We start from the raw sequence: 72,089 nt of genomic DNA, 5'->3' as shown, positions 1-72,089 counted from the left end.
GAACCTGAGAACTGCGATTGTAATTGGTTATTTTGGTTTGGAATGCTTCAGAATTGGTTGTTTGGGTCTTCTGATGAAATGTATCTCTGTATCTTAGCTTTCGGATGGCTTTGGAATTACTTGGTTTGGACTTAGATAGCCTGATTTATGATGTTTGACCCAGAACACGGTTTGTGAACCTGTTTTTGCGATTCTGGTATAGTATATTGCATTTTTGACCTAGTTACACTCGAAACTAGACCGAGTGGCCTTCTTCAACATTGTAGACCCTTAAGTTCTGAATATTCCTATAAAAGTTTAGGTCAAACGGATTAGTGTATCCTGAGTTATAGACAAAACACTCCGGCCTATTTTAGACATTAGTTTGTGCTGCGTTTTGAAATCAGCCTCTGACCGTGCATTTTTCCGTTTTGATCTCGTACGATCTGGGTTTTGACTCCTTCATAAGAAGTGTATATCTTTGTTTTAGCTTCGAAACGGTATAAAGTGTGTCAAAATCCGAGTTCCGTAGCTCCTGTTATGACCATAAAAAGATCGATCGTCAGAACTGCCTTGAGGCTGAACAGTTCTGACGAGTGCTTTGACATTCAACTTTTGTTCTGTTCTGACTGGATTCAGGTCTTGGCCAAAACATCAAAATTTTAGCCTTATGTCTCAGCTTTCTAATACCTTTGGAATTTCCTGATTTGGATTTGTGAGCTGGGAGTTACGGTCCAGCAAACATACCCTGTCCGTTACTCTAGAGTGCGATTTCCTGGAACGGTTTTCTGCACTTTTGACCCATCTCTGTTCAGATCTGGAGTTAGGTGTCTTCATGAAAGTTATAGACTTTTCTCTTAGCTTCGCAACAGTACCACATGTACCTTGATCTGACACTCGTAGCCTTGATTGTGCTCAAAATAGTTTTGACGGCAAAGCGATTAGGTTATCATTTCCGATTTCCGTATGCCGTTTCCGCACTCGTATGTGCCGATTTTGCCATTTTGCTTGTTTTAAATATGTTAGTAGCCGTTTGTGATATTATGTGACGTAATCTTCTATTTCAGACGGTGGTGAGCTAGGTGGAGCCGGTGGGGCCTACTAGCTACTCTTCGCGATGCGAATTTCGTCCTTTTGTTATCCTTGTTCGTTGTGTAAGTATTCAGGCCGCTCTTACGTGTTAGTTGCTTATGTGTTTCGATATGTATGAAAAGGGTATCTAGGTGAGGGTGTACTTTATCGCACTCGACCTAAACTGTGACGGCCCCACCTCCCCCTAAGGCGTACCAAAGGGTTCGGCGGGTCGCCTGCCCAACTCTCGCCGGGACTCACTCACTCACTACAGTCCTCCAATGAAGTATAAGATAAATCTCAAATATTACATTCAATTCTCCAAGAATTACATATCACAAGTACCAGAAAGTAAAACCTAGAAAAACTGATAACTACAACCACCACGCCAACTATATACATCTTACTCGTCAACTTTTATCAAATACAAATTCAAGTATTCTATAGCTCAAAATCTAACCACCTTCCCGAGCGATCCCCGCGTCGGCCCCCTGCTAAGGAAAACAAATGGAACGGGGTAAGCTATATGCTTAGTAAGTAAACAGGGCAAAAGTGTAAATTTCAAGTAACAATAGTTACACAGTAAGAGTAAAGCAAAAGCAGAAAAGTAACATCACATGATAAGGATACAGGTGGCTCCAAAGCCAAATCGTTTGCCATGCGTGACCTCCTGCCGACACTCCGTCGACCACAACTAATGGTCCGTAGAACTCCACTTGTACTCCCACCGTACACCTTATCACCCTCTCTGGCCAGACACCTCACAAACTTGCTCGAGCGAACGAAATTGAGCTTGGTTCACAAGCTCGGGTCACAAACTTGGTCCACATAATCGGTGAACCGGATTCACAAACTTGGTGACCTCAAACCAGATTGGACTAACTTCGACCAAACCCTAACCGGCTCGAATAGTCCATCTAGGTCATGAGATCGGGCCCCAAACTCACAAACTTCACAAAATTTACTCAAAAGTCACCCCGAGCCACAAGCTCAAGGGGTTTAGTTTCAAAATGATTCATATACATATACCATGTACAAATAGGTGCGCAAATTAGGGTTTAGGTCGAGTGCGATAAAATACACCCTCGCCTAAGTACCCTTTTCATACATATCGAAACACATAAGCAACTAACACACAAGAGCGGCCCGAATACTTACACAACGAACAAAGATAACAAAAGGACGAAATTTGCGTCGCGAAGAGTAGCTTGTAGGCCCTACCGGCTCCACCTAACTCACCACCGTCTGAAATAGAAGATTACGTCACATAGTATCACAAACGGCTACTAATATGCCTAAACAAGAAAAATGACAAAATTGGCACATGCAAGTGCGGAAACGGCATACGGAAACGGGAATGGCGGCCTAGCCGTTTTACTATCAAAACTGTTTTGAACACAATCGAGGCTACGAGTGTCGGATCAAGGTACATGAGGTACTGTTACGAAACTAAGAGAAAAGTCTATAACTTTTATGAAGACACCTAAATCCGGATCTGAATAAAGATGGGTCGAAAGTGCAGAAAACCGTTCCAGGAATTCGCACTCCAAAGTAACGGACAGGGTATATTTGCTGGACTATAACTCCCAGCTCACAAATCCAAATCAGGAAATTCCAAATGCATTAGAAAGCTGAGACATAAGGTTAAAACTTTGATGTTTTGGCCAAGACCTGAATCCACTCAGAACAGAACGAAATTGGAGTGTCAAAGTACCCGTCAGAACTGTCCAGAGTCAAAGGCAGTTCTGACGATTGATCTTGTTTGGGTCATAACGGAAGCTACGGAACTCGGATTTCGACGTACTTTATACTGTTTCGAAGCCAAAACTAAGATATACATTTCTTATGAAGGAGTCACCACCCAGATCGTACGGTATCAAAACCGAAAAAGTCACGGGCAGAAGCTAAACTAAAAACGCACAGAACCTGATGTTCAAAACAGGCTTGAGTATTTCATCTATAACGCATGATACACTAATCCGTTTGACCTGAAATTTTACAGGCATATTCAGGACTTAAGAGGCTACAATGTTGAAGAAGGCCACTCAGTCCAATTTCAAGTGTAACTAGGTCAAAATGCAATATACTACACCAGAATCGCAAAAACAGGTTCACAAACCACATTCTGGGTCAAACATCATAAGTCAGGCTACAAAAATCCAATTTAGGTGATTCCAAAACCATCCAAAAGCTAAGATACATGGATACAATTCATCAGAAGACCTCAACAATCAAATCCAAAGTATTCCCAACTGAATTAGCCAATTACCAAAGCTGATTACCAAGTTCGGACAAAAACAGGGCAGCAAGGGTATTTCCATCTTTTCTCAAGCTACGTTGTTCCGATTGAGGTGAAATTTTGTAGGCAACTATAAAATGTTATTCTATACAACTTTCATGTTTTGTGCTAAGGCCAATTCGGCCTCTAGAATTGTCAAACAGAAACTTGCAGAACTGGATCCTAGAATTTCAGAAATCTGGATTCCAAGCATATAAGTGCTAATCCTCACAAATTGAACTTGAAACACCCCTACTACATCCTATACATGCTTATATACATCATATACCATCCATACAACAAATATGAGAAAGAAATTATTCAAACCCTGACTTAAATACATCAACCCCAATCATCCAAATCCACTTGATATAAGCATAACAAGCAAAATTACATGCTACTACACAACTCAAACATGGTTAAGGGAAAAGAAAAGTTAGTCAGCCATTATACCTCAAGACAAGAGCTTTCAAGAGTTATCCTTCACTTCCCTTGGCAAAATTTAGCACCTTAAGCTTCCCAAGCTTCCAAACTAATGATTAATCGGTTTAGTTTTTCTTGTTTTCACTCATTCAAGCTCAAACCAAGATTGATTGAAGTTTCCTCTTTTGTTTTTCCTCCCTCAACTCACGGCTGATATGCAGAAATAATGGAGGAAATAGGTTGGTTTTTGGTGATAAATATGGTGTAAATTAGTTAGTCAACCATCCAATGAAATACCGCCACTTGTCGCCACCAATTCCATTCATTTTTTTCCCTTCTCTCTCTTGGTATTTAAAGTCAAAAATTGTGGCTGATGTATGAGATATTTTGAGGGTTAATTAGCTGTAATAAAATAAGAAGATTAAGGTAATAAAGTATGGGTCAAATGGTGTGTTTACCCGGTAACAAACGGTACCCGTCGGTTCGAGCCGATTTTCCTTAAATCACCCGTACTAGGGTTTTTTCTTCCTATTCACTAACTTTTTATTATTGAATCTAATCACATATTATTTCTCACCCAAAAATCACTCTTAAACACCAAATTTGATCCTTGCTCCGTACCGAAAAATCATCCGGTGAAAAATCTCGAAAACCCTAATTTGCTCCAATCTTGAAAACGAAGAGTGAAACCCTACTTTCTAGGTTCATTTGCACTTATTGTGGAGTACTTGAGTAGGAGGATCATATTAAATGAATAATTTCCAAATAAAAGGAATTTTAAGAAAAGTGTGATGAATTTTACAATTCCATAGAATAAAATTAGGGTTTTGAGTCAAATATGAGGGATTTAAACATAGTCACAAGTAAACTAGGGTTTTTGATTAAAATTTTAGGGTTTCTAGTCTTTTAAAACAAAATAAGGTTTTAATTCAAACCCAAGGAAATAACTTTAGTATCTTCCCTGAAACAAAACAATGTTTTAAAATAAAATGAACTAAAGAAACCGTAAAACAATAGCATCTTAAAAGTTGGGGTGTCACATAAACCCTAATTTGCGCACATATTTGTACATGACATATGTATACGAATCATTTTGGAACTAAACCCCTTGAGCTTGTGGCTCGGGGTGACTTTTGAGTAAAGTTTGTGAAGTTTGTGAGTTTGGGGCCCGATCTCATGACCTAGATGGACTATTTGAGCCGGTTAGGGCTTGGTCGAAGTCAGTCCAACCTGGTTTGAGGTCACCAAGTTTGTGAATCCGGTTCACCGATTATGTGGACCAACTTTGTGACCCGAGCTTGTGAACCAAGCTCAATTTCGTTCGCTCGAGCAAGTTTGTGAGGTGTCTGGCCAGAGAGGGTGATAAGGTGTACGGTGGGAGTACAAGTGAAGTTCTACGGACCATTATTTGTGGTCGACGGAGTGTCGGCAGGAGGTCACGCATGTCAAACGATCTGGCTTTGGAGCCACCAGTATCCTTATTATGTGATGTTACTTTTCTGCTTTTGCTTTACTCTTACTGTGTAACTGTTGTTACGTGAAATTTACGCTTTCGCCCCTGTTTACTTACTAAGCATATAGCTTATCCCTTTCCTTTTGTTTTCCTTAGCAGGGGCCGACGCTGGGACTTTTGGCACATACACTAGTATAGTTAGGTTTGATTGTAGTAGTCGAACAGTTAGTATGTTTGTTTTTGTTTTGGTGGTTTGTATAAGGACCCTCCTTAGGGTCTATCTTCTGCTGGTTGTAGTTATAGTGTATTAGAGTGGTTTGACTCGATACTTTTGAAGATGTAAATAGAACTTTTGGCAGTTGTATATATTATGAATAGTTCTCTTGTGGTTTAATATAGTTTTATTAGCTTTGTGTTTCGAGCCCTGGCGCGAGCTAGGCAGGCGTCCCGCCGATACCCTAGGGTTCGCCCTTGGGAGAAGTGGGGTCGTCACAGTTGGTATCAGAGCGCCTAGGTTAGTGGACTTGGGCAAGTGGTACGTACACGATAGGCACTAGGCATATTTGATTCTTTTAAGTTGAATGATATACTTTAAGCTGAAATGCCGGTGAACTGATGAATTAATATTTTGTAGGTATGTATCCGGGCAGTTCGAGTGGTGCGGGACCCAGTGGCGTGGAACCGAGACCTCCGAGTAGGAGGGGCCCAGAGGATCGAGCGCTGCGTAAGGGGGCGATCCGTTATCGACAGAGACCTGGAGAGCCTTACACTTTGTACTCCCCTTTTGGTCAGGTGTCACACCGACCTTGTAGGTGTTGGTATACGTACAGTTATCCTGACGAGGTCGTCCTGGCAGTGGACGATGAGCGACGCAGCCTGATTAGTCAGCTAGAGGAGGCCAGAGAGGTTGGCCATGGGCAGGAGTTGCATATTAGGGCCTTGGAGCAGGGCCTCCGAGATGAGATGGAGAGGGCGGACGCTTTACGCCGTCAGCTTCAGGACACACATCAACACCTCTTCGCTATGAAGAGGTAGCTGAAAGAGAGGGTTCGGAGCATTTCGATGGACTGCGAGGTCATCCTAGATATGGCCGCAGAGGCACCGCAACGAGCCACCGGTCCAGAGGGGATGGACGAGGTGGACACGTTAGGTTCCGTTGGGAACATAGGGCCTAGGGGAGGCGTTTAGGGTCGTTTTGGTATTTTTTGCTTAGCTGGCAGATTACTTTTGTTAGAACTGGCATGCCTAATTTCTTTTGTTATCTGGTTGACTGACTAGATTTTTGGAGCCAGAGTGCTCGTGTGTATACTGGGTTTTGTACCGACTGGAGGTCGGTAATCTGTAAAATCTTTTGGTGTGACTTTGTAAATATATGTATATTTTTTAATAGCATTTTGAACTTATCTTTTGTGTGTCTTCTGTGCATACGCTTTACGTCCGTACTTTTGCTTATAGTCTGGATAATAAGTATATGTAATGTTCCGATCTATAGACTTTTGCACTTAAATGGCCTCCGGTACTCGAGGTGGAGGTAGAGGGCGAGCACGAAGCCCTGAAAGGGAACAAGGACAAGAGCCAGATCAAGTCGCTACAACCATCCAACGGATGGCCGATCTACTAGAGCAAATGACAAATCAACAGGGCCAGGGGAGCAGTATTGGGAATCCTTGACATAATCCGAGACATAATCCGGGTAATCATGAGGGAGAGGACCGTGCTTTAGAACGGTTCCAAAAGTTTGCACCTCCTAAGTTTATAGGTGGACCCAATCCTGACCTAGCCGAGGGCTGGATGGATCGTATGTTAGACATATTTGCCGCGCTTAGGTATTCGGAGGAGCGGCAGATATCCTTTGCGGTCTTTCAGTTTGAAGGGGCTGCTTGAGCCTGGTGAAACGTGATTAAAACCAAGTGGGAGCGCGAACAAACCCCCTAGACCTGGACCAACTTTACACGGGAGTTTAATGAAAAATATTTACCACCCATTGTGCAAGACAAATGGGAAAATGATTTTATCCGCCTGCGTCAAGGGGCATCTTGTAACAGCCCCACTTTCCCCTAAGGCGAACCAAAGGGGTTAGTGGACTGCCTGCCCAGCTCTCGCCAGGACTACGGATCAGATTAGAGCTATCTGCTTCACTCCGGAACTTACAAACGCGCGTAAACAAGTCAAAATGGTAAAATAACCCAAAATAAAAAAAATGAAATCCGGAGCCGGCCATGAATAGTAACCGACCCGTCAAAACCCAACCGAAATAGCTAACAAACATTCACATCTGAACTTTAGCGTTTACAAATCAAAATGACATACAAAAGATTTCAAAAGTTAATACATATACACGGCTTGCCAAATCCAAAGAGAAAACGCCCCAAAAGTACACTTAGGGTTTTAATACATGAGCTATACAAAAGATATGTTCATCTAGCTCAATTTGGCAGCCATTTGTCAAATCCAGACCAAAAGGGTTTATTTTCCTGTAAGGAAAACAAAAGGAACGGGAAGGGGTGAGCTTGCGCTCAATGAGGTACCAAACAAATAGCATTAAAATCATGGCATTTCACATTTAACATGTGACGACCCCACTTCTCCCAAGGGCGAACCCAAGGGTATCGGCGGGCCGCCTGCCTAGCTCGCGCCAGGACTCAAAACTTAAAGTTCGAAAGAGCACTAAATACAATATATACAACCCCAAAAGAGTTATAATTACATTCTCCAAAAGTATCGAGTCAAACCACCAAAACAAAAACAAACATCCTAACTGTTCAACTATTACAAGCCAATCTAACTATACTAGTATACGAGCCAAAAGTCCCCGCGTCGGCCCCTGCTAAGGAAAACAAAAGGAATGGGGTAAGCTATATGCTTAGTAAGTAAACAGGGGCGAAAGCATAAATTTCACGTAACAGTTACACAATAAGAGTAAAGCAAAAGCAGAAAAGTAACATCACATAATAAGGATACAGGTGGCTCCAAAGCCAACTCATGTGCCATGCGTGATCTCCTGCCGACACTCCGTCGACTGCAAATAATAGTCCGTAGAACTTCACTTGTACACCCACCGACACCTTATCACCCTCACTGGCCAGTCACCTCACAAACTTGCCCGGGCGAACGAAATCACAAACTTGAGCTTGAGTCACAAGCTCGGGTCACAAACTTGGTCACCTTCTCGGTGAACCGGATTCACAAAATTGGTTCATAACATGAACCTACAAACTTGGTGACCTCAGACTAAGTTGGACTGACTTCGACCAAGCCCTAACCGGCTCGAATAGTCCAACCAGGTCAAGAGTTCGCCCCAAACTCACAAACTTCACAAAATTATTCAAAATCACAAACTTTGCAAACTTCACAAACTTTATTCGAAAGTCGCCCCGAGCCACAAGCTCAAGGGTTTTGGTTCCAAAAGGTTCATATACATATGCCAAGTACAATTATACATTCAAATTAGGGTTTAGGTCGAGTGCGATAAAGTACACCCTCGCCTAAGTGCCCTCTTCACATATCTCAAACACATAGCAAAGAAAACACACCAAACTGGCCTGAATACTTACTCAAAATACCAAAAGTAGTACGAAAGCAAAATCGCTTCGCGCGTTCGCTAGTAATGGGCCCCACCGGCTCCGCCTAGCTCACCGCTGTCTGAAATAGAAGATTTTATCACAAACGGCCACTAACATGCCCAAAACAAGCAAAACGGCAAAACAACACGCGCGCACGTAAATATGACAGACGGAAACGGAAACGGCAGATTTGACACTCGTTTCTAGTTTACTCATAAGTTGAGCTACGAATATTGGATTAAGGCGTATGAGACGCCATATCGAAGCTTAAAGGATGAACAACAACTGTTATGAAGACATCCAGAACTGAAACTGGAGGCTTCAGTCCCAAATGAACCAATCACAATCACTTACGAAATCTGGCCAATGCACAAATGGTCAGTTTTGAGTGCGAACTGTTTTCTATGCTACACATGGTCAAAAGAGCTGAAAATTAGCAGTTAGATAGTTCATTCCAAATGGAACAACTTTCATGAAGGTCGGCAATCCAAATTCGGAACGGAAATTGGTCATCAGGACCAAAACAGATTTCTGGTCATTTTCACGGGCAGGCCTTGTTTGCTCGGCTATATCTCAGGTTTTATAAATCCGATTCATGAAATTCCAAGGGCGTTAGAAAGCTATGATATAGGGCTATAAGTTTGGTGTTTTGGTCGCAAGCCCAAACAGCTTGTAACCCAGTCAAATGTGAAGCCAAAGTTCCAGTCATAAACTGTCCAAAAACGTAACAGAATTTGACGGTCAAAACAGGTCTGAGTATTTCGTTTATAGCTCAGGATATACTAATCCGTTTAACCTGAAAATTTACAGGGATATCCAGGACTTAAGGGGCTACAATGTTGAAGAAGGAAACTTTGTCCAAATTTGAATGTAACAAGGTCAAAAATGCAAGACACTATACCAGAATTGCAAAACAGGATCACAAACCGTATTTGACCTCAATATGCGGTAATGGCACCAAATTCACTACGGTTATCGGATGGGGGTGTAAGACCCACCGTTTCGAAGCTAAGAAACAGGGCTACAACAATGTAGAAGGCCACTCAGTCCAAATCCTAGCACAACTAGGTCAAATATGCAAAATACAAATCCAGAATTACCAAAACAGGTTTGCAAAACGCAGAAAACTGTAATCGGTATATCTCAGTCCATACAAGTCCAAATGCCGAAATTCCAAAGGCATAAGTTACCTAAGACATCCAGCTACATTTCATCAGAAGAAACCAACTCCAAAATCCAAATCAATTACAGTCAAAATGGCCAATTACTATCGCAGTTTTCGCATTCTGCTCAATGCAGAACAGCTACAGTAGAAACGGCATAACTCACTCCACACTCATCCAAATGACCTGAAATTTTGCAGGCATCTCAATCATATCAATACCTACAACTTTCATGTTTTGTGCAAAGTCAAATTCGGCCTCTAACCCTATGATCCAAAACCGGACAGAATTGGAGATTTAAGAACCCTAACTTTCCATTTTCCATCCAAATCCAAAATTAGTTGCATTTAGCAACAATTCACACCTACAAGAGTCATTATAGTCCATTGCCAATCATCACAAACAACCACACCATCATAATCCAATTAAACCAGAAAAATCATCATAAAATGGAAAACTTCACCAAATCACTTCAAACCAAGATTAAAACCAGAAATTTCAGCACTCTAATCACTAATAAGCATAACTTAAGCTTCATTAAGTGTAGTAGGGTGTTTCAAGCTTCACTTACCAAGAACCAAGAGAGAGGAAGATGTTGGGCACCTTAATCCTTCAAACAAAGTTCACCAAACAACTTACTAGCTCTAGAAGGAAGAATTTTATGGAGTGAAAACTAAGTTAAACAAGTGGTTTAGTTGATTTGAGCTAGGAGTTTGCTAGAATGTTGAAGAGTTTTGTCTTTCTTCTTGCTTGGAGAGGGCCGGCCATCAAGGGTGCAAAATGGTGAATTTTGTGCAATTTTTGATATTTAATCTTTTGGTCAAAAAAAGTCAAGAAAGTGAATAGTAATTCTTAAGTCTTCTCCAATGAAATGGTGACACTTGTCACCACCATTAATGCATTCCTATCCTTTCTTTTCTCTCTCACATCAATCATATCTCACTCTCTACTTATCTCTTAACACCCGATAAATTTTACACAGTATCCGGAATTTAACCTAATTGGCCGAATTTTTCCGAACTTTTCGCACTAGTGGGTCCCACGTCCGATATACGTTCTTAATTTCTCAAAATCTAACCAATACTAGAAAAATCATCTAAAACCCATATTTACTCATGAAAATTATCCTGGAGAATTTTTCTAATAAAAAAAATGTGGAAAAGACGGGCGATAAATAAAACTCCACTTAAGCTTTCTAACATTGTAACACTAGAGGTTTGCTAATCCAGAGTTTGCCAACCATTTTCAAACTTGTTAAACCTCTGTAAACTATAACGAATCCTATTTCTTCTTGTGCCAAAACACACACTAGAATACCGCATAAACTAGGGTTTTATCGTAAACAAAGTTAGGGTTTTCAATCTTGGCCGAGATTAGGGTTTCTCCTTAGCCCTAAAACCTTAATTTAACCGTACAAAATAATGAATAACCCTAATCTCAACGTACGAACGGACTAGGTCCTCACATAACAAATCAGATACACATGTCAAATGTAAAGCATAGAAACCAATGATTCAAATCAGAAGGATACGGGTGGCTCTAAGGAGCCAAATTTCCAGCGCAGTACTTGATCCAAACCGGTTGACTCTCCGTCAACGTATATAGAACCAATGCGTCCGTAGACCCCTCTTTACTCCGAATTCCGTCCACCAAACACCCCTTTACCGGGCCCGCTCACCGTAACCGAACAGAAATGATAATACTCGAGTATACCGGAATCAAGGATCTCAATACCCAAAAATCCCCGAACAGACTACCGTGGTTCGTTATCTAATCGTCCAGGCCCTTGCCGGCCCGACTCGAATAACTTAGCCACAGGATTTGAGCTCATAGGTCACAGAAATCCGAACAGATGCAGACACAGATAACAGATTCAGATACAGATACAGGATAGCAGATTCAGATAGCAGATTCAGACGGCAGATTTAGATAGACACTCAAAATTGGCATATGAATAGATAGAAGAACGAGTGTGATAAAGTACACCCTCGCCTCCATTTTATCAAAACAGTATTTGGCTTCAATAGTCATAAATCAAGTATTTAGATATTCAGATATTTCACATAATGGGTAGCAGGTAGTGGAACACTCACCGGCTCAACTTCAAAAGTTTTCACTTCAGATTGGCCTTAATCGCCAAGAAACCCTAAAATAATCAAAATAAACCAATTGAAGGTTTTACTTCCAGAATCGAGTAAACAGAATGCACATGTGAGGCTCGACTACACGTCGTACGCCTTGCCAAATAAATACTAATGCAAGAATGCAAAAACATGATTTCCTTGGAAACGAAAAGGTAGCATGAAGACTTAGGCGCAAACAACCCAAAAGCCTTTCATTTCCACCAAAAGGCAGATCCAACTTAAAGGAACCAAACGGCCTAGAAAATCGGACAGCACCTCCCCTAAAATTCTTACTTTTCCAGCCATTAAGGCTTCATTATTTCCTCAAATCAGTCCCAACATTTCATACCAAAGGTCATCTCATTTCCCAAAAGCCGTTCAGTAGGCTCAAAGTAGTACAAGTACAAAAGTTAGCTAGGAAATGACCGGAATGAGAGCGAGCCCTAAAACATGTAAACAAGTACATGGAGACTCGATAACGAGTCATATAGCCATACCAATTATAACCCTAATAGGGTTTCATATGCATAAATAAGCATCATAGGTAACCAGAAATTAAGAAATGGCTTTAACTTAGGCCTTAACAAAAAAAAACGTATTTGACCTCAAAATGCGGTAATGACACCACTTTCACTACGGTTATCGGATGGGGGTACAAGACCCACCGTTTCGAAGCTATGAATCAGGGCTACAACAATGTAGAAGGCCACTCAGTCCAAATCCTAGTACAACTAGGTCGAAAATGCAGAATACCACAACCTGAACCGTAATTGCAGGTTTACAAATCACACAAAACTGTAATCAGTACAACTCGGTCTATACAGGCCCAAATGCATTGATTCCAAAGGCATATGGTAGCTAAGACATTCAGCTACATTTCATCAGAAGACACCAACAACAAAATCCAAACCAATTCCAGTCAAAATGGCCAATTACTAGTGCAGTTTTCGCATTCTGATCAACCCAGAACAGCAACAGTAAAAACGCCATATCTCACTCTACACTAATCTAAATGACCTGAAATTTTGTAGGCACTTCAAACTCATCAATACCTACAACTTTCATGTTTTGAGCAAAGTCCAATTCGGCTTATAACCCTATGATCCAAAACCGGACAGAATTAGGGGTTTTGAAACCCTAACATTTCACAATTCACTCCAAACCCAAAATTAGTTGCTATTATCACCAATTCACACCCACATGAGTCATTACCCCTCATTATCAACCATCATAGATGGCCACAACATCCCATTCATATTAAACCAGAAAATTCATCATAAAATTGAAAACTTCACCAAAACTCTTCAAATCAAGAAATAAATCACATAATCCGTCACTTTAGCCACTACTAAGCATAATTTAAGCTTTATTAAGTATAAGAGGGAAGTCACACACCACTTACCAAGTAAACAAGAGAGATAGAGATGTTGGACACCTTAGCACTTCAAACAAACTTCACTAGACCACTCACTAGCACCCAATGGATAGATTTTATGGAGTAGAATCTAATTTATGTGGTTGGTTTTGGAAGATTGAGTGAAATGGAAGCTAGAAAGTTGAAGAATTTCTTTCTTCTTGGCTCAAGGAAGAACCGGCCATGGAGGAGAAGAAAATGGTGATTTTTGAGCAATTTTTCAAGATATTTACTCAATTTGGTCAAAAGTCAAAATAGTGAATAGTAAATCTTAAAGTAAAACCAATAAGAGGGTGACACTTGTCACCTCATTAATGCAATCTTATCACTTCTTTTTCTCTCTCACATCAATCATTTCACACACTCTACTTATCTCTTAACACCCGATAAATTTTACACAGTATCCGGAATTTAACCTAATTGGCCGAATTTTTCCGAACTTTTCGCACTAGTGGGTCCCACGTCCAATATATATTCTTAATTTTCTAAAAACTCTACAATATTAGAAAAATTATCTAAAAACTATAATTGCTCATAAAATCCACCAAGCAAATATTTCTAAGCCAGAAAATGCAGAAAACATACCATTAAAGGAAATAAACCCTAAGAAAATTATTAGGGAATTTACGGGTTCTCACACATCTAGTGTGGCGGAGTATGAGACTCAGTTCACTAAACTCTCTCGCTTTGCCCCAGAGCTGGTACTAACAGAGCAAAAGCGAATTCGCCGTTTTACCCAAGGCTTGCATGTAGAGATCCAGGAAGCACTAGTGGCTGCACAGCTGGACACCTTTTGCCAGGCACTAGAAAAAGCACAGCGGATTGAGACTGCCAGGGGACAGGTTAAAGCCTTTCATGACCGAAAAAGGAGGCAACCCAGCTCGAACGATTCCCCGGTTGGACAGAGCTCGCAAAACGAGCCACCCGCTAAGGCGAGTAAAGGCGCAGACGGTCCACGACCTGTAAGAACACTGAACAACTTTGGGCGAGGTCAGATGGTGCAAGAGCCCTAGAGGAGTGCCAGCGTGGAGGGTCAGGTACGGCCACTAAGCCAACCTGTGGTTTCTGTGGGGGCAATCACACGATGAAAATTGTTGGAAAAATAGTTCGGTACGGAAATGCTTCAAATGTGGTAGCACCGAAAATCTGATTGCCCGGTGCCCTAAGATGCAGAAGGAATGACTCAAGTCACCGACTGAAGGGACCACAACGAAGCCGTCAAACGCAGGGGAAAATCGACCCAAAGGGCCAGCAAGAGTGTATGCAATGGGTCAACAAGAGGTGACTGACCCTTCGGCGGGCTTCGAAGGTACGCTTTGACCAAAGAATTAATTTCGAGGACGAAATTGTCCTAAGTGGGGGAGATTGTGAGGCCCCAGTTAGTTCGTAAGTTGATGTTAGGGTCATTTATTATTCGGTGTGGTGAAATTAGGGTTAGGGTTAAGAAGAAAACTCTAATCTCGGTTAAGATTGAAAACCCTAACTTTGCTTATGAGTAAACCCTAGTTTAGGTATTATTATTCATAGGTTCGAGCTATAATTTATAGTCGGTGTTCTAGTTTGTGTTTTGGTATAAGTAAATATAGGATTCGTTTTAGTTTACAAAGGTTCAACAAGTTTGAAATGGTTAGCAAACTCTAGATTAGCAAACCTCTAGTGTTACAATTTATTAGAAAGCTTAAGTGGAGTTTTATTTATCGCTCGCCTTTTCTACATTTTCTTTATTAGAAAATTTGCCCAGATTATTTTTATGAGTAAATATAGGTTTTGATGATTTTTCTAGTATCGGTTAGTTTTTGAGAAATTAAGAACGTATATCGGACGTGGGACCCACTAGTGCGGTAAGGTCGGAAAAATTCGGCCAGTTAGGTTAAGTTTTGGGTACTAGGTTTAATTTACCAGGTGTTATGAGATATTTAGAGGTACCAAGTGGATAGGTGTGAGAGAGACAAAAGTTAGGCAAGCATTTAATGAGGTGACAAGTGTCACCATAGGGTGGTAGAAACTTTTGACCATTCTTTCTTGTTTTACCATTTGACTTAAATAAATCAAAAAATTACCAAAAATCATCAAAAATCTTCCATCTTGTGGCCGGCTCTCTCTCTCTCTCTCTAAGCAAAAGAAAGAAAACTCTCCAAGCTTTGCTCCAATCTACCAAATCAACCATTGAATCTTGTTTTTGCTCCATAGAAAACATTAGGGGAGTGATAGTGAGGTGTTTTGTGGAGTTATTTGGAAAGCTAAGAGGACTTGTTGCTCTCTCTCTCTTGTTTCTAAGGTGAGTTATGAAGAACCACTCTCCTCCCTCTAATGATGCTTAATTTATGCTTAGTGATGGTATAAGATGCAATTTTATGGATTATATTGTGATTTTTGGTTGAATTGATGAAGTTTTGTAATTATTGGGGATTTTTCTGTTTTAATATGAATATGATTGTGTGGTTATGTATGATGATTGGAAATGGTATGTAAGGGATCTAGGAGGTGGGAAAAGTGGATAATTGCAAGAAATTTCTGTTTTGGAAGAAAAAATTGGAAATTAGGGTTTCATTGTTCTTCATTCTGCCTGGCACTGTAGTACATAGTTAGAGGCTGAATTGGCATTAGGTTAAAACATCAAAGTTGTAGGAAATGATATTTTAGAGATGTCTACAAAATTTTAGGTCAATCGGAGTAGCGTAACTCGTGAAAAATGGAATTACCCTTGCTGTCCTGTTTCTACCCGAACCTGAGAACTGCGATTGTAATTGGTTATTTTGGTTTGGAATGCTTCAGAATTGGTTGTTTGGGTCTTCTGATAAAATGTAGCCTTGTATCTTAGATTTCGGATGGCTTTAGAATTACTTGGTTTGGACTTCGATAGCCTGATTTATGATGTTTGACCCAGAACACGGTTTGTGAACCTATTTTTACGATTCTGGTATAGTATATTGCATTTTGACCTAGTTACACTCGAAACTAGAACGAGTGGCCTTCTTCAGCATTGTAGCCCCTTAAGTCCTGAATATTCCTGTAAAATTTCAGGTCAAACGGATTAGTGTATCCTGAGTTATAGACAAAACACTCAGGCCTATTTTAGACATTAGTTTGTGCTGCGTTTTGAAATCAGCCTCCGACCGTACATTTTTCTGTTTTGATCCCGTACGATCTGTGTGACGACCCCACCTCCCCCTAAGGTGTACCAAAGGGTTCGGCGGACCGCCTGCCCAACTCTTGCCAGGACTCACTTACTAGCTCACGCGAATCACGTACATACACATCCATCATGAACCACAAATAACATTCCCAATTCAAGCTTATAACATACAATGATAGGAATCAGGGTACAAAGTCTCGATATACTCAAACTAGTTCAAAGCATATACAATCTAAGTACAAAACAATCTATTCGAGGAATAGCGTGAGTACAAGTCAAAATTCAAAGTTCAAAAACAAAAGGCTACGCTCGTCTTTTTCAAGTCTCACGCCTCGCTCGTACCCCTGTAAGGAAAACAAAACTAACGGGGTGAGCCAAAGCTCAGTGAAGTTCCAGATATCAAATTGGTCAACAACCAAGTTATAACATGGTAATAGTGAAATAGCGAGCAAACAAGTCCAATCAGGAAAATAGTACTTCAGATAGCCAAGTAATATCAAGTTCACATTCACAGGTAAGGATACAGTAACTCATATCACGGCTCCATTCCAGCTTGGTCAAGTGGTAGTTGACACTCCGTCAACTTTCAAGTAATATCAAGTCCAAATAAAAACTCCACTACACGCCAATCTCTGTCCATCAACCAACCCCCTTTTCTGGGCCCGCACGCCACACGAAACACGGGTGGTAATACTCAAGTATACCGTTTAGTCGAGGAGATAACACTCCACTCGACATTACAAGTGACCCGGGGTTTGTTATCTAATCGACCAGGCCCTTGCCGGCTCGACTCGATTAACTAGCCACAGGGTTTCTGGAATTCCAGGCAAGACATATCTCAAGTACATGTAGAGCAAGTCAAGTGTAATCAATAGCAAGAACAAGTCATATTAGGGCAAGTGCGGTAAAGTACACCCTTGCCCTATCATTCATTCATCATGTAATCATGTAAGTCAAGTAAGAAACACATGTACCAAGTACAATCGGATATTTGGAAGCACTCACCCAAAATATAGTGCTTCAGGTATTCACGTTCAATTATACTCCAGGCTTGGAGTCCAGATCTGCGATAAAAATCCAATTTGAGAACTTTGAAACACGAGTAAGATTCGAAACTTAAACGTTCCGTTCATTAAGAATCGTCCAATTGAAATTCATTTGAAAGACATTCGTGAAACACTTGCTCGCTTTTCAAATCGTAAGTTTTTTGTAGCATATATACTTGGAAACAACACTTGAGTTGAAAGTACAAGGAAATACAAGTTTACATTGGCCATTATATCTTTTCCCCAAGGGTACAAGTTCGTTTAGGTTTTAACGTACAACCCTCGATAACAAAGTAGCAAAGGTGCTCGCTAGTTCAAGTGATAATCACTTAACCTTTACACAAGTTGCAAGTATCGTTTCCTAGTCCTCGAGTGTAAATTCGGGCAGCATGCCCTTTGTGTTTACCTAATTTTCCAGTCATTTAGGCTTCAATCCTTACTCAATCCAACCCAACATCATCCATAACATAATTTCAGTTCATTAGCCATTCCATAGGCTCACAACAACACACGAACAAAGATTAAGCTAATATCAAGTGCGGAAATGCAATTACAAAAGACAGATTTGACGGGCTTTGCGGAAATAACACATCCAAGGATTGATATGAAGCTTATACCATTTCGAAGCTAAGGCAAAGGCCTATAACTTTCATGAAGATCACTTAGTCAAATTTTCAATGTAACCTGATCAAATTCCCAACTCACATAACCTGGTTTCAACTATTCGGCTAATCAACCGCACCTCACTCAAATGACCATATCTCAGTCTACCAAGGTCTATTTAAGGCGTTCTTGGTGGCGTTACAAAGCTAAGACAAGGTAATGAAACTTTCATGTTTTGGTGGAAGGCTAAATCCAAACGGATTATAGTGAATAAACTCAATCAAAAGGACTGAGCTGTCCACGCGGAACTCTGGAAATTAACCTAGATCAGCGAGGGTATTTTCGTCTTTTCACAAGATACAATACTCTGATTGAGCTGAACTTTTGTATATAACTACAAAATACCATTCTCTACAACTTTCATGTTTTGATCTAAGGCCAATTAGGCCTCTAACATGAGGTTACAAAACCGGACAGAAAAAGGGGGGAAAATTTTCCAGAATCTGGAATTTTTTGGTCTTCAATGAAACTTTCTCAAATTTCTTATTCCAATCACTACCAAAGCCCCTTATATAAACTTATATTCAACATATGCAACTATACAACAAGTGTAGACAGAAATTAATCAAACCCTAACTTGTTTATTTCATCCAATGATCATCACAACCACTTGCACATCTTGAAATCAAGCCAAAACTTAAGCTAAATAACATCTTAACGCAAGATTTAAAAGATCAAGGACCATGATCAGATTTAATACCTCAAAGACAAGCTTGGATGAGTGATAATCCAGCTCCTTTGAAAATTTCTAGTTCCTCTAGCTTCCTAACTCACAATTAACACTTTAATCGGTTTGGAAATCGATTTTCTCACTTGGTTTGGCTAAGATTCAAGAAGAAGGAAGTTTTCTTTTGCTCTCCCTTTCTCTCTCTCTTTTGGTCGGCCAGCAGCAGAAAAAATGAAGAGGAAAGTGCAAAATTGGAAATAAGAAGGTTAGTTGCTCTCTTGGCCAAGAAACTCTAGGGTGGCGACAAGTGTCGCCAGCACAACCTTTCATTTTTCTCTTTCCTTTTCCTTGTTATTTTAGCCTCAATTTTCGGTCAAAGGCAGCTGACAATTAAGAAGATATTTTGCTCAATTATCAATGAGCTTGTATGGTAAGAAAGTGGTGGTCAAGTGGTGCGTTCAATCGGTAGTGCGCAAGACCCGCCGGTTCGCGCCGTTTTTCTTAAAAACACACGTACTAGGGTTTTTACTTCCTATTCACCAACCTTATCTCATTGCTCCTAATCACATATTATTTCTCACTTAAAAGTCACTTTTAATCACCAAATTTGATCCTTGCTCCATACCGAAAATTCATCCGGCGAAAAAAATCGCGAAAACCCTAATTTGCCCCAATCTTGGAAACGAAGAGTGAAACCCTACTTTCTAGATTCATCTGCACTTATTGTTGAACAATTGGGTATCAGGGCTTTAATAAATAATAATTTTCTAATAAAAGGCATGTTTTTGAGAAAAATATAAGAAATTTGCGGGTCCTCACACTCTCTCCCCCTTAAAAAAATTTTGACCTCGAAATTCATAGATGCACTTCGAATAATGTAGGATATTTTCCTTATATATTCATTTCCAACTCTCAGGTTTCACTATAGTCAACACTTGGTTAAACAATAGAAATCACGAATCGTACCTTCTACTATCTCCGATGGTTCAGGTAATGCCTGTTGGTCCAAGGCGTACACTCTAGCTGGCACTCTTGGATTAGTCCCTCATACATTTGCTTGTTCAGGGTTTGGGCGTGATCTACGGGGACAGGTTGCAAGCTGGTGTTCTGTGCCACCACACCATAAACATTTTCCCACCTTTCGCCAACAATCACTCTCCACATGATTGGCCTTCCCACAGTACCCACAAGATGCTTGAGGGGCTGAGGTCTGACCTCCTTGTGAGGCATCTCTTGCTTGGCCCCAGCCACGCGAAGCTCCTCTTGGAGTACTTTGGAGATGATGAGGTAACATCTTCTAACTCTCAATTTGAAAGTGATGATGAAACTGATGATGATCTTGAATCTTTCATTATAAAATTGCACGATAGTTTGAAAAAATCTTATGCTAGAAACAAGGAGTTAAAACCGAAAATTAGTTTTTTGCTTTGAGATAATGCAAATCTTTTTCAACAAAAGAAAAAGTTGAAAGCTGAAAATGATTACTTCAAAAAGAGTGAAACTGCTTTACATTTTGAACTTGATAGAAAACAAAACTTTGTGAATTGTTCAAAAAGGAACAAGGTGATTTGAAAAGAAGAATGGATGGTCTAAATGAGTTGCTTAAACACAAGAAACAAATCTGTTTTCAAAAGAATAGGTTGAATTCTAATTCCAATGAATTTGCTATCCACAGGAAAAGGCAAATCAGGTTTATTAAACCCGTTCATGTGAATCACTCTTTGATTATGTGTAATTTCTGTTGTCAAAAAGGTCACATGAAAAGTGATTGTTATGTGAGAAAGAATATAAAAAAAGGCATGAAATGCATGTGGATAGTTAGAGATGATAATAACTCTAACAAGTAGGAGATTTTGTTAATCATTGCAATTATTCTTGTTCATAATATTTTTTTTGATATTTCTGACACTTTGATCTGAGTTTTTGAATTTTACTGAATCTGTATGATATCAAAAGGGAAAGAAAAGAACAATTCTGATCTAAAGATGGTTTGCTTTGTCAAAACTCTCTGTCATATGTTGATTCTTCTTTTGATATCAAATTCTCTGTGATATGTTGGTGATTGCTGTCATTTTTCTGTTTTTATACTCTGTTATTGTTGTTGGATTATGATAGTTGATTTTTTACTCTCATCTTATGATAACAAAAAGGGGGAGAGATGGATGTTATGTGTAAGGGGGAGTTTCTCTGAAATTATAAGTTTTGGATGCGATGATTGAGGGGGAACTTATACTTATTTTTGTTTCTTTCCATCCATTGTTTTGTCATCATCAAAAAGGGGGAGAATGTTGATCTTGTTCCCTATCTTTTGATGTTTACAAAACAAATGGATGATACTAATATTTTTTCAAGATATACTTTCAGTTTTGAAGTTATTTGATTCCATGAACAAGTGCAATTGAAAGAAGACAAAGGTTGTTGAAAGCTGTCGGACGCTCAAAAAGACTGCATCGGACGCCCGACAACCATTGAGTATCTTCGGACGCAGAAAACCAGTCTACCGGACGTCCTAAGGAATTGAAGAAAAATTCCCAATTTTACATCATACCTTCGAACGCAGAAAACCAGCCTACCGGACGTCCGAAAGAATTGAAGAAAATTTCTCAAACTCACGGCCTGCTGTCGGACGCATAAAACAGTGCTATCGGACGTCCGACACTACCAACGGCTAGTTGACTGTTCAGCTACTTTCTATCCGTTGGAAGCATTAATGAGGCACTTTCTTGGTCCTATATAAATAGTGGTTGGTCAGACACTTCAAACAACTTTGGCACACTGAAGATACAAAAGATCTAGAGAGATTTTAGTGAGAAAATACTCTTCAAAGAAGATTTGTAGTCTTAGTGGTGTGAGATTCATTGTAAGCTTTTCATTTGTGAGTGAATACTTCATGAGTGTAGCTCTGTGAGGGTTGTCCTGAGGGATAGTAAAACGTCCTGGCTTGACCGAGTGGAGTTCGGGGCAAGGAGGAGGTGAACCTTCCTTTGTACACAAGAGTGATTGTAATTCATCAATTTGAAGTAGCTTGTCTCAATTAATCTACAAGCTCAAGAGGAGTTGAGTAGTTAATTGGTTTGCAACTCTTTCCTTTTTATTTACTTACTATTATGTTTATGATTTTTAAATTGTTTATCTCTTCTACTCCCAAGCAATTTTTGCTTTCTTGTTCATTGTCTCATTGGTTGTTTTCGGGCCTTACAATTGGTATCAGAGCAATGAGACAATAAGACAATGAACAAGAAAGCAAAAATTGCTTGGGAGTAGAAGAGATAAACAATTTAAAGATCATAAACGTAATAGTAAGTAAATAAAAAGGAAAGAGTTGCAAACCAATTAACTACCCAACTCCTCTTGAGCTTGTAGATTAATTGAGACAAGCTACTTCAATTTGATGAATTACAATCCCTCTTATGTACAAAGGAAGGTTCACCTCCTCCTTGCCCCGAACTCCACTCGGTCAAGCCAGGACGTTTTACTATCCCTCAGGACAACCCTCACAGAGCTACACTCATGAAGTATTCATTCACAAATGAAAAGCTTACAATGAACCTCACACCACTAAGACTACAAATCTTCTTTGAAGAGTATTTTCTCACTAAAATCTCTCTAAATCTTTTGTATCTTCAGTGTGCCAAAGTTATTTGAAGTATCTGACCAACCACTATTTATATAGGACCAAGAAAGTGCCTCATTAATGCTTCCAACGGATAGAAAGTAGCTGAACAGTCAACTAGCCGTTGGTAGTGTCGGACGTCCGATAGCCCTGTTTTATGCGTCCGACATCAGGCAAAGAGTTTAAGAGATTTTCTTCAATTCTTTCGGACGTCCGGTAGGTTGGTTTTCTGCGTCCCAAGGTATGATGTAAAACTGGGAATTTTTCTTCAATTCCTTAGGACGTCCGGTAGGCTGGTTTTCTGCGTCCGAAGATACTCAATGGTTGTCGGACGTCCGATGCAGTCTTTTTGAGCGTCCGACAGCTTTCAGCAACCTTTGTCTTCTTTCAATAGCAATTGTTCATGGAATCACATAACTTCATAACTGAAAATATTTCTTGGAGAGATATTAGTATCATCCATTTGTTTTGTAAACATCAAAAGATAGGGATCAAGATCAACATCCCTGAAATTTCCTCACTACCATCTCCTCGGCCTATCTTAGAAGGTGGCATATCTAAATCACCTTATCCTTGCCTTTGAATCCAACCAGGCGCACCTCTCATTTTTGCATGAAAAGCTCTCACTTGTGCCCTAGCAGTCTCTATCCTTAGGGCCTTCTCTAGAACCTCCGTGAATGTATTAATTTGGACTGCCACTAAGGCTTCTTGTAACTCCACATTCAGCCCTTGCACAAATCTCCGTACTTTTCTCTGCTCCGTAGCTATCAGTTCGGGAGCAAATTTAGACAACATTGTAAACTGAGTCTCATACTCAGTTACACTCATCATTCCCTGACGGAGTTTAATGAAATCGTCCTCTCGCTTCTCTTGGACGATAGGAGGAAGATATTTCTCGCTGAAATCCCGTACAAAGTTTAGCCAAGTCCATGCAGTTCTCTCTCTCTCCCACTTGGCCCTCACTACATTCCACCAGGCCCTAGCTGGCCCCTCAAACTGAAAAACAGCGAATTGGACTTGTCTCTCCTCTGTATAGTTCAGGGCAGCAAAAATATTTACCATGGCCTCCAGCCATTTCTCAGCCTCATACGGGTCTGGCCCTCCTAAAAACTTGGGTGGGAAGAACTTCTGAAATCTCTCCAAGGCTCTATCCTGCCCCATATCAGGGTCTCTAGGTTGATTTACAGGGGCTTGACCCTGTTGTTCATTTAAACGAGCCAAAATGTTAGTCATCTGTTGGATAGCAGTTGCCACCTGATCTCCCCCTGCAACCTGGGGTTCAGGTTGTGGCTCAACCATTGCCTCCCTCTCTTCTCTCGGTTTTGGCACCGGTTCCTGTGCTTGTTCACCCTCATGGCCTCGCTTAGAACTGCATTCTCGGTTAATTTTCTTGGTCCGACTTCTTCTCTCCTCCATGTTTCGAGAGTTAACCAACTATAAACATATAAACAGGGTAAGGTATGGCTCGTATATCAAGTTGCAACAAGATAAGTAGAGGCAAATAAACACGTAAGAAACAAGCACTTTATATACATAACAAACAAGTCATATATACATGCCAACCCAAGCCAGTCAGTGGCTATAATAGCCCAGGAACATAGAACAAAAGAAACCCTATTCACATCCACCAGGACACGTCAAGGTCAAAAACAAAAGAAGACGTGTCGTCCTACTATGTTCCTAACTATCCCACAAAAGAAGCCCTCTCCTCTCTAACAGGTCGTTTGGCTAGATGCCGACCCAACGGCTCTGAGGATGCACTCGGCTCCTCCTCCGGGTCCTTCTCAGGATCCTTCCCAGGAGCACCAGGAACCACTGGCGCTTGGCCCTCTCCGGCCAAGTCCTGGAGCACGTCATCCACCAAGGCCTCACACTCGGTCAGAATGTGGCCAGTCCGGTCTCTAATAGCTGCAACTACTCGCACGAGACGTCCGGAAGTCGCCTGAGCCTGCTCACGGAAGGCGTCCGTCCGCTGCTGCTCTTCCAGCACCGAGGCCTCCAACTCTCGGACCCTAGCTCCCTGATCCCGGAGAGTAGCTCGGAGACGCTCAATCTCTGTCTGGCACCTACGATTGGCACTAGCCAATCGTCTCCGCTCGTCGTCCACAGCGAGCACTACCCTATCGGGGTAGGAATAGGTCTTCCAGCAGTCACAGCGCCGGATCTTGCGCGCTGGAGACCATCGCTGCACTGGCCCATCGGGTCCCTCCTGATAGGTAATCACACGGCAAACAGGCCCCTCCAAATGCGGCTCATCGGTAGGAGTGTCCGTAGGTGCGTCAATAGGTACCTTAGTCAGTATATCAGTAGGCGCAGGCTGGGACGGCCCAGCACTCCCAGAGGCGTCAGTACTCGCCATAACCTAGGTTTGCAAAACATTGCAAAGGTACGTACACATCACGTAGAAAACAAGGCTAAAGACTGAGCTCAACAATAAAACCCTAGCCTATCACATCAAGCACTCATTCTGCCTAGATCAATTCACAACCTAGGCTCTGATACCACCTGTGACGAACCCACCTCCCCCTAAGGTGTACCAAAGGGTTCGGCAGACCGCCTGCCCAACTCTCGCCAGGACTCATTCACTAGCTCACGCGAATCACATACATACACATCCATCATGAACCACAAATAACATTCCCAATTCAAACTTATAACATACAAGAATAGGAATCAGGGTACAAAGTCTCGATATACTCAAACTAGTTCAAAGCGTATACAATCCAAGTACAAAACAATCTATTCAAGGAATAGCGCGAGTACAAGTCAAAATTCAAAGTTCAAAAACAAAAGGCTACGCTAGTCTTTTTCAAGTCTCACGCTTCGCTCGTACCCCTGTAAGGAAAACAAAACTAACGGGGTGAGCCAAAGCTCAGTGAAGTTCCAGATATCAAATTGGTCAACAACCAAGTTATAACATGGTAATAGTGAAATAGCGAGCAAACAAGTCCAATCAGGAAAATAGTACTTCAAATAGCCAAGTAATATCAGGTTCACATTCACAGGTAAGAATACAGTAACTCATATCACGGCTCCATTCCAGCTTGGTCAAGTGGTAGTTGACACTCCGTCAACTTGTGACGCCCCACATCTCCCTAAGGCGGACCAAAGGGTATCCGCGGACGCCTGCCCAGCTCACGCCAGGACTCAAGCAATTCCATTCAATTTCAAACCGAACTAATCTCTTCGATGAGAACAATATGAATACAATAATGCGGAAGCGTTCAAGCTTGAGAAGTCACTTAATGTATAACCAGTACATCGGTAAATCATGCAACGACTTAAATTCAAAGTACACATCAGGGCCCAAATCTTTCAAGTTTACAATTTCCAAAAGTACAACCCAAACCAGGGCCTAGTCAAAATATATAACAGGAGTCTTAACAAAATTACAACGGATGGTTTCTCCATATATCTCCAAGAGTCGGTCCTGTTAAGGAAAACAAAACTATAGGGTGAGCTAACGCTCGTGAGGCCAAGAACACACATGCAAGCACTTAGTCAAATAACAAACCCAAATTTAATAAATAAAACCATGTCTTTTCAATAATCAATTATTCAAACAGGAAAAGTAATCAGAAACAATTCAAGGATATAGTAGCTCTCAGGAGCTAAGTTCCACTCGATCTGCCGTTGTCATTCGTATACCTTCCCGCATTGACCCTCCTGTCAACCGGGTCGGTATTTCCATTTCCGTAGATCACCACTTACTTCCCTCCGTCCACCGTACACCTCAAGGGCCCACAAGTCTATTATTGGGCGATACTCTACAAGTATGCCAAGCAAGACCTCTTATTAGGTCGAGCTTATAATCTCATGGCTCGTTCGAATCCCCGACCAAGCCCATTGCTGGCTCGAGTCTAAGGACGGCCTATGAGTTTGGGCGTCCCCCATTCATTTGAAAGTCGAGGAGGTTCACTCCAACGACACAAGCATTCATGACATAACATTTCATTTCATTCATTCATTCAAGACATTCCATTCATTCATTTGAAATTAGAACGAGTGCGATAAAGTACACACCCGCCCTTAATTTTTAAACTTTCAACAAATACCACAATTAAACAAGTATCAAAATTCACACACTTGACACTCACCGAGCAATTCAACAAGAATTATTTTCCGGAAGTTCAAGTGTCCACGGTGAGATCCTCTTGAAGGTCTCCTTGTGTGCCTGGCAAATTAGTAGTGGATAATCACACAATTAACCCACTTATCAAGAAAGATTGTACACTAGTACAATCTAAGAATTATTTTGCAAAAAGGAACCTCAATTACACGTAAATCGAGGTTCAACTTGCCTTTTATTAGGTATAATATTATTTGAGTTTTTTATCATGAAAATCGTAAGCAAAACGTTTAAGAATATAAAAGAATAAAGAGTTTTTTGAAAAACTCTATTTTCTTGGAATTGGAAAATTTTCCAGTTTTATGATAAATCTTTGAAAAATCGTAACTCGCTCGGTATAAGTCGAAAATTGGAAAACTTTATACCGTTGGAAACCTCTTAGAGAGTACTATAAGTTTCTAGAAGACACTTTTCCATGAATCAAAGTGAAAAGTGGTCGAAAATGAGCTTGAAGATGCAGGGTCGGTTTTCATGGCAGAACGAAGTTGGTTTTTGGCCAACTTTGAAAATTCGGCACGATTCGTACGTTGCAAACCGGCCTCTGAAATTTTCAGCTCAATTAGTGTTGCAAGTGAAGTGTATGAAAAAACAAGCGGATCAAGAATCGGAGTTTCGAGCACCGAGATACGGTAGCCCGAAGTTGAGCAAATTCAAGACTGGAGAAGAATTTCCAGATTTGAACCCCCAACTTTGGAATTTTAATTAGGTATCGAAACGAACTTGAATTGGCACCAAAATTGGCAGTGTTTCAATACTATATGGAAGGTATCTCTCTATCGAATTTCGGGGAAAAATACCTTCGGTAAGGTAGTTAATGAGCCAACCGAAGTTCAAGAAAATCCTAAGGCAAACTGCCTTTGACTTGCATTTCCCAATTTGCAATCGTCTAACCAAGAAAGTTATCCAACCATGGTTCATTTGTGAAATAAGGGTCTAAGATACACCCATAATATCTTTGGTAAGTGTTTAATACTAAAACATCAACTAACAAGTTCATTCCAAGATTTGGTTCCAAACCAGTCCCAACATTAGGGTTTTCCAAAACAGAGCAGTTCACTTGATTCAGTCACAACTCAGTCATTATAGCTCGAAATCGAGCATGGCTTACGCCGTTGGAAAATACATTCATAGAGTTAAAATATCACAGAAGAAATCATTTCCAAATTCGGCACCCATCTGGTTCAAATTTGGGCATCAAGTTGCTGCCTGAACACTTCATTCCAGATGAACAGAGCAACAGGACAGCGAACTTAAAACATTTGGTTCGGCTTGCTCACAAGGAATCAGAACGTGCATTATATACCAAATTAAAGCTAGGAATGTCTAGTTTCAAACGCCACCGACGGCACATGATTTCGACATCCGAGGACAGAGTTATGGCCAAATTACTACTGCTGGTCAGAGCATACGCGAATCAGTTTTCCAGATTTGCTGGTTTCGAACAAAAATTCATTTGCTCCATCAAACCCCAATATTTTCCAATGAAATTTTTCACACATCAAATACATCCTATAAACATCCAATCCAAGCCATTAAACCATTAAAATTTGGCCTGGAAATGGCCGAACATAGCAGGGGCAAAATCGGAAAGTTTAGCTTCTTACACCCAATGAAGTTTCCACTAATTACCCATCACTAATGCATCATTATAATCACTAAACCAACAATATAATCACCATTAATCATCACATCAGCAACAACAACCCAAGTGTGGGAATTCCAAGAGCCCACAATCACATTTTTACACCAAAAACAAGTAACTAAGTGCATGCATGAGCTTAATCTTGCTATATAACCTCCAAAAGACAAGAATTCATGGGTTGATCATTACCTCTTCCTTAGGTGTGCAAGACCAGAAAATTTCGGCCCTCTTGAAGCTCCAAGAAACCGTGAAGATGCAGCCTTTTGTTAGCTAAATGTAGTCTCCAAGTGGTTTGCTAAGAGATCTCCAAGTTTGGTGTGATTTGGGTGGATTTTGGTGCATGGATTGAAGATGAAAAATGAAGACAATGGAGAGCTCTTCTCCTTCTTGTTGTTCGGCCAAGTGAGGTGAAGAGAGAGAGAGAGTGCTGATGCAATTGGCTTCCAAAGGAAGATTCTTTGTGTGGTGCAAAATGCACCTCAAAGTCAACTCGAAATAGTGTAATTTAGGGTGCGTTTGGACTTGATTTCTCGCGCGTTTGGTTCACTAGTGCACTAAACCTCTAATGCACTCATGTTAATATAGATATTATTCACTCTTAATTGTCTCGAAACAAGGGTCTAAAGTTCCTCAAATAAAGTCGCGCGTGTGAAAACGCGTACCGCCCATTTTACCGCTATAACGCGAAACTTTCGAAAAATTCTTATAACGATTGCACTACTAACTATCACTTGAATATTTATACTTAAATTACCTATTTTAGGACCATGGTACAAGTCTCCAATATTCCAAGCTTATTGTGCTAATACGCGGATAAAATCTCCAAGTACTATTCACTATTTTTACTAAACGCGCTCTAGGAAATTAATTTTCGAAACGAATCATTTTAAAAATATAACGAAGTTATATTACCATGTATTTAGGTCTAATAAGACTAGAAAATATTCCTTGGAAATAAAATCCAATTAAATAATTTATTAAGCCATAAATTAGGCATAAAATAATAGTTTTTGCGAGTCCTCACATCCTCTCCCCCTTAAGAAAATTTCGTCCTCGAAATTTACCTTGGTCGATGAACAAGTCTGGATACTTCTCCTTGATTGTCTCTTCAACTTCCCATGTTGCTCCTTCTACTCCATGGTTCTTCCATAAAACTTTCACTAGTGGTATCTGCTTGTTCCTCAATTCCTTTACCTTTCGATCCAGAAGTTTTACCGGTCTCTCCTCATAGGTCAGGGTTTCATCAATCTCAATATTCTCCGGTTGTAAAACATGAGAGGGGTCTGGATGATACTTCTTAAGCATGGACACATGAAACACGTTATGAATACGAGATAAACTCGGTGGTAATTCCAGCTTATAGGCTACATTCCCAACTCGCTGAATAATCTTATAAGGCCCTACAAACCTTGGTTGTAGTTTCTTCCCTTTTCCGGACATCAAACTTGCTTTTAAAGGCGTAATCTTGAGAAATACCATATCTCCAACAGTGAACTCCAAATCCTTCCTCCGATTGTCGGCATAACTCTTTTGTCTACTCTGAGCGGTTTGAATTCTTTGCCGTATCAATTTCACCTTCTCATTAGCCTCCTCAATCCAAGATACAATAGTCGTGTCTAAGATTTTCCGTTCACCTACTTCATCCCAACAAATTGGGGATCTACACTTCCGACCATAAAGTGCTTCGTATGGAGCCATTTGAATAGAAGAGTGGAAACTATTGTTATAGGCAAATTCCACTAAAGTTAAAAACTTACTCCAACTCTCTCCAAAGTCCAGTACACAAGTCCTCAACATGTCCTCAAGAGTTTGAATTGTTCTTTCAGATTGTCCATCAGTCTGGGGATGATAGGTGGTACTAAAGTTCAACTTAGTCCCCAACACTTCTTGCATCTTTTGCCAAAACCTCGAAACAAATCTTGGATCCCTATCTGACACAATACTCACAGGTATACCATGTAGTCTGATGATCTCATCCACGTACAATCTGGCCAACTTCTCCAATGGATATTTCATATTAATCGGCAGAAAATGAGCCGATTTAGTCAATCTATCTACTATCACCCAAATGGCATCATGGCCTCTCTGTGTCCTTGGTAAGCCTGATACAAAATCCATGGTAATATTTTCCCATTTCCACTCAGGTATTTCTAGAGGTTGCAAAAGCCCAGATGGTTTCTGATGTTCGGCTTTAACCTGTTGACAAACCAAGCATGTCTGGACAAATTGGGCAATTTCCTTCTTCATATTTTTCCACCAATATAGACCTTTCAAGTCTTGGTACATTTTGTTCCCTCCTGGATGTACTGTAAACTTTGATCGGTGTGCCTCTTCCAAAACTTCTTTTCTAAGTCCTTCATCCTTTGGCATAACCACCCGATTTCGAAATCTCAATATTCCATCTGATCCCAAAGTGAAATCGGTCTGGTCTCCCATCTTGACTTTCTCCACCAACTTTTGCATTTCAGGGTCCTTTTCCTGAGATTCCTTAATACGTCCCAATAAAGTGGAGGTTATCACAATGTTCCCCAAAATCACTTTCCTTGGTTCTAATCGGGGATTCCAATAGCTAACTTCTTCCAACAATCGAAATTCCTTAACCATCAATCCAGCCATTTGTACCTGACGGCTCAAAGCATCGGCCACTACATTGGCCTTCCCAGGATGGTACTTAATCGTGCAGTCATAATCTTCCAAAAATTCCATCCATCTACGTTGCCTTAAATTCAGCTCCTTCTGAGAAAATAAGTACTTAAGGCTTTTGTGATCTGTAAAAACCTCAAATGTCACTCCGTATAAATAGTGTCTCCATTTCTTCAAAGCAAAGACCACAGCCGCTAACTCCAAATCATGGGTCGGATAGTTCCCTTCATGCGGCTTCAATTTTCTAGAGGCATAAGCTATCACTTTATCATTTTGCATCAAAACACATCCCAAACCTTCCTTAGATGCATCTGTGTAAACCACAAAACTATCATGTCCATTTGGTAGAGCTAGAACAGGCGCTCTAGTCAGCCGTCTTTTCAACTCCTGAAAACTTCCTTCACACTTAGAACTCCAAATAAACTTTCCATTTTTCTTGGTCAACTCAGTCATAGGTCCAGCAATTTTCGAAAAATCCTGGATGAATCTCCGGTAATATCCTGCCAATCCTATAAAACTCCGAACTTCCGTTGGGTTTTCCGGTCGTTTCCATTTCGAAACAGCTTCCACTTTAGCTGGATCCACTTTAATTCCATCCTTAGAAATTATATGCCCTAGGAAAGTCACTTCCTTCAGCCAGAATTCACACTTGCTAAACTTAGCATATAACTGATGTTCCCTCAAGATTTGTAAAACAATTCTCAAATGTTTCTCGTGATCTTTCACATTCTTAGAATACACTAAAATGTCATCAATGAAAATCACCACAAATTGATCCAAGTAAGGCTTAAAAACCCTATGCATTAAATCCATGAAAGCGGCAGGTGCATTGGTTAACCCAAAAGGCATCACTGCAAACTCGAAGTGCCCATACCTCGAGTTGAAAGCAGTCTTAGGTATGTCCTTTTCCAAAATCCTCAATTGATAGTAACCTTGCCTTAGATCCAACTTTGAAAACACTACCGCCCCTTGCAATTGATCAAACAGTTCATCGATGTGGGGTAGTGGGTATTTATTCTTAATCGTAACATCATTTAAACCTCGATAATCTATACATAACCTCAAACTCCCATCTTTCTTCTTTACAAACAAAACTGGGGCTCCCCACGGAGAATCACTCTCTCGTATAAAACCTCGTTCCAACAAATCCTGTAATTGTAACTTCAACTCCTTCAACTCAGCTGGAGCCATCCTGTATGGTGTCCTTGATATAGGTGCTGTTCCCGGAGTTAAATCAATTTTAAAAGCTATTTCCCGTTCCGGAGGTAGAGACTCCAATTCTTCAGGAAAAACATCAGAAAATTCTTTTACTACCGGTGTGTCCTCCAGATTCACCTTATCGCTAGGAGTATTAATAAGAAAAGCCAAATACCCTTGAGCTCCTTTACTTAACAACTTTCTAGCCCGAATTCCCGAAATAAGTGCAGACGAGGCTAACTTACCCCTCACATCCAATTTCAAGGTTGCTTCCCCTGGAATACACAATTCTACCATTTTCGTCCTACAATTCAGTTGAGCATTATAACGGGCTAACCAATCCATCCCTAGGATCACATCATATCCTTTAATCGCTAAGCCTATCAAATCGGCCAGCAATTTTCTTTCCCTCACGCAAATTTCACTATTCTTATACACCATATTAGCAATTAGACTTTTGTCCCCAGTGGGTGTTTTAACCTCCAAGTCATATGGTAACTTAATTGGCTTCAAGTCTATTCCACTCATGAAATCAGGGTTTACAAAAGAGTGCGTTGCACCCGGATCAATTAAAACCCTAGCTAGGCGGTGAAAGATTGGAATTGTACCTTCGACCACTTCGGTCGCATCTGGAGCTTGTGGATAGTCCAATGCGTAGACCCTAGCCGGTACTTTCGGTCGACTCCCTCCGGCACTGGTCTGCTTAGAGGTTGATTTTTCAGGTCTCTGCAGGCTTCCCCCTGTCTTTGACGATTTCGGACAACTTGCAATCTGATGCTCAGTGCTCCCACACAGTAAGCATTTTCCCAGCTTTCTCCAGCAGTCATTCTCAGAGTGGTTGGGTTTACCACAATACCCACAAGTAACTTGAGGGGTCACAGTCGATCCAACAGATGGTGCTCCCCTAGCTTGAGTCGTCCCGCTACGACCTCCCCTAGATAGAGCTCCCCTAGAAGCTCCAGCAGTTCTCGTTCCCCCTTCCCCTCTTCCCTTTTTAGAAGGGTGAACAAACTTACTGGTCTGCCCAGTAGTGCGACTAGGGAAATTCCTCTTTCTATTGTGGAAATCCCTCACTTGAGATCTTGCATTCTCAACCCTTTGCGCTTTCTCTAAAGCCTCAGTAAAAGTAGAGATTTGGGCTGCAGCCAGGCCCTCCTGAAGTTCCACATTAAGTCCCTGTATGAACCTTCTAATCCTTCTCCGTTCATCGGCTACTAACTCAGGAGCGTATTTGGAAAGTTTAGTGAACTTCCCTTCATACTCTGCGACAGTAAGGGTTCCTTGTTTCAACTTAATAAATTCGTCCTCCCTTTTCTCTTGGATCAAGGGCGGAAGAAACTTTTCATTAAACTCCCTTGTGAAATTCTCCCAAGTCCAAGGGGTTTGAGCTCTTTCCCATTTTCCTTTTATCAAATCCCACCAAGCACGGGCTACTCCCTCAAATTGAAAGGCAGCAAAGTTCACTCGCCTATCCTCAGTATAGTCTAGAGCGGCGAATATGTTGGTCATCCTTTCTAACCAATTCTCCGCTACTTCGGGGTCAGGTTCACCCATAAACTTAGGCGGATTAAACTTTAGGAATCTTTCCAGGGCTCTATCCTCTCCTCTATCCTGGCCCCCAGGTTGGTTAAATGGTCCAGGACCCTGTCTCTCCGCTAGACGTTCTAGGATATCAGTCATCCTATTGATGGCAGTAGCCACTTGGTTACCCTCAACGTTTTCCTGTCCCTGGGTCGGTCCAGTTGCCGATCCCTGGTCATCCCCCTGAGGTTGGGCCTGTCTAGACGCTCGTCCACGGCCTCGACCACTCCTTAATCCCTCCATTAGTCTAAACGTGCCTAGTGCAAGAAATAAATTAATTTAAGCAGAAAACAAGAATTTTATCAAATTTAGAACTAACCAAGAAAGCATTGAAATTAACAATAATTTACATTTATAGGCAGGTCAAGTTCGTACAATTAGCAAGTTAGGGACAATTCACAAAATATAGCACACAGGTGCTCAGAAGTATACTTCTAGTCACAGAAGACTAAAGTAAGAACAAGTGCCCAAAAGTAGGCCACACAAGCATGCAAAATACAATGGCCTCAGCACTCGCGTCACCCTAACTAGTCCTAACTGTACCCATCAAAAGTCAAAAGAGGTCAACGACCAAGATCCTAGTCCATAGCAGGGCTATCAGGAGGAACCTCCTCCTCGGGATCCTCCTCCTCCTCCTCCTCATCCTCAGGAATCACTGCAGTAGCGTCCTCAACCAGACTAGTAGCATCAACCAGCATCTCGGAAGCCCGAGTACGGACATCTCGTGCTAACCTAGTGAGTCGAGCCCTAGTATCCCGAAGCTCCTGGTTAACCACTGCAGACGTGGCTACCTCACCCTCTAGCACCTCCTCAAGCTCAGCAATCCGCTCACCCTGAGCGCCAACCATCTGCCTAAGCTCATCTACCTCAGCCTGTAAATCACGGTTGGCATCCACCAACTGACGACGCTCGTCGTCCAAAGCAAGCACCACATAGTCCGGGTAGGCAAAAGTCAACCTACACGAACATCGAGGGTATCTATCATGCGGTGAGTAGCGTACACGAGCTCCTCCTGCTATAGGTCGGTAGTAGATAGTCCTAAGGGGCACGTAATGACCATTCGCATGGCCATTCCCATTAGCTGCCGGGGCTCCGTTTCCATCAGCCATCCCTGCAAAATAATAACAATAATAATACCTTTCGGGTTAGAAACTTAAATCACTACCTAATTCCAATATCCTGCAATGCATGCCTAACTTAATCGTTGGTTCATCCCAATCGTCACTTGAGGTAGGACTAACTTAGTTGCTAGCTCGCCTCAAGTATCACTTAGGGTAGGATTAAGTCATCCCATATCGAGTCTTAAAGGTAGAGTATCCAATATGTCTCCCATATAGACCTCTAACCTAGTGCTCTGATACCAACTGTGACGCCCCACATCTCCCTAAGGCGGACCAAAGGGTATCCGCGGACGCCTGCCCAGCTCACGCCAGGACTCAAGCAATTCCATTCAATTTCAAACCGAACTAATCTCTTCGATGAGAACAATATGAATACAATAATGCGGAAGCGTTCAAGCTTGAGAAGTCACTTAATGTATAACCAGTACATCGGTAAATCATGCAACGACTTAAATTCAAAGTACACATCAGGGCCCAAATCTTTCAAGTTTACAATTTCCAAAAGTACAACCCAAACCAGGGCCTAGTCAAAATATATAACAGGAGTCTTAACAAAATTACAACGGATGGTTTCTCCATATATCTCCAAGAGTCGGTCCTGTTAAGGAAAACAAAACTATAGGGTGAGCTAACGCTCGTGAGGCCAAGAACACACATGCAAGCACTTAGTCAAATAACAAACCCAAATTTAATAAATAAAACCATGTCTTTTCAATAATCAATTATTCAAACAGGAAAAGTAATCAGAAACAATTCAAGGATATAGTAGCTCTCAGGAGCTAAGTTCCACTCGATCTGCCGTTGTCATTCGTATACCTTCCCGCATTGACCCTCCTGTCAACCGGGTCGGTATTTCCATTTCCGTAGATCACCACTTACTTCCCTCCGTCCACCGTACACCTCAAGGGCCCACAAGTCTATTATTGGGCGATACTCTACAAGTATGCCAAGCAAGACCTCTTATTAGGTCGAGCTTATAATCTCATGGCTCGTTCGAATCCCCGACCAAGCCCATTGCTGGCTCGAGTCTAAGGACGGCCTATGAGTTTGGGCGTCCCCCATTCATTTGAAAGTCGAGGAGGTTCACTCCAACGACACAAGCATTCATGACATAACATTTCATTTCATTCATTCATTCAAGACATTCCATTCATTCATTTGAAATTAGAACGAGTGCGATAAAGTACACACCCGCCCTTAATTTTTAAACTTTCAACAAATACCACAATTAAACAAGTATCAAAATTCACACACTTGACACTCACCGAGCAATTCAACAAGAATTATTTTCCGGAAGTTCAAGTGTCCACGGTGAGATCCTCTTGAAGGTCTCCTTGTGTGCCTGGCAAATTAGTAGTGGATAATCACACAATTAACCCACTTATCAAGAAAGATTGTACACTAGTACAATCTAAGAATTATTTTGCAAAAAGGAACCTCAATTACACGTAAATCGAGGTTCAACTTGCCTTTTATTAGGTATAATATTATTTGAGTTTTTATCATGAAAATCGTAAGCAAAACGTTTAAGAATATAAAAGAATAAAGAGTTTTTTGAAAAACTCTATTTTCTTGGAATTGGAAAATTTTCCAGTTTTATGATAAATCTTTGAAAAATCGTAACTCGCTCGGTATAAGTCGAAAATTGGAAAACTTTATACCGTTGGAAACCTCTTAGAGAGTACTATAAGTTTCTAGAAGACACTTTTCCATGAATCAAAGTGAAAAGTGGTCGAAAATGAGCTTGAAGATGCAGGGTCGGTTTTCATGGCAGAACGAAGTTGGTTTTTGGCCAACTTTGAAAATTCGGCACGATTCGTACGTTGCAAACCGGCCTCTGAAATTTTCAGCTCAATTAGTGTTGCAAGTGAAGTGTATGAAAAAACAAGCGGATCAAGAATCGGAGTTTCGAGCACCGAGATACGGTAGCCCGAAGTTGAGCAAATTCAAGACTGGAGAAGAATTTCCAGATTTGAACCCCCAACTTTGGAATTTTAATTAGGTATCGAAACGAACTTGAATTGGCACCAAAATTGGCAGTGTTTCAATACTATATGGAAGGTATCTCTCTATCGAATTTCGGGGAAAAATACCTTCGGTAAGGTAGTTAATGAGCCAACCGAAGTTCAAGAAAATCCTAAGGCAAACTGCCTTTGACTTGCATTTCCCAATTTGCAATCGTCTAACCAAGAAAGTTATCCAACCATGGTTCATTTGTGAAATAAGGGTCTAAGATACACCCATAATATCTTTGGTAAGTGTTTAATACTAAAACATCAACTAACAAGTTCATTCCAAGATTTGGTTCCAAACCAGTCCCAACATTAGGGTTTTCCAAAACAGAGCAGTTCACTTGATTCAGTCACAACTCAGTCATTATAGCTCGAAATCGAGCATGGCTTACGCCGTTGGAAAATACATTCATAGAGTTAAAATATCACAGAAGAAATCATTTCCAAATTCGGCACCCATCTGGTTCAAATTTGGGCATCAAGTTGCTGCCTGAACACTTCATTCCAGATGAACAGAGCAACAGGACAGCGAACTTAAAACATTTGGTTCGGCTTGCTCACAAGGAATCAGAACGTGCATTATATACCAAATTAAAGCTAGGAATGTCTAGTTTCAAACGCCACCGACGGCACATGATTTCGACATCCGAGGACAGAGTTATGGCCAAATTACTACTGCTGGTCAGAGCATACGCGAATCAGTTTTCCAGATTTGCTGGTTTCGAACAAAAATTCATTTGCTCCATCAAACCCCAATATTTTCCAATGAAATTTTTCACACATCAAATACATCCTATAAACATCCAATCCAAGCCATTAAACCATTAAAATTTGGCCTGGAAATGGCCGAACATAGCAGGGGCAAAATCGGAAAGTTTAGCTTCTTACACCCAATGAAGTTTCCACTAATTACCCATCACTAATGCATCATTATAATCACTAAACCAACAATATAATCACCATTAATCATCACATCAGCAACAACAACCCAAGTGTGGGAATTCCAAGAGCCCACAATCACATTTTTACACCAAAAACAAGTAACTAAGTGCATGCATGAGCTTAATCTTGCTATATAACCTCCAAAAGACAAGAATTCATGGGTTGATCATTACCTCTTCCTTAGGTGTGCAAGACCAGAAAATTTCGGCCCTCTTGAAGCTCCAAGAAACCGTGAAGATGCAGCCTTTTGTTAGCTAAATGTAGTCTCCAAGTGGTTTGCTAAGAGATCTCCAAGTTTGGTGTGATTTGGGTGGATTTTGGTGCATGGATTGAAGATGAAAAATGAAGACAATGGAGAGCTCTTCTCCTTCTTGTTGTTCGGCCAAGTGAGGTGAAGAGAGAGAGAGAGTGCTGATGCAATTGGCTTCCAAAGGAAGATTCTTTGTGTGGTGCAAAATGCACCTCAAAGTCAACTCGAAATAGTGTAATTTAGGGTGCGTTTGGACTTGATTTCTCGCGCGTTTGGTTCACTAGTGCACTAAACCTCTAATGCACTCATGTTAATATAGATATTATTCACTCTTAATTGTCTCGAAACAAGGGTCTAAAGTTCCTCAAATAAAGTCGCGCGTGTGAAAACGCGTACCGCCCATTTTACCGCTATAACGCGAAACTTTCGAAAAATTCTTATAACGATTGCACTACTAACTATCACTTGAATATTTATACTTAAATTACCTATTTTAGGACCATGGTACAAGTCTCCAATATTCCAAGCTTATTGTGCTAATACGCGGATAAAATCTCCAAGTACTATTCACTATTTTTACTAAACGCGCTCTAGGAAATTAATTTTCGAAACGAATCATTTTAAAAATATAACGAAGTTATATTACCATGTATTTAGGTCTAATAAGACTAGAAAATATTCCTTGGAAATAAAATCCAATTAAATAATTTATTAAGCCATAAATTAGGCATAAAATAATAGTTTTTGCGAGTCCTCACAATTCCCAACTCGCTGAATAATCTTATAAGGCCCTACAAACCTTGGTTGTAGTTTCTTCCCTTTTCCGGACATCAAACTTGCTTTTAAAGGCGTAATCTTGAGAAATACCATATCTCCAACAGTGAACTCCAAATCCTTCCTCCGATTGTCGGCATAACTCTTTTGTCTACTCTGAGCGGTTCGAATTCTTTGCCGTATCAATTTCACCTTCTCATTAGCCTCCTCAATCCAAGATACAATAGTCGTGTCTAATATTTTCCGTTCACCTACTTCATCCCAACAAATTGGGGATCTACACTTCCGACCATAAAGTGCTTCGTATGGAGCCATTTGAATAGAAGAGTGGAAACTATTGTTATAGGCAAATTCCACTAAAGTTAAAAACTTACTCCAACTCTCTCCAAAGTCCAGTACACAAGTCCTCAACATGTCCTCAAGAGTTTGAATTGTTCTTTCAGATTGTCCATCAGTCTGGGGATGATAGGTGGTACTAAAGTTCAACTTAGTCCCCAACACTTCTTGCATCTTTTGCCAAAACCTCGAAACAAATCTTGGATCCCTATCTGACACAATACTCACAGGTATACCATGTAGTCTGATGATCTCATCCACGTACAATCTGGCCAACTTCTCCAATGGATATTTCATATTAATCGGCAGAAAATGAGCCGATTTAGTCAATCTATCTACTATCACCCAAATGGCATCATGGCCTCTCTGTGTCCTTGGTAAGCCTGATACAAAATCCATGGTAATATTTTCCCATTTCCACTCAGGTATTTCTAGAGGTTGCAAAAGCCCAGATGGTTTCTGATGTTCGGCTTTAACCTGTTGACAAACCAAGCATGTCTGGACAAATTGGGCAATTTCCTTCTTCATATTTTTCCACCAATATAGACCTTTCAAGTCTTGGTACATTTTGTTCCCTCCTGGATGTACTGTAAACTCTGATCGGTGTGCCTCTTCCAAAACTTCTTTTCTAAGTCCTTCATCCTTTGGCATAACCACCCGATTTCGAAATCTCAATATTCCATCTGATCCCAAAGTGAAATCGGTCTGGTCTCCCATCTTGACTTTCTCCACCAACTTTTGCATTTCAGGGTCCTTTTCCTGAGATTCCTTAATACGTCCCAATAAAGTGGAGGTTATCACAATGTTCCCCAAAATCACTTTCCTTGGTTCTAATCGGGGATTCCAATAGCTAACTTCTTCCAACAATCGAAATTCCTTAACCATCAATCCAGCCATTTGTACCTGACGGCTCAAAGCATCGGCCACTACATTGGCCTTCCCAGGATGGTACTTAATCGTGCAGTCATAATCTTCCAAAAATTCCATCCATCTACGTTGCCTTAAATTCAGCTCCTTCTGAGAAAATAAGTACTTAAGGCTTTTGTGATCTGTAAAAACCTCAAATGTCACTCCGTATAAATAGTGTCTCCATTTCTTCAAAGCAAAGACCACAGCCGCTAACTCCAAATCATGGGTCGGATAGTTCCCTTCATGCGGCTTCAATTTTCTAGAGGCATAAGCTATCACTTTATCATTTTGCATCAAAACACATCCCAAACCTTCCTTAGATGCATCTGTGTAAACCACAAAACTATCATGTCCATTTGGTAGAGCTAGAACAGGCGCTCTAGTCAGCCGTCTTTTCAACTCCTGAAAACTTCCTTCACACTTAGAACTCCAAATAAACTTTCCATTTTTCTTGGTCAACTCAGTCATAGGTCCAGCAATTTTCGAAAAATCCTGGATGAATCTCCGGTAATATCCTGCCAATCCTATAAAACTCCGAACTTCCGTTGGGTTTTCCGGTCGTTTCCATTTCGAAACAGCTTCCACTTTAGCTGGATCCACTTTAATTCCATCCTTAGAAATTATATGCCCTAGGAAAGTCACTTCCTTCAGCCAGAATTCACACTTGCTAAACTTAGCATATAACTGATGTTCCCTCAAGATTTGTAAAACAATTCTCAAATGTTTCTCGTGATCTTTCACATTCTTAGAATACACTAAAATGTCATCAATGAAAATCACCACAAATTGATCCAAGTAAGGCTTAAAAACCCTATGCATTAAATCCATGAAAGCGGCAGGTGCATTGGTTAACCCAAAAGGCATCACTGCAAACTCGAAGTGCCCATACCTCGAGTTGAAAGCAGTCTTAGGTATGTCCTTTTCCAAAATCCTCAATTGATAGTAACCTTGCCTTAGATCCAACTTTGAAAACACTACCGCCCCTTGCAATTGATCAAACAGTTCATCGATGTGGGGTAGTGGGTATTTATTCTTAATCGTAACATCATTTAAACCTCGATAATCTATACATAACCTCAAACTCCCATCTTTCTTCTTTACAAACAAAACTGGGGCTCCCCACGGAGAATCACTCTCTCGTATAAAACCTCGTTCCAACAAATCCTGTAATTGTAACTTCAACTCCTTCAACTCAGCTGGAGCCATCCTGTATGGTGTCCTTGATATAGGTGCTGTTCCCGGAGTTAAATCAATTTTAAAAGCTATTTCCCGTTCCGGAGGTAGAGACTCCAATTCTTCAGGAAAAACATCAGAAAATTCTTTTACTACCGGTGTGTCCTCCAGATTCACCTTATCGCTAGGAGTATTAATAAGAAAAGCCAAATACCCTTGAGCTCCTTTACTTAACAACTTTCTAGCCCGAATTCCCGAAATAAGTGCAGACGAGGCTAACTTACCCCTCACATCCAATTTCAAGGTTGCTTCCCCTGGAATACACAATTCTACCATTTTCGTCCTACAATTCAGTTGAGCATTATAACGGGCTAACCAATCCATCCCTAGGATCACATCATATCCTTTAATCGCTAAGCCTATCAAATCGGCCAGCAATTTTCTTTCCCTCACGCAAATTTCACTATTCTTATACACCATATTAGCAATTAGACTTTTGTCCCCAGTGGGTGTTTTAACCTCCAAGTCATATGGTAACTTAATTGGCTTCAAGTCTATTCCACTCATGAAATCAGGGTTTACAAAAGAGTGCGTTGCACCCGGATCAATTAAAACCCTAGCTAGGCGGTGAAAGATTGGAATTGTACCTTCGACCACTTCGGTCGCATCTGGAGCTTGTGGATAGTCCAATGCGTAGACCCTAGCCGGTACTTTCGGTCGACTCCCTCCGGCACTGGTCTGCTTAGAGGTTGATTTTTCAGGTCTCTGCAGGCTTCCCCCTGTCTTTGACGATTTCGGACAACTTGCAATCTGATGCTCAGTGCTCCCACACAGTAAGCATTTTCCCAGCTTTCTCCAGCAGTCATTCTCAGAGTGGTTGGGTTTACCACAATACCCACAAGTAACTTGAGGGGTCACAGTCGATCCAACAGATGGTGCTCCCCTAGCTTGAGTCGTCCCGCCACGACCTCCCCTAGATAGAGCTCCCCTAGAAGCTCCAGCAGTTCTCGTTCCCCCTTCCCCTCTTCCCTTTTTAGAAGGGTGAACAAACTTACTGGTCTGCCCAGTAGTGCGACTAGGGAAATTCCTCTTTCTATTGTGGAAATCCCTCACTTGAGATCTTGCATTCTCAACCCTTTGCGCTTTCTCTAAAGCCTCAGTAAAAGTAGAGATTTGGGCTGCAGCCAGGCCCTCCTGAAGTTCCACATTAAGTCCCTGTATGAACCTTCTAATCCTTCTCCGTTCATCGGCTACTAACTCAGGAGCGTATTTGGAAAGTTTAGTGAACTTCCCTTCATACTCTGCGACAGTAAGGGTTCCTTGTTTCAACTTAATAAATTCGTCCTCCCTTTTCTCTTGGATCAAGGGCGGAAGAAACTTTTCATTAAACTCCCTTGTGAAATTCTCCCAAGTCCAAGGGGTTTGAGCTCTTTCCCATTTTCCTTTTATCAAATCCCACCAAGCACGGGCTACTCCCTCAAATTGAAAGGCAGCAAAGTTCACTCGCCTATCCTCAGTATAGTCTAGAGCGGCGAATATGTTGGTCATCCTTTCTAACCAATTCTCCGCTACTTCGGGGTCAGGTTCACCCATAAACTTAGGCGGATTAAACTTTAGGAATCTTTCCAGGGCTCTATCCTCTCCTCTATCCTGGCCCCCAGGTTGGTTAAATGGTCCAGGACCCTGTCTCTCCGCTAGACGTTCTAGGATATCAGTCATCCTATTGATGGCAGTAGCCACTTGGTTACCCCCAACGTTTTCCTGTCCCTGGGTCGGTCCAGTCGCCGATCCCTGGTCATCCCCCTGAGGTTGGGCCTGTCTAGACGCTCGTCCACGGCCTCGACCACTCCTTAATCCCTCCATTAGTCTAAACGTGCCTAGTGCAAGAAATAAATTAATTTAAGCAGAAAACAAGAATTTTATCAAATTTAGAACTAACCAAGAAAGCATTGAAATTAACAATAATTTACATTTATAGGCAGGTCAAGTTCGTACAATTAGCAAGTTAGGGACAATTCACAAAATATAGCACACAGGTGCTCAGAAGTATACTTCTAGTCACAGAAGACTAAAGTAAGAACAAGTGCCCAAAAGTAGGCCACACAAGCATGCAAAATACAATGGCCTCAGCACTCGCGTCACCCTAACTAGTCCTAACTGTACCCATCAAAAGTCAAAAGAGGTCAACGACCAAGATCCTAGTCCATAGCAGGGCTATCAGGAGGAACCTCCTCCTCGGGATCCTCCTCCTCATCCTCAGGAATCACTGCAGTAGCGTCCTCAACCAGACTAGTAGCATCAACCAGCGTCTCGGAAGCCCGAGTACGGACATCTCGTGCTAACCTAGTGAGTCGAGTCCTAGTATCCCGAAGCTCCTGGTTAACCACTGCAGACGTGGCTACCTCACCCTCTAGCACCTCCTCAAGCTCAGCAATCCGCTCACCCTGAGCGCCAACCATCTGCCTAATCTCATCTACCTCAGCCTGTAAATCACGGTTGGCATCCACCAACTGACGACGCTCGTCGTCCAAAGCAAGCACCACATAGTCCGGGTAGGCAAAAGTCAACCTACACGAACATCGAGGGTATCTATCATGCGGTGAGTAGCGTACACGAGCTCCTCCTGCTATAGGTCGGTAGTAGATAGTCCTAAGGGGCACGTAATGACCATTCGCATGGCCATTCAATGTCAAACTCCCAAAATTTTGGCGGTGGATCGAGAGACCTAAGGTACCAAAATCGGCGTTGTTTCTGCAACAATAAAGCAAAGATTAAGGTAGTAGAATCTGAAAAACCATCAAAAGGTATGTTGTATTATGTATGTGAAACTGGTGCTTGTTCATTTTGGGCATGGTGCAACCCAATTAGTAGAGAGGGAGGCACTAATGAATCATCCTGCCAAAGTCCATACGTGGAAGGGGTTTCATCAATTCGACCTGCAACCGCAGAAAGATTTATCATCTCTGGGCAAGGAATAGAAAGTAACAACTATAACATTATTATGGGATTACAATCGAAGATTCACAATGTCGAAGCAACGATGGGGCTGATGAAGATGATGATGATGCTGACTGTACTTGTGTCTCTTTTGTCACTGGTCGTTATATGTATGAGATGAATTTTGGGCAAAAAATGTAATGTTTGGCTGTTTGGCCGTGCAATAGAATCTGGAGTTGGGAAATTGTAGTGAAGTTGTTTCAATTTGGAGTTGATTTTCATGTTTGAATTATAAATGAGCAACTGAAGCTGCTTTTGTTCAAGACATTGAAAAAGCCTGCTTCTGGTGTGGGACATATACAGAAAAACCTGAGATACCCAATTAAATGCAATGAAGTTGTGTCCTTTAAGTCATCAGATGCAAAGATATAACCAGCAATATTGATCTCCATAAACACTTGTCAGATTTAGTCATCTGCAGCAAAGATATGGCCAGTGATATTGCCATCCATATTACCACAGCCAGACATGATAAACAAGCAAAGACGTGCCATCCATAAACACAAAAATCAACGCACTACTACAACCATACCACAATGGTATCCTACCATAACATGGTCAAAAGGTTCACCAGCATAGCTATATAGTCACAAATGCAACAGTCGATCAAAACATAGCCAATTTATCTGAGTACAATACCACAATGGCATCAGTCAACCAAACGATAGCCATAGTCAACGAAATCATTCACACAAAAACCATAATACAACATCCACGAGAGCAACAGTCAATCAAAAAATAACCAAAAATCGGAGTACAATGAAAAATACTGCAACATCCATCCATACCATAATGGCATCAGTACATTCAACCAATAAAATGACATATTCTACTTGGCATAAGCAGTATTGTTAATCAACAAAATCAGGAAAACAAAATGAATTCATTTTCTTGGTCTCTTAGAGCCACTTTGTCGCAACCTTGACATCCTTGAAGTTGCAGCAGGTTGTTTTCTCTTTGAGAATCTGCTTTGCTGGCTTTCTTGGTTGGTACCACCTATAGGCTGATTTGGCTCCTACATGTACCTCGTCATGGTTAGTATATATGTAAGTATATTCCAGCATCCAAAAATGTTTGGCCAATACTCTCTAGTACCTGTGAAACTGTAGTAGCAGTACTTGATACGCTTGCCTGAGCAGCAGAAGCTACGGATGTTGCATTTGAAGCTGTTTGACCAACTTTAGGTGCCTACAGTCCAAATCAAAATGAATTAGTATATAAGTAGCAACAAAACACACTAAACCATATTACAGTAGAGTGTAAAATGTTATATTACTTTGTAAAGTTTAGACTTAGGGTCAATCGCTGATTTGCAAGTACGTATGTTATGTCCAGTTTTCAAACATCTCCGACAGTAAACTGCAAGTCCTTTCCTACTTGCTTTCTGCTGATTTGTAGGCTCTTCTGGACCCTTCTTTCTCTGTTTTTTTGGCCTACCAGGCTGTTTTTTCACCAATGGTGGGTTCAGATATTGCATCTTGCTATCTACCCAGAACTGCTTCGAAGGAACGGGACCAATTGTGAAGTTGTAGGCCCTTAAATATGCTTCCCTATGGTAACAAGCATCAACATATTCCTCGAATTTCAGCTTTCTGCTCTGAATGCAGGCAACCGCATGCACGCAAGGAATGCCACTAAGCTGAAAATGACCACAGGTACAAGTTTTCAACTCCAAATTGACAACATTTGTCCTTCCATAGCCATCAACTTCCAAATTTCCATTTCCTCCGTAAACCGCAACACAATTTCTTGCCTTTATCTTAAGTTTCTCCAACTTCTCATAAATGTTTGGACATAAAGTTCCACCATGTTTCAGCATGCCCTCTCGTTTGGTTACCAACCTTTGCATTAATCTCCTCCGAATCCACTCCAACATTGTTATTATTGGCTCCCCTCTAGCTTTTAGAATGTAATTATTCCATGACTCACTCATGTTGTTAACGCAAGTGTCACTCCTACAAGCTGTACTAAAATGAGCTCTAGACCATAATTTTCGAGGCAACCGTTTGAACCATCCCGCAGCTGTTAGCTTGTCATCTTCCTGTGGGTCAGCCCTCTCAAGATTTGAAAGGGCAGTTTCATGCTCCGGCATGCTTGCTGCTGCAGCTACCTCCCAAAACAGATCTCTAAGGTCTTGATCTTTGAATCTTAGTTTGAAGTTCTCGAACATATGTTTCAAACAGAATCTGTGCTCTGATTCAGGAAATAATTCTTCAATTGCATGGACAAGACCCTTTTGCCTATCTGAGATGAAAGTGTAAGCCACTCCTTTGTTTCCTCTTCCAATTTGGCTGATTAATTCCCGCAAAAACCAACTCCAACTGTCGTAATTCTCAATCTCAACAACAGCAAAGGAAATAGGGAACATATTTTCATTGGCATCCCTACCCAAGGCTGTAAGCAGCTGACCTCCAAAGGGACTCTTGAGGAAGCAGCCATCTAGACCTATGATAGGTCTACATCCTTGTAGGAAACCATTTTTCAACGCACCTAAACCATAATATATCCTCTGAAATGTAGCCCTTTCCTCAATATTTCGCCTATCAATTTGCAATGAAATATGACTATCAGGATTGGAATTTTTTACAGTAGCTACATAATCCCAAAGTCTGTGGTATTGCTCCATGTCATTGCCCCTGAGTGCCTCTAATGCCTTTTGCTTTGTCCTGGCAGCTTTTTTTTGACTAATGTCTAGCATGAACAATCTTCTTGTCTCATTCATCATGCCAGGAATACTACACCCAGGATCATCTCTCACTTTGGCTTGAAATTTATGACTCAGATATGTTGAGGTGGCATGTCGATTGCTGTAATCCCTGCCACAATGGTGATCTCCCTTAAGAGTCTTGATCATAAATGTCTTTGATCTCTGGATTCTGCTTGCATGAATCCTCCAACTACACCCCCTTGCACATTTAGCTGTGATTCGAGACCCCTCATTTCTGATGTACTTGTGCTCATATCCCTCCCTAATACCCCATTCCACTAAAACCTCTCTAAACTTATGAAAGCTGCTAAATTTCTGGCCAGCCTTTAGTTCAAAATGCTCTTTTCTAAACTCTTCATCCGCATTGAAGTAGCTGTAGACAGGGGTGCTTTCATCATCAGAACCTATTCCTCTGTCAAACAGGTTTTCATCATCATCTACTGCCTCATTCCAATCCTGTTCCTGCTGATTTTGTTGCTGTTGTTGATGTTCATCGAAATCAACTTCTGGGTTTTTGGTTGGTTGCTGATTCTCATGTTGTTTTTGGTGCTGTTCATCTAAATCAGCTTTGTTTGATGCTTTTGCTTGCTGATTTTCTTGTTGCTGCTCAGAAGGAATACCAACCGAATTTGCAGATCCAATATTTATAGACGCCTGTGTTGATCCTTGACCATGTAAACCTGCAAATATATCATCATCTTCAGACAGTTGTACTGCTTCTCTTAGCCAATCAGGAAAATCTGAGTAATCCAGTATGATTTCATCTTCTTCTCCGTCTTCATGAATTGGTCTTTCTTCATAACAATCAGTCTGCTCTGATGTTGGATCTCTCTCTGTCTGTGTTGTTTCTTCTGTTGATTTCCTTGTATGACACTGCCGAAACTCTGAGGAAGTATCACCTTCTTCTTTGTCTTTAAATAACCGTCTGACTGATTTCCTTGCGCTTAACTTTACTCTTTGTGACTTGACTTTTTTATCATTTCTTGCCTTCTTTCTCTTGGACTTGTCACCAGCATCATGTATCTTCTCTTTATGTGGTCCCATAACAGCTGGATCTGACTCCATTTGTGATGACTTTTCTTCGCAGACGTCCTTTGCTTTGTTGTTAATGTCTGGAATGTCATTATTGTCCTCACTCCCACTCCCAATTACTTCCTTGACCATGTCATCCTTGCCTTTAACAGTTGAGGACGAACTCATCTCAGCCTGCCAGGCATCATGATATGGAAGTGCAAGTATGCCATCACCAGTCACTCTCTTGTACAGTAATTTTCCTTCCGGGGACACAACTTCAATGGGATCAGACCCCCTCTCAGCATATATGTGCATTTCTTTAAGCCCCTCATAACATGTTGTCAATAATTCGATGTCCACATCATCATTGATGCTAACCACACCAAAATCAATGTCATGAAAGGGAATAGAGTACCAGAAATTCATATTTGTAACGCCGCGCTCAATTGTTTGGTACATTTTTTGAAACTCAAATACGGATAATTCATCAGGGTCGAAATCACAAAATACCCTCACATGTTCACCAGTGTATCTAATTCTCGGCTCCCATTTGAAATATCCACCATAATGCAAGTGTATGTCTACGGTCTGCCACGAATTATCTCCCATTTTTATGCACCTAACCCAAAGTAACCGAGATTATTTCATGCAATATTTCATACACTCAGTTTCAAAAACATAAAAAATGAACAACAACACACTTATGTAGAAGGATGAAAAACATAATCAAGACCATAATCAAGACCAGTATGGACCAATGAAAATTCGATTACTCCACAAAAACTCATAAATAATTGCACCCAAACATTGTCAGAAAAGCTTCTGACTAAGCCAAATCTTGACATTTTGCGTATTGTTATAAAAAAACAAAAAAAATTCCCACAAACATTGTCGGAAGACTGTCGGAAAAGCTTTTGACCAAACCGAAACTGACATTTTGCAATATTTACCAAATTTCAAAAACAAATTCCCACAAACATTGTCGGAGACACTTCTAACTAAGCCAAACATGGTAGTTCCTTTACCAAGTTTCAAAATATTCCCAACAATTTAGTACCAAAACACCTGCCATCAAACAAATCAACTCGTCTAATGCATAAGGTTCGTATATGTATTTTACCTGGTTCAGATATGCTCAATACGTTGCGACTCTCGACCGATCTACACTTAAACGCCGATCCATCTGCACTGAAGCACCGACCGATGTTCTTGGCTGTAGGTTTCCCGATCCGCAGCACACTAACACCTTCTTTTTGGAATTAGGTTTAGGGTTTCTGTCTCTAAACATGAAATGTGTCTCAAGCCCGACAGATCTTCACCATAACTCGCGCCGCTCAGCAATACAGTTACCTTCTTCTTCGTTATAGGTTTAGGGTTTCTCTCTCAGTTTCTTTCATCCGCTCCAGATTGACTCATTGCATCTGTAACTTTTCACATATTATATATGAGGGTATTTTCGGTATTTCATATTATTACCGGCTCCCCAGCCGGTTAGCAGGTAAAATCCAAACAAGTCCAAAGCATAGGGGGGTTAAGTGGGAGTTTCTAAACAATGAGGAGGTTTCTTGTCAATTTCCTTAACCACAGGGGGGTTTTATGTACTTTACCCTAAATTCAAAGTACACATCAGGGCCCAAATCTTTCAAGTTTACAATTTCCAAAAGTACAACCCAAACCAGGGCCTAGTCAAAATATATAACAGGAGTCTTAACAAAATTACAACGGATGGTTTCTCCATATATCTCCAAGAGTCGGTCCTGTTAAGGAAAACAAAACTATAGGGTGAGCTAACGCTCGTGAGGCCAAGAACACACATGCAAGCACTTAGTCAAATAACAAACCCAAATTTAATAAATAAAACCATGTCTTTTCAATAATCAATTATTCAAACAGGAAAAGTAATCAGAAACAATTCAAGGATATAGTAGCTCTCAGGAGCTAAGTTCCACTCGATCTGCCGTTGTCATTCGTATACCTTCCCGCATTGACCCTCCTGTCAACCGGGTCGGTATTTCCATTTCCGTAGATCACCACTTACTTCCCTCCGTCCACCGTACACCTCAAGGGCCCACAAGTCTATTATTGGGCGATACTCTACAAGTATGCCAAGCAAGACCTCTTATTAGGTCGAGCTTATAATCTCATGGCTCGTTCGAATCCCCGACCAAGCCCATTGCTGGCTCGAGTCTAAGGACGGCCTATGAGTTTGGGCGTCCCCCATTCATTTGAAAGTCGAGGAGGTTCACTCCAACGACACAAGCATTCATGACATAACATTTCATTTCATTCATTCATTCAAGACATTCCATTCATTCATTTGAAATTAGAACGAGTGCGATAAAGTACACACCCGCCCTTAATTTTTAAACTTTCAACAAATACCACAATTAAACAAGTATCAAAATTCACACACTTGACACTCACCGAGCAATTCAACAAGAATTATTTTCCGGAAGTTCAAGTGTCCACGGTGAGATCCTCTTGAAGGTCTCCTTGTGTGCCTGGCAAATTAGTAGTGGATAATCACACAATTAACCCACTTATCAAGAAAGATTGTACACTAGTACAATCTAAGAATTATTTTGCAAAAAGGAACCTCAATTACACGTAAATCGAGGTTCAACTTGCCTTTTATTAGGTATAATATTATTTGAGTTTTTTATCATGAAAATCGTAAGCAAAACGTTTAAGAATATAAAAGAATAAAGAGTTTTTTGAAAAACTCTATTTTCTTGGAATTGGAAAATTTTCCAGTTTTATGATAAATCTTTGAAAAATCGTAACTCGCTCGGTATAAGTCGAAAATTGGAAAACTTTATACCGTTGGAAACCTCTTAGAGAGTACTATAAGTTTCTAGAAGACACTTTTCCATGAATCAAAGTGAAAAGTGGTCGAAAATGAGCTTGAAGATGCAGGGTCGGTTTTCATGGCAGAACGAAGTTGGTTTTTGGCCAACTTTGAAAATTCGGCACGATTCGTACGTTGCAAACCGGCCTCTGAAATTTTCAGCTCAATTAGTGTTGCAAGTGAAGTGTATGAAAAAACAAGCGGATCAAGAATCGGAGTTTCGAGCACCGAGATACGGTAGCCCGAAGTTGAGCAAATTCAAGACTGGAGAAGAATTTCCAGATTTGAACCCCCAACTTTGGAATTTTAATTAGGTATCGAAACGAACTTGAATTGGCACCAAAATTGGCAGTGTTTCAATACTATATGGAAGGTATCTCTCTATCGAATTTCGGGGAAAAATACCTTCGGTAAGGTAGTTAATGAGCCAACCGAAGTTCAAGAAAATCCTAAGGCAAACTGCCTTTGACTTGCATTTCCCAATTTGCAATCGTCTAACCAAGAAAGTTATCCAACCATGGTTCATTTGTGAAATAAGGGTCTAAGATACACCCATAATATCTTTGGTAAGTGTTTAATACTAAAACATCAACTAACAAGTTCATTCCAAGATTTGGTTCCAAACCAGTCCCAACATTAGGGTTTTCCAAAACAGAGCAGTTCACTTGATTCAGTCACAACTCAGTCATTATAGCTCGAAATCGAGCATGGCTTACGCCGTTGGAAAATAAATTCATAGAGTTAAAATATCACAGAAGAAATCATTTCCAAATTCGGCACCCATCTGGTTCAAATTTGGGCATCAAGTTGCTGCCTGAACACTTCATTCCAGATGAACAGAGCAACAGGACAGCGAACTTAAAACATTTGGTTCGGCTTGCTCACAAGGAATCAGAACTTGTATTATATACCAAATTAAAGCTAGGAATGTCTAGTTTCAAACGCCACCGACGGCACATGATTTCGACATCCGAGGACAGAGTTATGGCCAAATTACTACTGCTGGTCAGAGCATACGCGAATCAGTTTTCCAGATTTGCTGGTTTCGAACAAAAATTCATTTGCTCCATCAAACCCCAATATTTTCCAATGAAATTTTTCACACATCAAATACATCCTATAAACATCCAATCCAAGCCATTAAACCATTAAAATTTGGCCTGGAAATGGCCGAACATAGCAGGGGCAAAATCGGAAAGTTTAGCTTCTTACACCCAATGAAGTTTCCACTAATTACCCATCACTAATGCATCATTATAATCACTAAACCAACAATATAATCACCATTAATCATCACATCAGCAACAACAACCCAAGTGTGGGAATTCCAAGAGCCCACAATCACATTTTTACACCAAAAACAAGTAACTAAGTGCATGCATGAGCTTAATCTTGCTATATAACCTCCAAAAGACAAGAATTCATGGGTTGATCATTACCTCTTCCTTAGGTGTGCAAGACCAGAAAATTTCGGCCCTCTTGAAGCTCCAAGAAACCGTGAAGATGCAGCCTTTTGTTAGCTAAATGTAGTCTCCAAGTGGTTTGCTAAGAGATCTCCAAGTTTGGTGTGATTTGGGTGGATTTTGGTGCATGGATTGAAGATGAAAAATGAAGACAATGGAGAGCTCTTCTCCTTCTTGTTGTTCGGCCAAGTGAGGTGAAGAGAGAGAGAGAGTGCTGATGCAATTGGCTTCCAAAGGAAGATTCTTTGTGTGGTGCAAAATGCACCTCAAAGTCAACTCGAAATAGTGTAATTTAGGGTGCGTTTGGACTTGATTTCTCGCGCGTTTGGTTCACTAGTGCACTAAACCTCTAATGCACTCATGTTAATATAGATATTATTCACTCTTAATTGTCTCGAAACAAGGGTCTAAAGTTCCTCAAATAAAGTCGCGCGTGTGAAAACGCGTACCGCCCATTTTACCGCTATAACGCGAAACTTTCGAAAAATTCTTATAATGATTGCACTACTAACTATCACTTGAATATTTATACTTAAATTACCTATTTTAGGACCATGGTACAAGTCTCCAATATTCCAAGCTTATTGTGCTAATACGCGGATAAAATCTCCAAGTACTATTCACTATTTTTACTAAACGCGCTCTAGGAAATTAATTTTCGAAACGAATCATTTTAAAAATATAACGAAGTTATATTACCATGTATTTAGGTCTAATAAGACTAGAAAATATTCCTTGGAAATAAAATCCAATTAAATAATTTATTAAGCCATAAATTAGGCATAAAATAATAGTTTTTGCGAGTCCTCACAGGTACTGTTCATCCAAAAAAAATTATAACTTGTGTTTCTTTCTTATTTTGGTGTCTTGTTATATTGTTCTTGAAGTTTTGTGTTGGTTTAGAGTCAAAAAAAAAATCTAGCCGCTAGGGTTTTATGCCGTCGTTGTGTTCTTGCATCTTGTTTCCTGCATGCAATTTGTCTTGTCATCTCTTGCTACTGTTTTGACCAGATCTTAGTCTGTTCATTGTGTTGTTGAGTCGTTCTGGTTGTGTAAAGCAACCACCAAAAGAAAAAAAAAGAAAAGAAACACATTCAAGAGGCGAAAACAAAATTCTGGTCGCTGGTTGTTTCTTAATACCGAAGTGTTTTGAACAAGAGGGCTGGGAATATTGTTTTGTTTTCCATAAAAATGCTGATTACAATAGTTCTTGAATTCTTGATAACCTTACCTTGCTTCTTGGAACTCTTGATACATATCTTGATAAGGGGGATTGATACTTGAAATCTTGAAACTAAACAAACCTCCATTCTTGATCTTGAGTTGCGGCTGACCTTTGCACAAACACCACACAAAAATCTTGTGTTTTGAAGGTGGGACTCGAAATTCAAAAGAAAGAAAAGCATTCTGGTTGCACAAAAGAAAAAGAGAGAAAGAAAGAAAGAGGAACCAGGGTTGGATCACAAGAAATAAGAAACCTTCTTGAAATAGGCAACCTTCTTGACAAAGGAGACCCAAACCGCCTTGGATTTGCTAGGGCAAACCCTAGCCACCACCAAAGCTGTCCACTTCAGACTTCCCTTGCTTGAATTGGGGAAACCAGCCGCCAACACCAAAACACCCATAACCCAAAATCACCCAAAAAACATTGATCCCAACTTCCAAAGAAAATTCGTCCGCAAGCAAAAAGTGGGTAAAGTCCTTCTAGGATTCTAAATTTCCGCCATCTTGTTCTTGTGTCAATCGAACCTTGCGTTCTATCCACACCACAAATTGGTATCTTGAGTCATTTTTGCAGATTGCTAAAAGTGTCCAAAAGGAGTCCATCCTGATCTAGTCTTAGAGTCCTTGTCGAAGTCAAACTTCCCCAACATTTGAGTCACCCTTTTGCGGACTAAATCAGAAAAAAAATTCCAGAAAAAATTCTTGCTTGTATAATTGCTGTTTTGAGTCATCATTTAGTCTTCAAATTTCCAGATTCTCATACACCGCTTTTGGGGACAAACTTGGTTGACGTTTGGTTGAACTACTTGAGGGAAATTTCTGATTTCTTCAAGGGGGCAATCAAGGGATTTGAAAGTGAATGGTGAGATCATTAGAGTGTTTTTAATCACTTGAGCAAAACACGAGAGTGAGCGAAACACATAAGGGAGCGAGTGAGGACTGTTCTACTAATTTTTGTTGAGTTTTGCAGGTAATAAAAGTATGAGACAAACGAATGCTCAACTGGAGCTTCATCATCTTGTTCCTAAAGGGGTAAATACTGTGGCATTGCGTGAGATAACTGAGCAATTGGAAATCATCAAAGCTCAAAAAAATGATTGGTTTTATACACGTTGCCATATCAAGGATAAAGTTTGCAGCTTAGCCATTGATAAGGGTTGTGAAGTTAATCTCGCAAGTACTGTCTTGGTTGAGAAATTGAATCTTCCAACCATTGATCATCTTCGACCTTACAAGTTGCAAAGTGATAGTGGTGATATTTGGATTACTAAGCACACACTTGTTCCTTTTCGTATTGGTCAATACGTGGATGAGGTGTTGTGTGATGTGGTTCCCATTCAAGTGACGCATGTACTGTTGGGACAATGGTAGATGTTTAATCGAGAAGTCAAATATGATGGATATACTAATAAGTATTCCTTCACATTTAATGGCCGTCGTACCAGGCTTGTGTCGCTTAACTCTAAGCAACTTTGTATTGATCTAGCATACATGAAAAGTGAGCATGAGCGTTATAGTATGAAGAAAGAGCTGGAGGAGAGAATTGTGACTGAAGAGGTAAAATTCGAGAGAGTTGAAAATGAGAAAGAGGTTGAGAATAATGAGGGGAAAAAGTCAGCTACTGAGCATGAAAAAGAGATTAAAAATTCTAAGAGTAAGCTGATTGTGAGAAAGGATGTGAGATCATATGTTGTTTCTAACAATCTTGACTCTACTTTGTTTAGTGTTTCTACTTTTATGCAGGTTAAGCAAGGAAAAATTGAGTTGATCTTGGCATGTTCTATGCCTAAATCCATTGGTGAATATCAAACTTTTCATGGAGTTTGCACCTTAAGTGTTGTCTCTCTTTGTCATCCACTGATGTTCAACGTCAACCATGAGCCTGATTTGCTTGTTGGGAGGAATAATGAAGTTTCAAAGGGAGTTTCTACACTTGAAACTTGTTATAAATTTCCTTCTTATTTTGTTGGTGACAATCCTTTCCTCATTGGTCCAAATTCTGATTCCTTACAACCTGGTTTTATTCTTCAATTTGAGGGTTCAAAAGCTACCTATCTCGATCTTGTTCCATTTGTGCAAGATAGGCCATACCCACAACAACTTGCAATGAATTTTATAACTTTGCACAATCATGTCCGAGACTTTTCTAACCTGATTGAGCATCACTATGAAGATCCTTATCTTGTGAATGTGAATGGTAAGCTGTCAAGTGATTTTATACCTACAAATTCTAATCGTGTGATTTATTGTGTAGGTCCAAATTCGACCATTCATGACACAATACTGATTAGAGAGCTTTGGAGTGGTTGGAGTAAAGCCTTGAGTTTCCCATGGCGGATTGTGAGCATTTTCAAGCTAACCAAGAGACATGTGCAGCGAATTACAATAATCACGACGTATGCAAGTATCATCCATTCTAAGAGAGCCAATATGTGGAGATTTGAAGTTTCATACTGCCAACTCTTATAGCACCATTCATTTCCAAACACGATTTGAGAACAAATCTTTTTTTAAGAGGAGGGGAATGATACGAAATATGGGCCGCTTATTGGCCATGTTTTGAGCTGCAAGAGATTGAATCTTTTAGTAATAGTTAGTAGTTTATTTTCTAGATTTCTATTTTATTTGCTAGGAATAAATTCGGTCCAAGACCTCATGTTGAGTTGGATCCGATTTATAGAGTCTAGAATCACTATAACTTAAGTTGGTTAATTAGCTTTTATTGGGTTATGTTGGGCCAGCTTAAAGCCTTCATTGGATCAATTATAAGCTGACCATTAGATAGTGGATTTGAGTAGCGGAATCGGGCCTAAGGCCTAGCCTAGCCGAATTAGGGTTTTCAAGTCACTTTAGGTTTTCAAGTTGTATGGCTATATATAGCCAAGGCAAGAGACCTTCATAGGGAGTTTTTGAAGATCAATCAAATTGTGAGTTTTCACTTTTTCTCTTTCCAAGAGAGTCTCTTTGAATATTTGAGAATCTTTCTCAAGTTATTCAAGTGAACTTATCAATCAAGTAACTCCTTGGTTGTGGCGTTCCTCTACCTTACAATTTGGTTCATTAATTCGATTGGTTACGGGTTGAGATAGTATCAATATTGTTCGTAACTTCTAGGGTTAATTAGGTCAAGTTTTCCGCTGCCTAAACCGTTGGTGAATCGGTTGTCTAGATCGTGGTTTCACATCATAAGGTTTTTGTAGCATATATACTTGGAAACAACACTTGAGTTGAAAGTACAAGGAAATACAAGTTTACATTGGCCATTATATCTTTTCCCCAAGGGTACAAGTTCGTTTAGGTTTTAACGTACAACCCTCGATAACAAAGTAGCAAAGGTGCTCGCTAGTTCAAGTGATAATCACTTAACCTTTACACAAGTTGCAAGTATCGTTTCCTAGTCCTCGAGTGTAAATTCGGGCAGCATGCCCTTTGTGTTTACCTAATTTTCCAGTCATTTAGGCTTCAATCCTTACTCAATCCAACCCAATATCATCCATAACATAATTTCAGTTCATTAGCCATTCCATAGGCTCACAACAACACACGAACAAAGATTAAGCTAATATCAAGTGCGGAAATGCAATTACAAAAGACAGATTTGACGGGCTTTGCGGAAATAACACATCCAAGGATTGATATGCAGCTTATACCATTTCGAAACTAAGGCAAAGGCCTATAACTTTCATGAAGATCACTTAGTCAAATTTTCAATGTAACCTGATCAAATTCCCAACTCACATAACCTGGTTTCAACTATTCGGCTAATCAACCGTACCTCACTCAAATGACCATATCTCAGTCTACCAAGGTCCATTTAAGGCGTTCTTGGTGGCGTTACAAAGCTAAGACAAGGTAATGAAACTTTCATGTTTTGGTGGAAGGCTAAATCCAAACGGATTATAGTGAATAAACTCAATCAAAAGGACTGAGCTGTCCACGCGGAACTCTGGAAATTAACCTAGATCAGCGAGGGTATTTTCATCTTTTCACAAGCTACGATGCTCCGATTGAGCTGAAATTTTGTAGACAACTATAAAATATCATTATCTACAACTTTCATGTTTTGATCTAAGGCTAATTAGGCCTCTAACATGAGGCTACAAAACCAGACAGAAAAAGGGGGGGAAATTTTCCAGAATCTGGAATTTTTTGGTCTTCAATGAAACTTTCTCAAATTTCTTATTCCAATCACTACCAAAGCCCCTTATATAACCTTATATTCAACATATGCAGCTATACAACAAGTGTAGACAGAAATTAATCAAACCCTAACTTGTTTATTTCATCCAATGATCATCACAACCACTTGCACATCTTGAAATCAGGCCAAAACTTAAGCTAAATAACATCTTAACGCAAGATTTAAAAGATCAAGGACCATGATCAGATTTAATACCTCAAAGACAAGCTTGGATGAGTGATAATCCACCTCCTTTGAAAATTTCTAGTTCCTCTAGCTTCCCAACTCATAATTAACACTTTAATCGGTTTGGAAATCGATTTTGTGACAGCCCCACCTTCCCCTAAGGTGAACCAAAGGGGTTAGCGGACTGCCTGCCCAGCTCTCGCCAGGACTAACGGATCAGTTTACGTCAATCTAATACGTTCCGGAACATATCAACGCGCGCAAACAAGTCTGTAGACACCAAATTTTTGGTGTTTTATTATTTATTTATTTACTATTCATTTTTTTATTTATTCTATTTTTTATTTGTCACAATTAGTCTATTTACTTTTAGTTTTTTTATTTTTAGCCATTTTAGCATCGAATTTCTCAAAAAGGAAAGGAAAAAAACATGCTTTAGTCATTTTTTTAATTTCAATGTTTTCTTAAAAAAAAAAAGAAGAGGGAAAATTGATCCGCGGCATGCAAGTTGCCGCAACTTGCAAAGGGAAGACTCGGACGAGCACTTGGGTTGCAAATATAACAGAAAGGACTGGGTTTTAGGGTTGGATGGCAGGTATATAAAGAAAGAGAGGGAATGGAGAGGGGGTGACAGCCGCAAACGAAGAAAAAGAAAATCTGAGCAAAGTCCGTGACTTGAGAGGGGAGGAACGGCTGAGGAGAGTGAGGTTTTACGGCTGGGGTGGTTTGAGAAGGAAAAAGAAGAAAACAGAGGCGGCTGAGATTGAGGTCGAGGGAGGAAAAAGGGGAGAGGTTTTTCTGAGAGAGAAGAGGAGAATCTGGGCAACAAGCGAACCAAGGAAGCAGCTAGCCACCAAGGCAACAAGGAAATCAGCTCCGGCAGCCTGAGGAGTGAAGAAACCCCATCGTTTCTGTCCAAGAACGGTGGCGCCGAGAGAAATCAGGAAGTACAGAAGAGAGCCTGCGGAGACGTACTTGGCTGGACTGTTTGGGGACGCAAATCTGATGTCATTCACGTTAAGGGGGTCACCATTATGCCCAAGGATATCAGTTTGCCTACCTTCCTGCAAATTTTCATTGCGATTCCAACTATGTAAGGCGCTGAGGTAACTCCAGCCTTATCTTTGCTCATTCCAGTTTTGTTGCCCACTTCTCCGTTTCTTTGTTGTTTCATGTTCACCATAAACTTGATTATTTGTTCGTAAGCAAAAAGGCCAGGTCTTGTGATTCTTACGTGGGTTTTTATGTGTATTCTGAACATGCGGGATCGAAAGCTTATGAATCCAAAAGCTGTTAACTTTTCGTGTTTTTCTTTCCTCCGTAAGCGGAATGCCTATGATCCGTAGGTTGCAAGTCCATTCTTAGTATTTTGTTTGTCTTCACGATTTGGGTTTAAGAGGAGCAGTTTGGGGTTTGCCTATGGGGGGGTATATGATGAATCTGTTTGGTTGGATGGTGAAGCCGCAGGAAATTTCTAGCTTTGCTTGTTTTTATTCTGATTTTTCTTGGTGCTTAAATCCAAAGGCTTTATGTTGAAGAGTGAGAAGAGTATTTGGTAAGCATGTTGTTTGGTTTCAAGATGTGTTTGTTTGGGATTTGTGCATGAAAATCTGGCTGCAACAAGCTAAGCGTTGCACATAAAATCTGCTGCAACAAGTTGGAAGCTCTTGGCTTGTTGCAGTAGCGTAGCAAAGTTATGTTTTCCCTTTGCTGGTTTCAATTTTGAAGCTTATAATATCCTTGGTTTTCGGCTAGTACGTCATGAGTATGTTTGCCGCGAGTTGATGCTTCTCTCTGCTGTGATTTTTCATTTCGTTTGCATTGTAGAGTTTCTGGTTTTTGTAGTGCCTTCTTGATGCATGTCATTTCCTGCACTTCCTGTTGCATTTCTTCCTTATCCGCTGGTTTTGGCCAACTCAAATGCTCTGCTACAATTCTGCAATAATAGTTCGTGTCTCTATTAGTTGGTAGTTGATAGGCGAAGTTTTAGTTTTTGGTGAACTTATTTGCATGGATAGAGAGTTGCGGCTAGAAATTACAGCAACCCTGGAAACGAAAAATGCAGCAATCTTCTTCTTTCTTTTGCTGTTTACTTGTTATCCCTGATAGTCAGCTCCAATTCTTGGTTTCAATCTTGTAATGAAGTTGCATGTTTAGTGGGTGATGGATAGATAGAATCCTGGCATTTGATAAACCTGCTTGCATTATGAAATGGGTAAAAGGTCTCGGCTGGAATGGTGCAAAAGGCTTAAGAAATAGCTGAAACTTTGTTGCAGAAGCATATGTTTCGTAGCTTTGCATGCTTGCATGGGAAATGCTTTCAAAAATTGCACTTTGACCCCTTGGCTTCTAACTAATGCTACTATGACCCAATCAATTGAATAATCTCCTCAATTTGGTCCTTGGTAGTTTCAATTTTGCAACTTCATTGCTTGCTTTGCTTCAATTAACTACCATGCTTTGTCAATTGCACTTAAGTCATGACTTTAGGGGCTTTACGATCAAGTAGCTTTGTATTTGCGCATTTCTTTTAATTTTTCTCAATTAAAGTGGTACATTGACCTTTTTATTGTTTTGAAGCCCTTTTTCTTTCATTTGGACACCATTCCAAGGGAGGTATAACTTCTTTTATCTTTTTTGTCTCTCCTACGTGATCTAACGTGCTAAGTGTGAATTGCATGTCTAATTTGCTTTCCTTACCTTTCTCTAGTTCCTTTACTTCATTTACTTTTGCTTTTTATTTAAGTTATTCTTTATGGGGTATGTGTACACCTCTTGGCTTGTAATAGATAGGGCTTGGAAAGCACTTGATGAAGACCTATTGAAGACGTGTGCCTAGCTTAGCAAATGTAATTGGTCCATTAGTTTGGTTGCTTGCTTTTTGTGGCTATGTGTTAATTTGATTTATTAGGTTCTTGCATCTAGTCGAGCATGCTAAGTGTTATGTGCTATGTGTTTATGAGTATTTGACATGTCTACTCGCTTTCCATAGCCATGAATGAATGTGATGGATGAATGTACGTTTCCACTAGTCCAACGCTAGTAGGAATTCATAGAATGGGCTAGTCCAACGCTAGACCCTTAGGGATTTCTCTCGTGAGTCCATACTTGCATGTTTCACTTCATTTCATGCATTTTTTTTAGTTTTTATCATTTGGCAAGCTCCTCGAACCCCTTTTCCCCTCATTTTAGGATTTTTGCACCTCATGCTAGTTATAGGATACATTTGCTTGAGAGTCCCCTTTCGATAAGGGAAACGAGCGAGTTTGGCTACAAAATAGCCTTAGCACGCTAGTTCTTCCTTCTAATCCAAGGAAAAATTAAAGTCACAAAGTTAGGACTCCCCGTTCCCGTCTTGATGCATTCCTATAGGATTCATGCATTTTATTCATTCACTATCATGTACACTTCTACTTTATATTCTATCCCTTTTTCCACATTCCCACTTCACACTACTTTAATTTTGCACGTTTTCACTCAACTACTTACACTTTATAATATCACTCGCACACATGCACTTTATATTATCTCACATACATTTTCACATTATTACTTTGCTCACCTTATCTTGTACATCCATTTGCACACTTCCACTTACACACTCTTGTTTTTATCACTTTTTCACTTCACACAAACTCACATTTTCACATGGCATGCATTCATTTCACTCATTTTTACGTCATTTAGGATTATATGTGACCTCTCCAAAAGGATCATTATTGGGCTTAACAATTAATGTGATTGGCACCACTCAACCTTTGAAGAGAAATTTCCCCCATGTCCCCTAGGTCTAGGTTTTTGCATTCATATAGTCATATCCAACACGCAATACATACCTTGGGTAGAAAAATTAGGAAAAGTTGGGTTAAGTCACGCAACTAGCTTTGGCTAGGGTGAGGGAGTGCCTTAGGCCTTGCCTTTGCCTTCTCCCTTATCAAATGTGACCCCCGATCCCTCTTTTTGGTTACGTAGACCCAAAAGTTCTTTAAAAGGGTTTATTTATTTTTTCATTCAAAAACAAAAATCATTTTTGGGTGACTTGGTACACCCTAACTCTATACCAAGTGGCGACTCCATTTTTTCATACCAGTGGTGAGTTAGGCGGAGCCGGTGGGGCCCACTACTAGCGAACACGCGCGAAGCGATTTTGCTTTAGTACTACTTTTGTATTTTGGGTAAGTATTCAGGCCAGTTTGGTGTGTTTTCTTTGCTATGTGTTTGAGATATGTGAAAAGGGCACTTAGGCGAGGGTGTACTTTATCGCACTCGACCTAAACCCTAATTTGAATGTATAATTGTACTTGGCATATGTATATGAACCTTTTGGAACCAAAACCCTTGAGCTTGTGGCTCGGGGCGACTTTCGAATAAAGTTTGTGAAGTTTGCAAAGTTTGTGATTTTGAATAATTTTGTGAAGTTTGTGAGTTTAGGGCGAACTCTTGACCTGGTTGGACTATTCGAGCCGGTTAGGGCTTGGTCGAAAGCAGTCCAACTTAGTCTGAGGTCACCAAGTTTGTAGGTTCATGTTATGAACCAATTTTGTGATTCCGGTTCACCGAGAAGGTGACCAAGTTTGTGACCCGAGCTTGTGACTCAAGCTCAAGGTTGTGATTTCGTTCGCCCGGGCAAGTTTGTGAGGTGACTGGCCAGTGAGGGTGATAAGGTGTCGGTGGGTGCACAAGTGAAGTTCTACGGACTATTATTTGTGGTCGACGGAGTGTCGGCAGGAGATCATGCATGGCACATGAATTGGCTTTGGAGCCACCCGTATCCTTATTATATGATGTTGTTCTTTTCTGCTTTTGCTTTACTCTTATTGTGTAACTGTTACGTGAAATTTATGCTTTCGCCCCTGTTTACTTACTAAGCATATAGCTTACCCCATTCCTTTTGTTTTCCTTAGCAGGGGCCGACGCGGGGACTTTTGGCTCGTATACTAGTATAGTTAGTTTGGCTTGTAATAGTTGAACAGTTAGGATGTTTGTTTTTGTTTTGGTGGTTTGACTCGATACTTTTGGAGAATGTAATTATAACTCTTTTGGGATTGTATATATTGTATTTAGTGCTCTTTCGAACTTTAAGTTTTGAGTCCTGGCGCGAGCTAGGCAGGCGGCCCGCCGATACCCTTGGGTTCGCCCTTGGGAGAAGTGGGGTCGTCAGAGTTGGTATCAGAGCTTAGGCTTCAGATCTCTGTAGTGTATCCTAGGCTGAAAGTTTAGGATACCGGACTGTGGGATTTGATTTTATTTGAAAGTTAAGCAATTGAGGGATAAAACCTATAGCTGCTTCGCGTGGTCTCTGCGCGGGGTGAGCCTGGATGAAGTGGTGAATAAGTATGAAGGACTAGATGCTCGGTCAAGCATAAGTTATGGATCATAAATGTTATAGGCCTTAAATCTTTCTCATGGTATCTGAGGACCATAGGTAGGTTCGTCAGGTAGGAATTTCGATTGTAAATAGTTTACTCTTGGGACTGCAGCTTGAGATGTGAATTATCTTATTTCGGATTCTTGTCCCTGAGTACTCCAGAGTTGAGGCGCTGCTAAGTACTTGAGATTTGCATTTTGGGGAACATGAACAAGCTTTGTCTGGCTAGAGTGAGTACAAGAGATCAACGGGCACTTTGGGAAGTGGAGTAAGAAACCGGACGAGGGTGGTTTTCACTGAGTGTGGGACGACAAGTCGCGTTTCTTTCATTTGCCCTTGTATTGTCCCTACATGTCATTTACTTGTGGTATGTTAATACCTGCATCTATAGTACTTGCTGCACTTGACTTTGTCTAACTTGAAATGTCTCTTGGTGTATATGGTGCATTATATTGCGTACATTTTGGCGTGACTTGTATATATATGTTGTGAGAACCCGTAAAACCCTAATTATATTCCTAGGGTTTATTTCCCCTTAATAGCATATTTTCTGCATTTTCTGGCTTAGAAATATTTTCTTAATGGATTTTATGAGCAATTATAGTTTTAAGATGATTTTTCTAGCATTGGTGAATTTTTAGAAAATTAAGAATATATATTGGATGTGGGACCCATTAGTGCGATAAGTTCGGAAAAATTCGGTCAATAAGGTTAAGTTTCGGATACTGTTAAAAGTTTATCGGGTATTAAGAGATAAGTAGGGTGTGTGAAGTGATTGATGTGAGAGAGAAAAGAATGATAAGGATGCATTTAATAGAGTGACACATGTCACCTTTTCATTGGTTGAACTTTTAAGAAACACTATTCACAATTTTGACTTTTTTGACCAAAGGATTAAATATCCAAAATTCACCAAAAATCACCATTTTCTTCTCCTCATATGGCCGGCTCTCTCCTCTCTCTCTTTCTCTCTCTCTTGCTCCAAGTACAAAGAAGAAACACTTCAATCTTGTTCCAAATCATCAAACCAACCATCCAACCTTGATTTTGCTCCATAAAACATCTTCAAGTGGTGGTTGCGAGTTGTTTTGTGGATTTGTTTGGAAGAGCTAAGGTGTCCATCATCTTCCTCTCTCTTGTTGTTAGGTGAGTGATGCTTCAACCTTTCTACTACACCTAATGATGGTTATTTTGTGCTTAATGGTGGCATGAGTGTTGAAATATATGATTTGTTTCTTGATTTGAAGAGTTTTGGTGGAGTTTTTATTTTATTGGGAATTTTTCTGGTTTAATATGATCTTGATGTTGGGGGCTTGTATGATGAATTGTAATGGTTGGAAATGACTCTAGTGAGTGTGAATTGTGGTGAAATGCAATCAATTTTGGATTTGGTGTGAAATTTGAAAAGTTAGGGTTCTTAAATCCCCAATTCTGTCCGGTTTTGGATCATAGGGTTAGAGGCCCAATTTGACTTTGCTCAAAACATGAAAGTTGTAGGTATTGATGTGATTGGGATGCCTGCAAAATTTCAGGTCATTTGGATGAGTGTAGAGTGAGTTATGCCATTTTTACTGTAGCTGTTCTGCTTTGATCAGAATGCGAAAACTGCGATAGTAATTGGCCATTTTGACTGGAATTGGTTTGGATTTTGAAGTTGGTGTCTTCTGATGAAATGTAGTTGGATGACTTAGCTAACTTATGCCTTTGGAATTTCGGCATTTGGACTTGTATGGACTGAGATATACCGATTACAGTTTTTTGTGTTTTGTGAACCTGTTTTAGGAATTCTGGGTTAGTATTTAGCATTTTCGACCTAGTTAAGCTAGGAACTGGATTGAGTGGTCTTCTACATTATTGTATCCCTGTTCCATAGCTTCGAAACGGTGGGTCTTACACCCCCATCCGATAATTGTAGTGAGAGTTGTGCCATTACCGCATTATGACGTCAAAACCGGTTTTCTTATCAAGGCCTAAGTTAAAGCCTTTTTCCTAATTTCTGGGTTCCTATGATGTTTATATATGTTTGCAAAACCTTATTGGGGTTGTGATTGGCATTGTTTTGTGACTCGCTATCGAGTCTCATTGCATTTGTTTACGTGTTCTAGGGCGTGACGGTGGTTCACGACATTCTCCTGATGGAAGTGCATGAAATAGCACTTAATTGATTGGTGAGTGTACTACTCACTTGTGTGCTATTATATGGCTTTGATATTTGAACTCGAGATGTTGTATGTTAATGGATTGATGTGAGAGTGTACTTTATCACTCTCACTTATTGTTTCATATGTTATTGAAAAGTTATTGGAAAGTTATATGGACTGTTATATGAAATGAAATACATGACTTAGTATCGATTGGACAAGTATCCAACGACTACAAATGTTATCATTGAGCTCAACCCCATTGGTAGTTGATTGAATCGAGCCGACAAGGGTTTGGTCGTGACAATTAATGAGCCTTGGGTAAAGTTATAAGGAATCTTGTAGTATGAGAGACTCTTGATTCCGGTATACTCGAGTAATACCACAGTGCAAGTGTTTGGAGTGCGGGCCCGGTAGGGGGATGTTCGGTGGAAGGAATGGGAGAGAAGAGGAGTCTACGGTTGGTTACTCTTCAACATTGACGGAGGGTCAATGAGGTTGGATCAAGAATGGAAGCGTGGAAATGGGCTCTTGAGAGCCGTCCGTATCCTTTTATCGATGTGTTTCATTCCTTAATTGTGTACTTGAAATGAAAGGTTATGCTATATGCTCTTAGTTGCTTATGTGGTAGTAACTCACTGGGCTTTAGCTCATCCCGTTCCATTTGTTTTCCTTACAGGGATATAATTACTTTTGGGACTGATTTGGATAGTCGATTGCCAAGTTGAGCTAGTGTAAATGGCTTTTGTTTAGCTTATCGAATGAAACTCTATTGTGTATTGGGTTCATTTTCTTTGATTGGCAAACCGAGTATGTATATTCATGATAGATGGTTTTTGGCATGACACTATGGTTGTAAAAGTTGAATTTCAATGTATATATATGTTTGGTTGATGATTGGATGGATTTCGGATCTAGACGCATTTCAAACGGAGAAGGAAAAAATTTGGCGGGAATGAACAGGACCGAATCCGGCCAGGAATCCGGCCAGAAACTGGCCGGATTGCCGGCCGGATTGGGAAGGATTTTGGAAAAATTTTGGATTGCTCTCGGCCTTGTATCCGGCCGAAAATGCGGCCAGATTCCGGCCGGATTCTGACGTGTCCGTTACTGTTCATCTTCGGCTTTGATTTTTTTTCATTTTTTTATTTTGCGATTTTGACTTGTTTGCGTGCTTCGGTATGCTCCGGAACGTAATAGATCGATGTAAACCGATCCGTAGTCCTGGCGAGAGCTGGGCAGGCAATCCGCTAACCTCTTTGGTTCGCCTTAGGGGAAAGTGGGGCTGTTACATATGTACACTGATGCAGATATGGGTGCGCAACACCTTCAACCTTGGGTCAAGGACAACATTGACGGTCCGATGACAAGATCAAGATCCAAGAAGGTGAAGGATGCTTTACAAGCCTTGATCATTCACCATACAAGCAAGGAGCAAGCTAGGTTTGAAGATTTGATGGACCATGACGTTACTTTGTTCACTTGTACGTTTGAAGTGAAGGAATGATCTCATACTTGTTAGTTTAGTTGGTAGTTGTTTTAAGACTGTCTAGTTTAGTAGTTGTTAGGCGTTAAGTATTTTATTACTTATTGGGCCTTATCGGAAAGCCTTAAAGAGCTGGCTCTTTAAGCTCTTTATGCGGACCGAATTTCTTTCAGGATTATGTGGGCCGGAGTTTTGCCCTAGTTTTAGCCTATAAAAAGGCACCTCTTGTATGAGCAAAGGGAGAATATTTTACAACCAGAAATCGTGAGGAATTTTCCTTCAAGTTCTTAATCGAACTTACTCTTGAATTCTTGAGTTTATGGCTTAGGATTCAAATCTGACTTTATCGATTAGCTTGTTCCCTAATCGTGGTGTCGCTTCATCCATCTTTATTTGCTTAAGGTTGCTGATTGCCTTTGTGTGTCAGAGGTCTTGAGTTCATGAGAACAATCGAGTTCAATTTTCATTGGGAGAAAAGGTCCAACTCTGATAATTACAAGGTTGGGAGGTTCTAGGAGGGTCTTCCCCTAGGGTTGCTCATCAGTTGGTATCAGAGCATCAGGTTAATTCTCTTTCAATTGAAGTTGTTCATATCTTATTAATTTGTGTCTTTTGTCAAAAAAAAAAAAAAAAAAACTGTAGCGATTACTGTTCATCGTTACTGTTCCGAAATACTGTTCATCGTACTGTAGCGTACTGTTCACGTTACTGTTCATCCGAAAAAAAAAAACTGTTTGGGTGTTGTCTTTTTGTGTTTTCTGTCCAACTTTTGTTCTTGAGTCTGTTATACTTTTGTTTGGGTTTGGGTTGTTAGGGTTTAAAGACAAAAAAAAAAAAAAAAAGAGTCACGTACCTTATATTGTTTTAGTATCCAAGTTGCTAGAGTATTGCTGGAATCTTTCTTTTGAGTATTGCTGAAATTCTGTTTTGCCTATCTCTTGAGTATTGGTTGTTGTTCTTGCAAACCCTAAACACCACAACGTAATTTGGGGAAGTTCTTGAGCTTCTTGAACAAATTCTTGAAGTTCTTGGACCACCAAGTCTTGTTTTGAAAATTCTTGAACAATAAATCAAGAACCAGGGCCTTCTTGAAATTTGCATAGCCTTTCATCCATTTTCTTGAACTTGTTGGTGTGATCTGAATTTGTTTTCCTTGAAGAGCCGAAAAAAAAAAAAAGAAAAAAAAAACGAAAGAAAAAAAAAAGGAAGAAGAGAAGAAATTGGCTCTCACACAAAGGAAATCAAGTTTCCCAAATCTTGAGTTTCCAATTCTTGATTGGTTCCCAAATCTTGATTAGTCTCCAAATCTTGGTTGATTTCCCAAAATTTGAGTTTCCTAATCTTGATTGGTTTCTAACTCTTGAGTTCCAATCTTGATTGAATTCCAAAGACCCCAAACGACCTAACCAGCCACAAACACCTTAGCCACACCGCCTTTAAATTCTTGGGTTTCTAAAATCGGTTGAGCTGGTCTTTGCGAACCGATTTCCCTGAAATTTGAGGACTGGTTCGAACATTATTTGAACACCCCAAAAGCACCGTTTACTCTCCAAAGTACTGACCAGAAACTCAGCAAAACAGCAGTTCAAAAAAAAAAAAAAAAAAAGTTCCAGCTTTGGGTTGAGTTTTTCTAGGATTTACAAAATTCTGCTTTGTGTCTTATTACTTGCTTATAGGGTAATTAATTCTGGAATTTTTGAGAGTTTGAGTTGTTTTAAGAACTTTGAAAAGGAAAATTGAGAATGAGTGTGTTTTCCTTGAGTGATACACGAGTGCTTGCAAGGTAGACTAGGATACACTTGTTTTGCAGGTTGGACAATATGTCTCAAGAGGGGAACATGCCCGAGCCGTCTGAGATCGACGTGTCACTCAAACTGGTGATCCAAGCTCTTCAAAAACAAACGGAGAGACATGAATTGGTGATGACACAATTATCCGACCGATTGGCTGCCATTGCGATGCGAGGTACCGGAGATACACACAATAGGGTTTCGAGTGTTCAGAGTGCTGACCATGATGCGGATGATGAGGGGTATCATTCTAACATCTCCTTTCGATCAAGGAAAAGCCAGAGGGAAGCGAGGGAAGGTCGAGGCCGACCTAGGAGAACTGATGACAATCTTGGTTACATCAAGACCAAGATGCCTACCTTTCATGGGAAAAATGATCCTGAATCTTACTTGGATTGGGTTAGACGAGTTGAGCAAGTGTTTGAAGTCCACAACTACTCTGAAGAGAAAAAGGTGAAACTTGCAGCTATTGAATTTCAAGATTATGCATTTATTTGGTGGGAGCAAGTATGTGCCACAAGGAGGAGAAATAGGGAACAACCGATTGACACTTGGACTGAAATGAAGCAAGTGATGAGAAAAAGATTTGTACCCTCCCATTATACTACGGACTTGTACGATCGGCTCCAACGAGAGAACGAATCTGTCAAGAGGAGAGGTTCCATGCAATCTACCTCTTTAAAGCCGGTTTATACAAGAGGTGATAAGAAGGTTCATTCAACATTTTCTAGGCCTAAACCTAGAGTTGAATCACCTCATGAGGAGTCATTTTGGGAGACATATCAACGTCTTCTACACCAAAAACAAATGGAGTCAAATGGATGCTATCAAAGTGAGTTTTCTAAGAAGGAGGTAGCTGACCCTATCCCCAACAAAGGATTATCTCATCCTATTGAACCATTTGTTGAGGAGGTTGATAATGAGAAAATAATTGAGGGCATTAAGCTAGATAAAGAAATGGAAAAATTTGATGAGATGAGTGGTAAAAAGGAAGAAAAAGGAGAAAGTGAGCCGATTTTGAGCAAAAATGTGAGGGCTTATTGTTTTCCTAACGAACTTACCTTTGTTTTATTTAGTGTTTCTTCATTTGTGCAGATTAAGCAAAGTCAAGTGAAGTTAGTCATGCCATGCTCCATTCCAAAGTCACTTGCACAATTCACTAGCTTCCATGGAGTTTGTCTTTTAGGAATTGAATCTATTTGGAATCATCTCATGGAACAATTTCAATTCAAATCTGTCCATACCAAAGGGGAATCAAGTCAAATCCACCGTGAAGGGAGAATTCCAAATTTTGACTCTCATTTGCTACCTATGGTTCATTCATCATCTTTACCTTCTTTTGAGTATAATTTCCATCCTAACACTTGTATTTCTTATGCAGATTTTGAAGGAAAGTGTAAAAGGCTAGCAATGCCTTCTCAAGTTGAATTAATTGGTGGAAGGAATAATGAAGTGGCAAAGGGAGTTTTCATACTTAAAACTTGTTCTATACCTTCTTACCATTTGGTTGATGATGTACCATTACTTCTTTACCCAATTTCTAATTTGTTTCAAGTTGAAGGTTATTTTGTTTTTGTAGGTTGTAAAGCTGTCCAAAATTTTCCAGTTTTGATTAAAGACTTACAACCTGATTTCGTGCTTATTCCAACTATAGCTGATGAGAAATTGTGTGTCACGCAAGATCCCAAAGCTGTCCTCCACGAGTTGTTTAGTGCCTCATCCGTGCAACAAGTTGCTTTCAATTTATCCATGCAAGATGATTCAAATCAATGTCAACTAGTGCTGGATTTTACACCTTTGCACAATCAAGGTGTCAATGTGAAGATTCATGACCAATGGCTAATTAGAGAGTTTTGGATTGCCACTTGGGATTTTCACACGCCTTACACAAGCTCTTTCCTACCTTGGCGCATGTCCTTGTTTGAGAGCTTCCCGAAACTGACCAAACGACATGCAACATGGCTCGTAGTCATTCATCTATTTCCAACATTACTGTCCTTTAAGCGCACCGTCGATTTGTGGACAAATCACTTTCAAGAGGAGACCTTGAAGATTCGAGGACGAATCTTTTCGAGGAAAGAGGGAATGATGCAGATATGGGTGCGCAACACCTTCAACCTTGGGTCAAGGACAACATTGACGGTCCGATGACAAGATCAAGATCCAAGAAGGTGAAGGATGCTTTACAAGCCTTGATCATTCACCATACAAGCAAGGAGCAAGCTAGGTTTGAAGATTTGATGGACCATGACGTTACTTTGTTCACTTGTATGTTTGAAGTGAAGGAATGATCTCATACTTGTTAGTTTAGTTGGTAGTTATTTTAAGACTGTCTAGTTTAGTAGTTGTTAGGCGTTAAGTATTTTATTACTTATTGGGCCTTATCGGAAAGCCTTAAAGAGCTGGCTCTTTAAGCTCTTTATGCGGACCGAATTTCTTTCAGGATTATGTGGGCCGGAGTTTTGCCCTAGTTTTAGCCTATAAAAAGGCACCTCTTGTATGAGCAAAGGGAGAATATTTTACAACCAGAAATCGTGAGGAATTTTCCTTCAAGTTCTTAATCGAACTTACTCTTGAATTCTTGAGTTTATGGCTTAGGATTCAAATCTGACTTTATCGATTAGCTTGTTCCCTAATCGTGGTGTCGCTTCATCCATCTTTATTTGCTTAAGGTTGCTGATTGCCTTTGTGTGTCAGAGGTCTTGAGTTCATGAGAACAATCGAGTTCAATTTTCATTGGGAGAAAAGGTCCAACTCTGATAATTACAAGGTTGGGAGGTTCTAGGAGGGTCTTCCCCTAGGGTTGCTCATCATACACCTTTTGATCTTTTGATTATTTCGAGTTTTTCAACCCTTAGCTCGTTGATTGCAATTTCGAGGACGAAATTGTCCTAAGTGGGGGAGATTGTGAGGCCCCAGTTCGTTCTACGTTGATATATTCATTAATTGGGCAGTAACGTTTGGTTTTGGGAGTATTTCGAAAACCCTAAGTAGGGATTAAGATTTAAACCCTCAGTTCCGGTTAAGATTGAAAACCCGTTTTCCTACATTTTCTTTATTAGAAAATTCCCCAGATAATTTTTATTGAGTAACTAGAGTTTTTAGATGATTTTTCTAGTATTAGTTAGTTTTTGAGAAATTAAGAACGTATATCGGACGTGGGACCCACTAGTGCGAAAAGTTCGGAAAAATTAGGCCGATTAGGTTAAGTTTCGGATACTGGGTTTAATTTACCGGGTGTTAAGAGATAAGTAGAGGTTGCAATTTGGATTGATATGAGAGAGAAAAGTTAGGTAGATATTTAATAAAATGTGACAAGTGTCACCATAAGATTTAATCTTACCATAAGACCACTATTCACCTTTTTCTATTTTGACCAAATAA

The sequence above is a fragment of the Coffea arabica genome, chromosome 6c (genome assembly GCF_036785885.1).
Source record: "Coffea arabica cultivar ET-39 chromosome 6c, Coffea Arabica ET-39 HiFi, whole genome shotgun sequence".
Lineage (NCBI taxonomy): Eukaryota > Viridiplantae > Streptophyta > Magnoliopsida > Gentianales > Rubiaceae > Coffea > Coffea arabica.
Note: the sequence above shows the minus strand (reverse complement) of the source record.